The 72,089-nt window shown below is 54.5% G+C and overlaps 1 protein-coding gene and 1 pseudogene across 1 annotated transcript in view; one reads left to right on the top strand and one right to left on the bottom strand.

Annotated features, from left to right (window-relative positions):
• LOC137345853 (antigen-presenting glycoprotein CD1d2-like) overlaps positions 1-14,351 on the top strand; it is a 19,439-nt gene extending 5,088 nt beyond the window's left edge. The window contains exons 3-4 of the mRNA XM_068009100.1: positions 5,960-6,070; positions 13,623-14,351. Coding sequence (XP_067865201.1) covers positions 5,960-6,070; positions 13,623-13,669 — 158 coding nt within the window. The 3' untranslated portion in view covers positions 13,670-14,351. The remainder of the gene's footprint in view (positions 1-5,959; positions 6,071-13,622) is intronic.
• An 18,853-nt stretch (positions 14,352-33,204) lies between these two features.
• On the bottom strand, positions 33,205-65,783 carry LOC137345852 (major histocompatibility complex class I-related gene protein-like; annotated as a pseudogene).
• Positions 65,784-72,089: the final 6,306 nt, after the last annotated feature.

Here is a 72,089-nt window from a genome sequence, read left to right as displayed (position 1 = left end):
CCTTTCCATGCAATCACAGGAGATGTAATACCTGCCCTTTTACCTCTCTCCCATCGTCCAGGCCCTGAACACTCTTTCCAGGTGAAGCAGCGATTTACTTGTACTTCCTTCAATTTAGTATACTGTACTTGCTGCTCACAATGCAGTCGCCTCCACATTGGAGAGACCCAAACGCAGATCGGGTGACCGCTTTGCAGAACATCTCCACTCAGTCTGCAAGCATGATCCCGAGCTTCAGGGTGCTTGCCATTTTAATTCACCACCCTTCTCTCATACTTACATTTGGGTCCTTGGTCTACTGCAGTGTTCCAGTAAACGTCAAGCTCGAGGGACAGCACCTCATTTTCCGACTAGAAGAGGCTGCAGAGAGGGGAAAGTTAAGTGCGGGAGGAGGAGAAGGACTCTCCAGAGAAGACCTTACTCACCCACGGGCTTTAAGGGAGCACTTCTCTACCTTCACCTCAGCCAGGGACAGTGTGACTCACATTCAGGAAGGATGTGGTCACAGAATGTGCCACCACCTTCAGGACCTGAAGCCCCACACAGGGGGAGGATGTCACTGCCAGTGGCTATCATTGTCACTCTACACTTCTACGCAACTGGATCCTTCCAGGCAGGAACAGGCCATGTTGCAAACATATCCCAGGTCGTTGATCACAGCATCCAGGAGGTGATGGAGGCCCTGTATGCGGGGAATAGAGTGTTCAGCATTATCTCTCTCTAATCTGAGAGAAGCAGGATGAACAAGCACATGGCTTTGCTAGGATAGTGGGGTTCCCAATAGTGCAGGGAGCCATTGGCTCTGTGGGTCCCACGGATCAACGGGGAGAGCTACAGAAACGGCATTAACCTGGAGACACAGGATACTCCCTGTTCTGATGAAAGGTCATCGACCTGAAACGTTAACTCTGTTTCCTTCTCCACAAATGCTGCCAGACCTGCTGATTATTTCCAGCACTTTCTATTTTTATTTCAGATTTCCAGCATCTGCAGTATTTTGCTTTTATCCTCCTCCACCCCCGTACACATGGCTGATGGCTCCCCTCCTCCATTGTGGAACAGACCAGTGATGCTCGTAAGCAAGAGTCTCACTGCCTGGACCACTCGATGGGAAATCCTACAATACACCTCTGAAGCGAGTATCAGGTTTGCTGTGCTCTATTGCATCCTCCTCAACCTTGCTATTACAAGGTTACGAGGGCACAGCCATTGCCACTGAGCATAGGGAGGTCACTTGAGGAGGAGGATCCGGGACCCCTTCACTGCGGACATGCTGTCCGTGAGCACTGCTGCAGGATTTCCTCAGGGTAGTGTCCTGGGCCCAGCCATCTTCATTCAGCTGCTTCATAATTGGCCTTCCCTCCATCATAAGGTCAGAAGTGTGATGTTTGCTGATGATTGTACCTTGTTCAGTATGTCATGCAGCCCCTATCTGCCAAGAATGGGATACAGATATTTTGTCACATGGACATTAAATTTTAAAATTGTTGGTGGAAGAAAAGAAGGCCTATTACAAGGGGTTGCCGAGCCCCTGGCTGGAAATATATTTGCATTTTAACAGACAGTACTTGGAACAGACAAAGGGACCACTCCATGTTCCAATTTAATACACAGTGGACTTTTGATTACCAGACTGTTAAAGGTGGAGAGGCTAGCATTCCAGGTTTACTGCTAAGATGGCCGAATACACAAACAGACGTAGTCATACCAGTTTAGTCACATGACTGACTGACTGTTGGAGTTTTTTGAATTTGAACTTGCCACAGGGAATTTGAAGTGAGAAAGCTCCTGGTTCCTGGAAGAAGAACATCTCTCTCCTGTCTGCTCCCATCTCTTTCTCACCAGCTTTGGAGTACATTGAAGACACCCAAGAGAGAAAAGTCTCTTCAAGTGAACAAGGTTTAAGAAGAATACTCGGCCCCAATCAAAAGCAAGAATTACCTACCAGTAAGAACTACCTACAAAAGGACTCTACAGTGAGCTCGAAGCACAGTAACAAGAAATTCCAGATATTGCCTCAAACCTCTCCACTTTATTTTTTCTCCTCTTTTCTGCCCCTATCTGCATGTATGTATCACTTATGCATGCTGGAGTGGGCACATCTTGTATCCGTAAACGTTAACCGAATTAAACTTTAAGTTTGAATAAATTTCACTTCTTTAACCCTAAGAAAGCCTGTTTGGGCTGGGCTGAAGGGCCTGTTTCTGTGCTGGGTAACGCTGACTCTATGCTCATTTCTTTGCCTTATGATTGGAAAGCGGTGAATAAGGATTCACCAAGGGGAGTTCAAAACAGTGTGTTTTAAAAATTAAACCCTCTTGCAGTGAGACCAGGTGAAGGCTGAGAATGACCCCTCGACACCTTTCTCACCTGGTTGTAACAAGTACCATTTGCAACTCAAGATACTGAAGCAGTCCGTGTCCATATACAGCAACGTTCAGGCTTGGGATGATAAGTGGCACCACACAAGTGCCAGGCAATGACCATCTGCAACGAGAGAGAATCTAACCATCTCCCCTTGATGTTCAACAGGATTTACCATATATCCATAACAACATTATCCAATAACACATCCATTTTCCAGTCAAAAATGAAGTATTCATGGTTATAAATTCCCTTAGTGTCTTTGGCTGGCTTAGTAGTCTGATGCAGTGCTACCCCAGTTCCTGCAGCATGGATGGTGGAAGGCTGCTGACTTTCACTGGGGGAGACTGCAGATGGCCTTGCAAGATACCCTGCAGCAGCTCTGGGACTAGAAGGCCCAGCTTCGTACTGTTCCACCTCAGCATGGGCAGCAGCAATCTGAGCTGGGAGGCTACAGCAAGGGCACTGGCCGAGTAGCAGTGATTGGAGCAAGAAAGCTGTCATTCTGAGAGAGGACAGTAGCTTCATGCATCTTGGGAGTCACTGGCACTTCCACGGGCGGGGTGGCGCCTCAGCATTCTTAGTAATCTGTCGGAGGACAGATTGTTGGACTGCCATGAGAACCTGCATGTCCTTTGAGCACTGAGATCTGTAGCCATGCCTGAGCCTGCACAGCATCGGTCATCAAGTGCTGCATCATGGCTGGGTCTCCCAAGTGCTGTCGTGCAGTTGGCCACCACTTCCACATTGGAAAGGATGGACTGCAAACCTTGCATGATGCCCTGTGGCAATTAGTAGCCAGAATCCTCCATGCTCCTTGACAGTGACAAGAGGTTGTCTGGCACACCTGCTGGTTCACTAAGGATATCGGTGCATATGCTCATCGGCATTCTCCTGTAGTTCACCCCATTGCAATCAGTATTCGAGTCCCCTGCGGCAGAAGTTGTCTGCAGCCTCACCCTCTGCTAAGCTGGTGCGCACACACACACACACACTATCCTTTTTTCCCCCGGCATGGTTGCACTCCACTCATCCTTGGTGAGTCACCAAGGGCTGACCCTGACTACACAAGCATCTAAAGAACCCACCGTGCGAGGGAATTTGAGAAGGGGCAAAAGTCAGAAGCATGTAGTCATCCTTAATGTTCTCAGCAACACTGGATACAATGGGCTCTCTCGCTGCTGTTCCCATGATGCAGAGGACCATCTTCTCCAGAGGATTCAGGAAATGCAGCCATATCTGTCTCCCTCCGGTTCTGCTCTGCTCCCTGCGGTTATGGGTCACCTTGCCGTGCAGGACAGAGGGAAGGATGCTAGTGGTGGTGTTGCTCTGTGTTTCAGTGTTGTGCTTGCTGTGGCTAAATAGATGGAGGTTGCGAGAGGTGGGTGTGAGGCTGATACCTGTCAGTATTGAATTCTGTCTGCCCATTCTACTAGTCTATCTCTGCCCTGTTGCAGGTGACTTATATCATCCTCACTGTTTGCCACACCTCCAAGTTTGGTGTAAGTGGCACATTTTGAGATTCTGCTCTGTATTCCAAGATCCAAATCCTTTTATATATTGCAAAAAAAGCAGTGGTCCCAGCACTGACCCTTAGGGAATACCACTGTCTACCATCCTCCAGTCTGAAAAGCAACCATTTATTATAACCCGCTGTTTTCTGTCCTTGAGCCAATATTTTTATCCAATTGGACACTTACCCTCCTATTCCATGAGCCTCAATTCTGTTCACCAGCCTTTTATGTGGTACCTTATCAAATGTTTTCTGAAAATTCATAGAAACAAGGTGCACTGCATTCCCTTCAACCTTCCCTGTTACTTCATCAAAAAATTAAGTTAGATTAGTCAGGCGTGATCTGCCTTTTACAAGTCCGTGCTGGCTATCCTTAATCAACTCAAACTTCTCTGTGAATGTTTTTTTTTTCCCCCCTGATTATTGTTTCTAAAACCTTACCCACCACTAATGTTAAATTAGCTGGCCTGTAGTTGTTCAGGCTGTCTTTGCACCTATGCACCGTATCCAGGGAAGATTGGAAGATTATGGCAAACCATTCAGAGCAAGTGACTTATCTACCCTAAAATAGCCAGCCTTTCCAGTACTTCTTCCCTCTCAATTTTACCCTTTCCATTGCCTCTATACAAAGTACTGATTAAGTATATTCGCCCGAATAGGCCCCACTCTTTGTCCCGAATAGGCCCCACTCCATCTCTTACTACTCTCTTACTATTTACATGCCGGTAGCAGATCTTTGGGCTCCATTTAATGCTGACTGCCGTTCTATTCTCATGGTCTGTCTTTGCCAGTCTAATTTGCCTCTTCATCTCCCCTCTCAACTTATTATATATGGCCTGGTTCTCACTTGGGTGCTGTTATGTCCAGGCAGTTCCTGCATGGAAGTCAGCAGCAGCTTTCTTGCAGTCTGGACAGCTCCTCTTTAAGAAGGGCAGAATGCCTTTAAGAGCTGCAGGCTATTTGGAAGACCTGTAGGTCGCGATTAGGGGAACGCTACAATCATTCTAATCGGGACGTTTATGTACTGCCTGCCTCACCTAGACCAGGCGGGGGCAGATCACGAATTGCAACCCATGTCTGAAAATGGGAGCAAGCCAATTTTTAATAGACCGTCTCCATCACTGTGCTTCCACAAGCCTATTCTGAGACTAATGTGGGGATGAATGACCATGTAGGTGATGGAAATGATTTTAAATTATACATAATTCCAATATCTGCAGACAGGCAACAACCTGCATTTATTTAGCTCCCTTAATGTAGATAAACCTCTCAGTGCTTCATAGGAATGTAATCCAAGCCACACTGAACCTTTCTAATATAAAATAAAAATAAGAAATGCTGGAAATAGTCAGCAGGTCTGGCAGCATCTGTGGAGAGAGAAACAGAGTTAACGTTTCAGGTCAGTGACCCTTCTTCAGAACTGGCAAATATTAGAAATGTAAAAGGTTAAAAGTAAGTAAAGCAGGGATGGGGCAAGAGATGACAAAGGAGAAGGTATAAATCGGACAAGGTCACACAATAGCTGACCAGAAGGTCATGGAGCAAAGGCAAACAATATGTTAATGGTGTGTTGAAAGACAAAGCATTAGTACAGATAGGGTGTTAATGGACAGAAAATTGAACAGTCGCAAGTACAAACATGAAAAAAAAACAGTGGGTAAGCAAACTGAACAAATTAAGATGAAATAAAATAAACACACAAAAATTTTTAAAAAGGAAAAATAAAAAATAAATAAAAATGAAAGTAAAATGGGGGGCTGTCATGCTTTGAAATTACTGAACTCAATGTTCAGTCCGGCAGGCTGTAGTGTGCCTAATCGGTAAATGAGATGCTGTTCCCCGAGCTTGCATTGATGTTCACTGGAACACTGCAGCAAGCCCAGGATAGAGATGTGAGCAGGGGGGAGTGTTGAAATGGCAAGCAACCTTTCTAACCTACGACATGCTCTGTTGAGACTGCCCATTGCGTCACAGACTCGAATCTCATTCAATCTTGAGCACGGCTTTGGGACAAATGCTTCTGAATAAGCAGCAACTGTGGTTATATTTTGATGATCTCTTCATTGCCCCCCCCCCCCACAGACAAGATGGTCCGAACGACTCCAAGATCAAAACTCGGATTGATTGTTGGGCTTTTTGCTGCAATCGCTCTGGTTATTCATGTCGTTTGTTCTGTTGTGTGGAAGAGAGGAGGTAAGAAATGAGGGCAGGGTCTGTCACTCGCGAGTATGAGCAGTTTTGAATGTTCTGCATGTGTTGTAACATTAGAGACTTCCCCTGCACATGAGGGAATTTGCATACAGTCCAGTGATGCAAAGGGAGAGGTGGCAGAGGGCCTGTAAGGGGGGGTGAGGGGACCGGTGCCCGTCATTAGGGAGGGGAGAGGGGAGGTGCAAGAGGACCGGGTGCCCGTAAGGGGAGGTGGGGGCTGGCGGCAAGAGGACTGGGGGCCCGTCTGTAGGCGGGGGTGATTACAGGGAGTGAGGGGACATTGGGGGTGGGGGGTGGTTGAGTACAGGGAGTGAGGGGACTGGCGGGGTTGAGCGCAGGGAGTGAGGGGACTGGCGGGGTTCAGCGCAGGGAGTGAGGGGACATAGGGGGTGGGGGATGGTTGAGCGCAGGGAGTGAGGGGACTGGCGGGGTTGAGCGCAGGGAGTGAGGGGACTGGCGGGGTTGAGCGCAGGGATTGAGGGGACTGGCGGGGTTGAGCGCAGGGAGTGAGGGGACTGGCGGGGTTCAGCGCAGAGAGTGAGGGGACATTGGGGGTGGGGGATGGTTGAGCGCAGGGAGTGAGGGGACTGGCGGGGTAGAGCGCAGGGAGTGAGGGGACTGGCGGGGTAGAGCGCAGGGAGTGAGGGGACTGGCGGGGTAGAGCGCAGGGAGTGAGGGGACTGGCGGGGTAGAGCGCAGGGAGTGGGGGGACTGGCGGGGTAGAGCGCAGGGAGTGAGGGGACTGGCGGGGTAGAGCGCAGGGAGTGGGGGGACTGGCGGGGTAGAGCGCAGGGAGTGGGGGGACTGGCGGGGTAGAGCGCAGGGAGTGAGGGGACTGGCGGGGTAGAGCGCAGGGAGTGAGGGGACTGGCGGGGGAGAGCGCAGGGAGTGAGGGGACTGGCGGGGGAGAGCGCAGGGAGTGAGGGGACTGGCGGGGGAGAGCGCAGGGAGTGAGGGGACTGGCGGGGGAGAGCGCAGGGAGTGAGGGGACTGGCGGGGGAGAGCGCAGGGAGTGAGGGGACTGGCGGGGGAGAGCGCAGGGAGTGAGGGGACTGGCGGGGGAGAGCGCAGGGAGTGAGGGGACTGGCGGGGGAGAGCGCAGGGAGTGAGGGGACTGGCGGGGGAGAGCGCAGGGAGTGAGGGGACTGGCGGGGTAGAGCGCAGGGAGTGAGGGGACTGGCGGGGTAGAGCGCAGGGAGTGAGGGGACTGGCGGGGTAGAGCGCAGGGAGTGAGGGGACTGGCGGGGTAGAGCGCAGGGAGTGAGGGGACTGGCGGGGTAGAGCGCAGGGAGTGAGGGGACTGGCGGGGTAGAGCGCAGGGAGTGAGGGGACTGGCGGGGTAGAGCGCAGGGAGTGAGGGGACTGGCGGGGTAGAGCGCAGGGAGTGGGGGGACTGGCGGGGTAGAGCGCAGGGAGTGGGGGGACTGGCGGGGTAGAGCGCAGGGAGTGGGGGGACTGGCGGGGTAGAGCGCAGGGAGTGGGGGGACTGGCGGGGTAGAGCGCAGGGAGTGGGGGGACTGGCGGGGTAGAGCGCAGGGAGTGGGGGGACTGGCGGGGTAGAGCGCAGGGAGTGGGGGGACTGGCGGGGTAGAGCGCAGGGAGTGGGGGGACTGGCGGGGTAGAGCGCAGGGAGTGGGGGGACTGGCGGGGTAGAGCGCAGGGAGTGGGGGGACTGGCGGGGTAGAGCGCAGGGAGTGGGGGGACTGGCGGGGTAGAGCGCAGGGAGTGGGGGGACTGGCGGGGTAGAGCGCAGGGAGTGGGGGGACTGGCGGGGTAGAGCGCAGGGAGTGGGGGGACTGGCGGGGTAGAGCGCAGGGAGTGGGGGGACTGGCGGGGTAGAGCGCAGGGAGTGGGGGGACTGGCGGGGTAGAGCGCAGGGAGTGGGGGGACTGGCGGGGTAGAGCGCAGGGAGTGGGGGGACTGGCGGGGTAGAGCGCAGGGAGTGGGGGGACTGGCGGGGTAGAGCGCAGGGAGTGGGGGGACTGGCGGGGTAGAGCGCAGGGAGTGGGGGGACTGGCGGGGTAGAGCGCAGGGAGTGGGGGGACTGGCGGGGTAGAGCGCAGGGAGTGGGGGGACTGGCGGGGTAGAGCGCAGGGAGTGGGGGGACTGGCGGGGTAGAGCGCAGGGAGTGGGGGGACTGGCGGGGTAGAGCGCAGGGAGTGGGGGGACTGGCGGGGTAGAGCGCAGGGAGTGGGGGGACTGGCGGGGTAGAGCGCAGGGAGTGGGGGGACTGGCGGGGTAGAGCGCAGGGAGTGGGGGGACTGGCGGGGTAGAGCGCAGGGAGTGGGGGGACTGGCGGGGTAGAGCGCAGGGAGTGGGGGGACTGGCGGGGTAGAGCGCAGGGAGTGGGGGGACTGGCGGGGTAGAGCGCAGGGAGTGGGGGGACTGGCGGGGTAGAGCGCAGGGAGTGGGGGGACTGGCGGGGTAGAGCGCAGGGAGTGGGGGGACTGGCGGGGTAGAGCGCAGGGAGTGGGGGGACTGGCGGGGTAGAGCGCAGGGAGTGGGGGGACTGGCGGGGTAGAGCGCAGGGAGTGGGGGGACTGGAGGGGTAGAGCGCAGGGAGTGGGGGGACTGGCGGGGTAGAGCGCAGGGAGTGGGGGGACTGGCGGGGTTGAGCGCAGGGAGTGGGGGGACTGGCGGGGTTGAGCGCAGGGAGTGGGGGGACTGGCGGGGTTGAGCGCAGGGAGTGGGGGGACTGGCGGGGTTGAGCGCAGGGAGTGGGGGGACTGGCGGGGTTGAGCGCAGGGAGTGGGGGGACTGGCGGGGTTGAGCGCAGGGAGTGGGGGGACTGGCGGGGTTGAGCGCAGGGAGTGGGGGGACTGGCGGGGTAGAGCGCAGGTAGTGGGGGGACTGGCGGGGTTGAGCGCAGGTAGTGGGGGGACTGGCGGGGTTGAGCGCAGGGAGTGGGGGGACTGGCGGGGTTGAGCGCAGGGAGTGGGGGGACTGGGGGCGGCGATTACAGGGGGTGGGGGGACTGGGGGCGGCGATTACAGGGGGTGGGGGGACTGGCGGGGTTGAGCGCAGGGAGTGGGGGGACTGGCGGGGTTGAGCGCAGGGAGTGGGGGGACTGGCGGGGTTGAGCGCAGGGAGTGGGGGGACTGGCGGTGTTGAGCGCAGGGAGTGGGGGGACTGGCGGGGTTGAGCGCAGGGAGTGGGGGGGACTGGGGGCGGCGATTACAGGGGGTGGGGGGACTGGGGGCGGCGATTACAGGAGGTGGGGGGGCTGGGGGCGGCGATTACAGGGGGTGGGGGTACTGGCGGGGATGAGCGCAGGGAGTGGGGACTGGCGGGGTTGAGTGCAGGGAGTGGGGGGACTGGGGGTGTGGGGTGTGTCGATTACAGGGAGTGGGGTGACTGCGGGGGTGGGGTGTGTCGATTACAGGGAGTGGGGGGACTGGGGCGGGTGGCGATTACCGGGAGTGGGGGGACTGGGGGGGGTGGCGATTACCGGGAGTGGGGGGACTGTGGAGGGGGGGGGCGATTACCGGGAGTGGGGGGACTGGGGGGGTGCGATTGCAGGGAGTGAGGGGACTGGCCGTGGCGATTGCAGGGAGTGGGGGGACTGGGGGTGGCGATTGCAGGGAGTGGGGGGACTGGGGGTGGCGATTGCAGGGAGTGGGGGGACTGGGGGTGGCGATTGCAGGGAGTGGGGGGACTGGGGGTGGCGATTGCAGGGAGTGGGGGGACTGGGGGTGGCGATTGCAGGGAGTGGGGGGACTGGGGGTGGCGATTGCAGGGAGTGGGGGGACTGGGGGGGTGGCGATTGCAGGGAGTGGGGGGACTGGGGGGGTGGCGATTGCAGGGAGTGGGGGGACTGGGGGGGTGGCGATTGCAGGGAGTGGGGGGACTGGGGGGTGTGGGCGATTACCGGGAGTGGGAGGACTGGGGGGGTTGAGTGCAGGGAGTGGGGGGACTGGGGGTGGCGATTGCAGGGAGTGGGGGGACTGGGGGTGGCGATTGCAGGGAGTGGGGGGACTGGGGGTGGCGATTGCAGGGAGTGGGGGGACTGGGGGTGGCGATTGCAGGGAGTGGGGGGACTGGGGGTGGCGATTGCAGGGAGTGGGGGGACTGGGGGTGGCGATTGCAGGGACTGATTATGGGGAATGAGGGGAGCGATGATTACAGGGACTGATTATGGGGAATGAGGGGAGGCAACAAAACCTAAGTGTTGAAATAGTACAAGTGTGTGTCTCTGTCCCTCTCTCTCTCTCTCTCTCTCTCTCTCTGTCTGTCTCTATTTAGTTATAATGGTAATCATAATGGGGGACTTTAATTATCCTACCATAGTCTTGGATTGTCGTAATGTAAAGGGTGGTGAGGGGCAAGAGTTCCTAGAGTCTGTTTAGGAAATTCTTCTTCAGCAGTCCTACGAGAATGGAGGCATTGCTCGACCTGGTTCTTGGGAATGAGGTGTGCCAAGTGGATCGAGTATCTGCAGGACAGCATTTCGGGGATAGTGAACATTATATCATAAGGTTTAGGCTGTCTTTGGAAAAGGATAAAGCGCAATCCAGGGTAAGAATAATTAACTGGGGGAAGGCCAACTTCAATGGGGTAAGAATGGAGCAAGGTGAATAAGTTGGAGTCACAAGTTGGCAGGAAAAACAGTAGCTGAGCAATGAGCTACATTGAAAGAAGAGATTGCTCGGGCACAGTCAAGATATGTTCCCTCAAAGGGGAAAGTTAGGGTGAACAGAGCTAGAGTTCCCTGGATGACAAAAGAGGTAGAGATTAAGATAAAGAAGAAAAAGTGTGTTTATGACTGATGCCAGGTAGAAAGTACTATTGAGAACCAGGCTGAATATAGAAGGTCCAGAGGGGAAGTGAAGAAACTAAGAGAGAGCATGAAAAGAGACTGGCAGCTAGCATTAAAGGAAATACCAAAGTTTTCTATCAGCATATAAATATTAAAAGTGTGATAAAAGGAGGAGTGGAGCCGATTAGGGACCAGAAAGCAGATTTACACATGGAGGCAGAGGGCGTAGCTTAGGTATTAAATGAATACTTTGCATCTGTTTTTACCAAGAAAAAGATTCAACCCAGGTAATGTTGAAAGAGGAGGTAAGTCCGACACTAGATGGATTTAAAATTGATAAAGAGGAAGTATTCGATTGGCTGTCTGCACTTAATGTGGATAAAGCACCATGGCCGGATGAGATGCATCCAAGGAAAGTGAGAGTGGAAATTGTGGAGGCACTGGCTACAATTTTGCAGTCTTCCTCAGAGTCAGGGGTGGTGCCAGAGGACTGCAGATTTGCAAATGTTTGTACCCTTGTTCAGAAAAGGGTATAAAGATAAGCCGAGCAACTACAGGGCAGTCACTTTAACTTCAGTGGTGGGGAAACTTCTAGAAAGAATAATTCGGGACAAAATTAATACTCACGTGGACAAATTTGGGTTAATTAACGAAAGCCAGCATGGATTTCTTAATGAAAAATCATGTTTAACTAACTTGCAAGAGTTTTTTGACGAGGTATTACTTAAACAGAGAGCGACTGCAGAATTCCGAGGTGCAGAGGGATCTAGATGTTCTAGTGCATGAATCACAAAAAGTTAGTATATAGGTACAGCAAGTAATGAAGAAGGCTAATGGAATGCTATCCTTTATTATGAGAGGAATTGAAAATGTTATGCTTCATTTATACAGGGCATTGGTGAGACCACATCTCGAATACTGTGTGCAGTTTTGGTCTCCTTATTTAAGGACGGATGTAAATGTGTTGGAGACCATTCAGAGGAGGTTTACTAGATTGATACCCGGAATGAGTGGGTTGTCTTATGAGGGAAGATTGGACAGACTGGGCTTGTTTTCACTGGAGTTTAGAAGAGTGAGGGGAGACTTGATTGAAGTTTATAAGATCCTGAACGGCCTTGACAAGGTGGATGTGGAAAGGATGTTTCCTCTTGTGGGTGAGTCCAGAACTAGGGGGCACTGTTTTAAAATTAGGGGATGCCCTTTTAGGCTAGAGATGAAGAGAACTTTTTTCTCCTAGGGTTGTGAGACTTTGGAACTCTGCCTCAGAAGGTGGAGGCAGGGTCATTGAATATTTTTAAGGCGGAGGTAGATAGATTCTTGTTGGGCAAGGGAATCAAAGTTTATCGGTGCCAGATGGGAGTGTGAAACTCGACACACAAACAGTTCAGTCATGATCTTATTGAATGGAGGAGCAGGTTAGAGGGGCCAAATGGTCTACTTCTGCTCCTAATTCATATGGTCGTATGTAACAGAGAGGTTTAATGAGGGCAATGCAGTTGCTGTAGTATACATGGACTTCGAAAAGGCATTTGCTACAGTGCCACACAACAGACTTGGGAGCAAAGATTTATAGCTCATGGAATAAAAGGGATGGTAGCAACATGGATACAGAATTGGCTGAGTGTCAAGAAACAAAGAATAGTGGTTAATGGATGTTTTTCAGGCTGGAGGAAGATTTGTAGTGGAGTTCCCCAGGGGTCAGTGTTGGGACCCTTGCTCTTTCTGATATATACTAATGACCTAGACCTTGGTGTATAGGGCACAATTTCAAAGTTTGCAGATGATACAAAACTTAGAAGCATTGTGAACTGAGGAGGAGGATAGTGTAGAACTTCAAAAGGACATAGACAAGTTAGTGGAATAGATGGACAGGTGGCAGATGAAGTTTAATCCAGAGAAGTGTGAAGTGATTCATTTTGATGGAAAGAACATGAAGAGACAATATAAAATAAAGGGTACAATTCTAAAGGGGGTACAGGAGCAGGGGGACCTGTGTGTGTACATGTGCTCAGTCATTGAAGGTGGCAAGACAGGTTGAGAGAGCGGTTAATGAAGCATACAGTATCCTGGGCTTTATTAATAGGGACATAGAGTACAAGAGCAAGGAGGTTGTGTTGTACTTGTATAAGACTCCAGTTCGGACTCAGCTGGAGTATTGTATCCAGTTCTGGGTGCTGCACTTTAGGAAGTATGTGAAGGCATTGGAGAGAGTACAGAAAAGATTCACAAGAATGGTTCCAGGGATGAGGAACATCAGTTATGATGATAGAGTGGAGAAGTTAGGACTGTTTTCCTTGTAGAAGAGAAGGCTGAGAGGTGATTTGATAGAGGTATTCAAAATCATGGATCTGGACAGAGTAGATAGAGAGAAACTGTTCCCGCTCGTGACAGGATCGAGAACGAGAGGGCACAGATTTAAAGTAATTGGCTAAAGAAGCAAAAGTGACATGAGGAAAACTTTTTCACACAGCGAGTGGTTAAGGTCTGGAATGCGCTGCCTGAGAATGCGGTGGAGGCAGGTTCAACTGAAGCATTCAAAGGGAATTAGACTGTTCTATGAAAAGGAAGAATGTGCAGGGTTATGGGGAGAAGGCGGGGGAATGGCACTAAGTGAATTGCTCATTCGGAAAGCCAATGCAGACACGATGAGCTGAACGGCCTCCTGCGCTGTAATAATTCTGTCTGTCCGTCTCGCATGTGCTCTGCCTCTGTGTCTGTACAGAAAACATTCACCCTGTCGTAAAATGGCTGTTTGACCGAAATCTTTTCTTTTCACAGCTGCTGAAAGAGGAGAATCATCTTTGAACTTGGCATTCTTGGCTTGAAGTTGAAGTAGCTCACGAGTTTAAAAGCAGCTGAACTAGCACCAAACCAGTTTATAAACAGCAGTAACTGGGCTCAGGGTATCGGGAAGGACTGTACTGAGTTTTATCATTGGCTCGCTCCTTTTTCACTTGACGTTTGTATAGATTTCTCATTCAGTGAATGCTGAATTTCATGACAGTCTGTCAAAGACACGAGCTGCAGCGGTGAAGTGAATAACCCTGCTCTGATGAAAGGTCTCAGAACTGAAACAGGAACTGTTATTTCTCTTCCCACAGATGCTGCCAGAGCTGCTGAGTATTTCCAGCATTTTCTGTTTTCTTTTTCAGATTTCTAGCATCTGCAGTATTTTCTTTTGAATAATTGACAGTCGCTGATGTTATGGAGGTAATAATAGGCTGCAGAGATTGATCAAATAAAACTACTGATGGTGAATGCTGCATGGGACAGCTGTCTGAAAGGCTCAATGGGAAATGACCAGTCTAGACGTAACTGCCACAGTATATGGAGGGGCTGTAACCGCGGTAAAAGCTGGTGGCCGGAGAGGTTTTGAAAAGATGCATGGAGGCACCTCAGAGTGTCATGTACTGTACTGAAAGAAATTGAACAGTTCTGCATTTTATGCAATGTTATATTTGAACTGTTACAATTTGTATAAATAAAGTATATTGTTTAGCTATAAAATGGAGAGTCTACATTCAGTGCAGTGGGTGTGGTCACACCCGATACTTTCTCCCTCTACTGCAAAATGTCTGCAATAAAACATCAGGATTAACTGTCACAGGGTGATGAAAATCTCTTTCACAAAACTGTTCAACCTCCTGAATCTCGAGGAAAAGCAGAACAAGGGCTTGCTTGCCCCATGACTCCTTTGAATCAATATTAAATATAATGCAATACTTTGGATATAAAGAAAAGGAACATGTTGAGAGAGAGCGTAAGGCAAGAATTTAAACACCTAACATCCTTCTAGGAACTGTAACAATTAAAGACACTAACATAGTCATTTAGAGCTGACACTGCAGTGTCAGAGCAGAATGGGAAAGGGGAAATTGAGATCAATGGTTCCAGTAAATCAGGGTCAAGAAGCAAACACAGGATCCAGGTATAGATTCCAAACTGTATCCCTGACAGACAGACCCTATTGACCTGACTCTAGTGAGTTTGAGTGCATGTTGAAAGAACCAGGGCTTACAGACCCTTAAACATGTCCAAGTATCTGTCCCACCAGGACCATTTCCTAGTGCAGAAGGAGGCCATTCGGCCCATCGTGTCCGCACTGGCTCCCTGGAAGAGAAATTCCCTCAGTTCCATTCCCCTGCCTTCTCTCCATAACCCTGAACATTCTTCCTTTTTATATAACTGTCTAGTTCCCTTTTGAATGCTTCAATTGAACCTGCCTCCACCACATTCTCAGGCAGCGAATTCCAGACCTTAACCACTCGCTACGTGAAAAATTTTTTCCTCATGTCACTTTTGCTTCTCTTACCAAATACTTTAAATCTGTGCCCTCTCGTTCTTCTTCCTTTTACGAGTGAGAACAGTGTGTCTGTATCTACTTTGGCCAGACCCCTCATGATTTTGAATACCTCTATCAAATCACCTCTCAGCCTTCTCTTCGAGGAAAACAGTCCTAACTTCTCCAATCTATCTTCATAGCTGAAATTCCTCATCTCTGGAACCATTCTTGTGTATCTCTTCTGTGCTCTCTCCAATGCCCTCACGTCTTTCCTCAAGTATAATGCCCAGAATTGGATGCAATATTCCAGCTGAGGCTGAACTTGTGTCTTATACAAATTCAACATAACTTCCTTGCTCTTGTACTCTCTGTCCCTATAAATAAAGCCCAGGATACTGTATGCTTTATGAACTGCTCTCTCAACTTGTCCTGCCACCTTTAGAGAGAGGAGAACAGCCCGAGGAGCAGAGGGTTCAAAAAGCGCACCAAACCACAATCGGAGGGACAGAGGGAGGAGCGGAGGGTTCAAAAAGCACACCAAACTACAGTCAGAGAGACAGAGAGCACAGCCCGAGGAGTGGGAGCGGAGCTGAGAAAAAATGGAAAAGTGGCATCAGAGTGACGTCGCATTCAACAGTGAGGGCAGGGAAACAGAGAGCAGCTAGGGGTGAGTATTCAGGTAAGCTTTTAATTTAAATTGAAATCTAATATCAATTTATTAGTATAAAAACTAAAGTGGATTAAAGAACTAAAGCCCAGTGGGAAATTTAAAAAAAACATTAAAATCTAATTATATAAAATAGAGATGCAGGGCCAGGCGATGTGTTGTTCCTGCATGATGTGGGAGCTGGTGGACCCCATTGTGGTTCCTGGTGACCACATCTGTAGCAAGTGTTGGCTGCTCGAGGAACTCCGGCTCAGAGTTGATGAGCTGGAGTCTGAGGGGGAGAGGGAGAGATACCTGGATGCTGTGTTTCAGGAGACAGTCACACCCCTTAGATTAAGTACCTTGAATTTGGCCAGTGGTCAGGGACAGGAGGGTGTGACTATGCGTGAGACAGGTAGAGGGATCCAGGAGGTAGTGTTGCAGGAGCCTCAACCCTTGTCCTTGTCCAACGGGTTCGAGACTCTTGCTCCCTGTGTGGACGAGAGCAGGGACTGCAGGGAGGGTGAGCAAACTGACCGCAGCACCATGGTACAGGGAGCCATTCAAGTGGGGGGAGAAAAGAGAAATGTAGTCGTAATCGGGGATAGTATAGTTAGGGGCATAGACACTGTTCTCTGCGGCTAGGATCGAGAGTCCCGAAGGCTGTGTTGCCTACCTGGTGCCAGGGTTCAGGATATCTCATCTGAGCTGCAGAGGAACTTGGAGTGGGAGGGGAAAGATCCAGTTGTCATGGTCCACGTAGGTACCAAGGATATAGGTAGAACAAGGATAGAGGTTCTGCTGAGGGAATATGAGTAGCTAGGGGCTAAATTAAAAAGCAGAACCAAAAAGGTAATAATCTCCGGATTACTACCTGAGCCACGAGCAAATTGACACAGGGTCAGTAAGATTAAAGAGGTAAATGTGTGGCTCAAAGATTGGTGTGGGAGAAATGGGTTTGAATTCGTGGGACATTGGCACCAGTACTGGGGAAGGAGGGAGCTGTTCCGATGGGACGGGCTCCACCTGAATCATGCTGGGACCAGAGTCCTGACGAATTGCATAACTAGGGCTGTAGATAGGGCTTTAAACTAAATAGTTGGGGGGAGGGTTCAGTTGCATGGAAAAACAGGAAGTCAAAGTTAAAGGAGAAGGTAGGAGTGCAGGTTAATGATGAGGCTCATTGTTACCAGAAAATAAAAGGAAGGGATAGAACGTGTGAACGTCATATTGCACCAAGGAATCGTACAAAAGTAGGGAAATTTGAGAATAGAACAAACTTTGTATCAGAATGCACGAAGCATTCGGAATAAAATAAATGAGTTAACAGTGCAAATAGAAACGAATGGGTATGATTCGGTGGCGATTACTGAGATGTGGATGCAGGGAAACCAGGTTTGGTAATTGAATATTCAAGGGTACTCAGTATTTCAAAAGGATAGGCAGGAAGGAAAAGGAGGTGGTGTAGCTTTGTTAGTGAAGGAAGAGATCAGTGCTGTAGTGAGAAACGATATAGGTACTGGAGATCAAGGCGTAGAATCAGTCTGAGTAGAAATAAGAAATAGCAAGGGAAAGAAGTCCCTGGTGGGAGTAATCTATAGATCCCCAAACAGTAGTTCCACAGTGGGGCACAGTATAAACCAGGAAATACTGGAGGCTTGTAAGAAAGGTACAGCAATAATCATGGGTGATTTTAATATGCATATAGACTGGATTAATCAAATTGACAAGGGTAGCCTCGAGGGAGAGTTCATTGAATATATTTGTTTTTTGGAGCAATATATTGTGGAACCAACCAAGGAGCAGGCTATTCTAGATTTGGTATTGTGTAATGAGGTGGGATTAATTAATCTCATAGTTAAGGATCCTCCAGGTAAGAGTCATAGAGTGATACAGCACAGAAACAGGCCCTTCGACTCATCATATCTGTGCTGGCCATCAAGCACCTAACTATTCTAAACCCATTTTCCAGCACTTGGCCCGTAGCCTTGTATGCTATGGCGTTTCAAGTGTTCATCTAAATTCTTCTTAAATGTTGTGAAGGTTCCTGTCTCTACCACCTCTGCAGGCAGTGCATTCCAGATTCCAACTATCCTCTGGGTGAAAATTATTTCCTCAACTCCCCTCTAAACCTCCTGCCCCTTACCTTAAATCTATGCCCCCTGGTTATTGACCCCTTTGTTAAGGGAAAATGTTTCTTCCTATCTAACCTATCAATGCCCCTCATAATTTTGTATACCTCAATCATATCTCCCCTTAGCCTTCTCTGCTCTAAGGAAAACAATGCTAGCCTTTTTAGTCTCTCTTCATAGCTGAAATGCTCCAGCCCAGGCAATATCCTGGTGAATCTCCTCTGCACCCTCTCCAGTGCAATCACATCCTTCCTATAGTGTGGTGCCCAGAACTGTACACAGTACTCCAGCTGTGGCCGAACTAGCGTTTTATACAGCTCCATCATAACTTCCCCGCTCTTATATTCTATGCCTCGGCTAATAAAGGCAAGTATCCCATATGCCTTCCTAACCACCTTATCTACCTGTGCTGCTACCTTCAATGATCTATGGACAAGTACACCAAGGTCCCTCTGACCCTCTGTACTTCCTATAGTTCTACCATCCATTGTATATTCCCTTGCCTTGTTAGTCCTCCCAAAATGCATCACCTCACACTTCTCAGGATTAAATTCCATTTGCCACAGCTCTGCGCATCTTAACAGCCCCATCTATATCATCCTGTAATCGAAGGCTTTCCTCCTCACTATTTACGACACCACCAATTTTCTGTCATCTGCGAACTTACTGATCATACCTTCTATATTAACGTCTGAATCATTCATGTACACTACAAACAGTAAGTGTTCCAGCACTGGTCCCTGAGGTACGCCACTGGTCACAGGCTTCCACTCACAAAAACAACCCTCGACCATTACCCTCTGCCTCCTGCCACTAAGCCAATTTTGGATCCAATTTGCCAAATTGCCCTGGATCCCAAGGGCTCTTACCTTTTTAACCAATGTCCCATGCGGGACCTTATCAAAAGCCTTACTGAAGTCAATGTAGACTACATTAACTGCTTTACCCTCATCTACACCTCTAGTCACTGCCTCAAAAAATTCAATCAAGTTAGTTAGACACAATCTCCCCTGACAAAGCCATGCTGACTATCCCTGATTAATCCCTGCCTTTCCAAGTGGAGATTAATCCTGTCCCTCAGAATTTTTCCAATAGTTTCCCAACCACTGATGTTAGACTCACCGGCCTGTAATTACCTGGTTTACAAACAGAGAAGATAGGAGCAGGAGTAGGCCATTCGGCCCTTCGGGCCTGCTCCGCCATTCATTATGATCATGGCTGATCATCCAACTCAGTAACCTGTTCCCGCTTTCGCCCCATACCCTTTTATCCCTTTAGACCCAAGAGTTATATCTAACTCCTTCTTGAAAACAAATAATGTTTTGGCCTCACCTGCTTTCTATGGTAGCGAATTCCACAGGCTCACCACTCTGGATGAAGAAATTTCTCCTCATCTCAGTCCTGAAAGGTTTACTTCGTATCCTTAGATTATGACCCCTGGTTCTGGACTCCCCCACCATCAGGAACATCCTTCCTGCATCTACCCTGTCAAGTCCTGTTAGAATTTTATAGGTTTCTATGAGATCCCCCCTCACTCTTCTGAACTCCAGCGAATATAATCCTAACCGACTCAATCTCTCCTCATACGTCAGTCCCACCATCCCAGCAATCAGTCTGATAAACCTTCGCTGCACTCCCTCTATAGCAAAAACATCCTTCCTCAGATAAGGAGACCAAAACTGCACACACTATTCCAGCTGTGGCCTCACCAAGGCCCTGTATAATTGCAGCAAGACATCCCTGCTCCTGTACTCGAATCGTCTCGCTATGAAGGTCAACATACCATTTTTCTTTTTACCGCCTGTTGCACCTGCATGCTTACCTTCAGCGGTTGGTGTACGAGAACACCCAGGTCTCGCTGCATATTCCCCTCTCTCAGTTTATCACCGTTCAGATAATCTGCCTTCCTGTTTTTGCTACCAAAGTGGATAACCTCACATTTATCCACATTATACTGCATCTGCTATGCATTAGCCCACTCACTCAACTTGTCCAAGTCACCCTGAAGCCTCTCTGCATCCTCCTCACAACTCACCCTCCCACCTAGTTTTGTGTCATCTGCAAATTTGGAAATATTACATTTAGTTCCCTCATCTAAATCATTAATATATATTGTGAATAGCTGGGGTCCTAGCACCGATCCCTGCGGTACCCCACTAGTCACTGCCTGCCATTCGGAAAAAGGCCCATTTAACCCTACTCTTCATTTCCTGTCTGCCAACCAATTTTCTATCCATCACAATACACTACCCCCAATCCCATGCGCTTTAATTTTACACGCTAATCTCTTATGTGGGATTTTGTCGAAAGCCTTCTGAAAGTCCAAATAAACCACATCCACTGGCTCCCCCTCATCAACTCAACGAGTTACATCCTTGAAGAATTCTAGTATATTTGACAAGCATGATTTCCCTTTCGTAAATCCATGCTGACTCTGTCCGATTCTACCACTGTTCTCCAAGTGCTGTGCTATAAAATCTTTGATAAAGAACTCTAGAATTTTCCCCACTACAGACGTCGGGCTGACTGGTCTATAATTCCTTGCTTTCTCTCAACCTCCCTGCTACCCTTCTTAAATAATGGTACCACATTCGCTGTCTTCCAATCCTCTGGTACCTCTCCTGTGGCCAGAGAGGATTTGACAATTTGTGTCAGAGCCCCTGCAATCTCCTCCCTTGCCTCACATAACAGCCTGGGATACATCTCATCTGGGCCACTAAAACATCTAATGCTTCCTCCCTTTCAATGCTAATATGTTCAAGTATTTCACAATCCCCCTCTCTGCTCTCGACATCAACATCGTCCTTCTCCATAGTGAACACAGATGAAAAGTAATCATTTAAAAGCTCACCTATGTCCTCCAGCTCCACACACACATTGCTACTTTGGTCCCTAATGGACCCTACTCTTTCCCTGGTTATTCTCTTGCCCTTAATATACTTATAAAATGCCTTAGGATTTTCCTTTATCTCGCCCGCCAGTGTTTCTTCGTGTCTCCTCTTCGCTCTCCTAATTACCTTTTTAAGTACCCCACATCCCCTCCCCCCAATGCTTTCTATCCTCCTCTCGTGCCTCCACTGTTTTCAGCATACTGAATCTGTCATAAGCCTTTTTTTTTTTATCCAATCCTCTATATCCCTTGACATCCAGGGTCCTACCCTTCACCTTAACGGGTACAGGTTGGCTCTGAACTCTCACTATTTCCTGTTTGAATGACTCCCACTGGTCTAATGTAGACTTTCCTACAAGTAACTGCTCCCAGTTCACTTTGGCCAGATCCTGTTTTATTATCTTAAAATCGGCCTTCCCCCAATTCAGTATCTTAATTTCCGATCCATCTTTATCCTTTTCCATAACTACCTTAAATCTTAGAGTTATGGTCACTATCCCCGAAATGTTCCCCCACTGACACTTCTACCACTTGTCCGGCTTCATTCCCTTCTCTTGTAGGACTATCTCCGTACTGGCTCAAAAAGCTCTCCTGTATGCATTTTAGGAATTCTGCCCCCTTTAAGCCTTTTGCACTAAGACTATCCCAGTTAATATTGGGGAAGTTGAAATCTCCTACTATTATTACACTATTATTTTTACACCTCTCTGAGATTTGCCTACATATCTGCTCCTCTATCTCTCCCTGACTGTTTGGAGGCCTGTAGTACACTCCCAGCAAAGTAATTGCCCCCTTTTTTTAAGTTCTACCCATATGGCCTCATTTGAGGAACCTTCTAAGATATCATCCTTCCTTACTGCAGTAACTGATTCCTTGATCAACAATGCAATGCCACCTCCTCTTTTACTCCCTCCCCTGTCATGACTGAAGATTCTATACCCTGGAATATTGAGCTGCCAGTCCAGCCCTTCCCTCAACCATGTCTCTGTGATAGCAATAATATCATAATGCCATGTGCTAATCAATGCCCTCAATTCATCTGCCTTACTAGTAAGACTCCTTGCATTAAAATAGATGCAATCCAGCCTTGCATTTTTCACTTGTGCCTTAACAGGTCTATACTTGCTCTGCCTTCCTGACTGACTCAGTTTCTCTTCTATATTTGACTGTGCATCACCCCCTACTGTACCTCCACTCCGGATCCCATCCCCCCACCCCCCCACCAACAGCACTAACAAACCTCCCAGCAAGGATGTTTATCCTGTTCTGGTTCAGGTGCAACCCGTCCAACTTGTACAGGTCCCATCATGGCCAGAAACAGACCCAGTGATCCAGGAAACTAAAGCCCTCCCTCTTGCGCCACCTCCTCAGCCACGCATTCATCTGCTCTATCCTCCTATTCCTATACTCACTAGCACATGGCACTGGGAGTAATCCAGAGATTACAACCTTTGAGGTGCTGCTTTTCAAACTGCTACCTAGCTCCCTAAATTCTTGTTGCAGGACCCCATCCCTCTTTCTACCTATGTCGTTGGTACTAATGTGTACCACGACCTCTGATTGTTCATCCTGTCCCTTCAGAATGTCCTGCAGCCGCTCTGAGACATCCTTGACCCTAGCACCAGGGAGGCAACATACCATCCTGGAGTCATGTTTGTGGCCACAGAAACGCCTGTCTGTTCCCTTTACGATTGAATCCCCTATCAGTATGGCTCTCCCACTATTTTTCACTCCCTCCTGTGCAGCAGAGCCCTCCGTGGTGCCACCAACTTGGCTGTTGCTGCTTTCCCCTGGGAGGCCATCCCCCCCAACAGTATCCAAAGCGGTATATCTGTTTGAGAGAGGGATGGCCACAGGGAAACCTTGCATTACCTGCTTGCGTCTACTACTCATCCTGGTGGTCACCCATCTCTTTTATGCCTCTGCAGCCATTACCTGCGGTGTGACCACCTCGCTAAACATGCTATCCACGACATCCTCAGCATCACGGATGCTCCACAGTGAATCCACCCGCAGCTCCAATGTGGTCAGCTAGTAGCTGCAGCTGGACACACTTCCTGCACACATGGTCACCAGGGACACTTCCAGTGTCCCTGATTTCCCACAGAGCGCAGGAGGAGCTTGCCACAGGGCTGAGCTCTCCTGCCATGACTTAGCTTTAGATTAAGCTCCTTAGTTACTCCCTTTAATTTAGAATACTAATTACGATAGGAACCTTATTCTACTCCAAACACTACCTACTACAATCTAAATTCCCTACCTTTAATTTTACTTCAGCTTTTGAAAGTAGTAAAAAAGGGTAGAAATACCCACCCGTTCCTATTTGCCAATCAGCTGCCTCCCCTTACAATGCATCACTTTCTGAACTGTGACGTCAGTCGTGGAACTCTCTCACTGTCCCTGTGAGAGTGTGTGTGAGGATGTCGCTTTTAAACTGCTGGAACTCCTGCTCACTGGTGCCTGTTTCCTCAGAGGTCCGCCTTGGTCTCGCTCTTTCTGAATGATCATAGCATAGAATTTCAAATTCAGTTTGAGGGCGAGAAGCTGGAGTCCCACACTAGTGTTCTGGAGTTAAACAAAGGTAATTACATAAGCATGAGGACAGATTTGGCCCGAGTGGACTGGGCAGCAAGACTAAAAGGTAGGACAGTTGATGAGCAGTGGCAGATGTTTAAGGAGATATTCAAATCCTCCCAACTAAAATATATTCCAGAGAGGAAGAAAGATTCTAAGAGGGGGAAAAAAACATCCATGGCTAAGCAAGGAAGTTAAGGATATCATAAAGACAAAAACTAAGGCATACCATATTACAAAGGCCAGTGGCAGGCTGGAAGATTGGGACATTTTTAAAAATTACAAAGGGTTACAAAAAAAGTAATAAAAAGAGAAAGGTAAATTATGAAAGAAAACTAGCACAAAATATAAAAACAGACAACAAATGCTTCTATAAGTATATTAAAGGGAAGAGAGTAGCTAAAGTGAATGTTGGTCCTTTGGAGGACATGACTGGGGAGTTAATAGAGGGGAGCACAGAAATGGCGGAGTCACTAAATCAGTATTTTGCCTCAGTTTTCACGGTGGAGGATACTAGTACCATCCCAATAGTAACAGGTAATGCAGAGATTACAGAAAGAGAGGAACTTAGAACAATCATCATCACGAGAGATAAAATACTGAGCAAACTATTGAGATTGAAGGCAGACAAGTCCCCAGGGCCTGATGGCCTACATCCTAGGATCTTAAAGGAAGCAGCAGCGGAGATAGTGGATCCATTGATTATAATACTCCAAAATTCCCTGGATGCGGGAAAGGTTCCAGTGGATTAGAAAAAAGCTAATATAATGCCCTTATTCAAAAAGGGAGGAGGCAGAAAGTAGGAAACTACAGACCAGTTAGTTTAACATCTATCGTTGGGAAATTGTTAGAATCCATTATTAAGGAAGTAATAATAGGACATTTAGAAAGTCAAAACGCGATCCATCAGAATCAGCATGGTTTTATGAAGGGTAAATCATATTTGATTAATTTGCTCGAGTTCTTCGAAGCTGTAACGAGCAAAGTGGAGAATGGGGATCCTGTCGATGTAGTATATCTGGACTTCCAGACTACATTTGATAAGGTGCCGCACAAAAGGTTAATACACAAGGTAAGATCACATGGGGTTAGGGGCAATTTATTAGTTTGGATAGAGGATTGACTAACCAACAGAAAACAGAGTCAGGATAAATGGATCTTTTTCTGGTTGGCAAGATGGAACTAGTGGGGTGCCACAGGGTTCGGTCCTCGGGCCCCAACTATTTACAATCTATCTTAATGAGTTGGATGCAGGGATAGAAGGTACTATAGCCAAATTTGCAGATGACACTAAAATCGGTGGGAGTTGCAAAAAAAAAAAATGAAATTTACAAATGGATATGGATAGGTTAGGTGAATGGGACAAAAGTTGGCAGATGGAGTTTAACGTGGATAAGTGTGAGGTTATCCATTTTGGTTAGAAGAATAGAAAGGCAAATTATTATCTAAATGGAGAGAAACTTCAGAGTGCTTCGGTGCAGAGGGATCTGGGTGTCCTTGTGCATGATTCACTGAAAATTAGTATGCAGGTACAGCAGGTAATAAACAAAGAACAAAGAAAATTACAGCACAGGAAACAGGCCCTTCGGCCCTCCAAGCCTGCGCCGAAATAATAAGGAAGGCAAATAGAATTTTGGCATTTATTGCTAAAGGAATAGAGTATGAAAGTAAGGAAGTGTTTCTGCAACTGTACAAGGCATTAGTGAGACTGCACCTGGAGTATTGCGTACAGTTGCAGTCCCCTTACTTGAGGAGGGATGTAGTTGCATTGGAGGCAGTTCAGAGGAGGTTCAATAGATTGATTCCAGTGATGAGGGGTTTGTCTTGTGAAGAGAGATTGAGCAGTTTAGGCCTTTACTCTCTAGAGTTTAGAAGAATGAGATGAGATCTAATTGAGGTATTATAAGATGATTAAGGGGATTGACAAAGTAGACGTAGAGAGGATGTTTCCTCTTGTGGGGCAATCTAGAACAAAAGGTCATAGTTTTAGGATAAGGGGTAGCAAATTTAAAACAGATGAGGAGAAATTACTTCTCTCAAAGGGTCGTGAGTCTGTGGAATTCACGACCTCAGAGTGCGGTGGATGCCGGGACATTGAGTAAATTTAAGGAGGAGATACACAGATTTTTAATTAGTAATGGGTGGAAGGGTTATGAAGAATGGGCAGAAAACTGGAGTTGAGGCCGAGATGAGATCAGCCATAATTGTATTGAATGGCGGAGCAGGCTCAAGGGGCTGAATTGCCTACTCCTGCTCCTAGTTCTTATGTTCTTATTATGTTCTTTAATAACTTATGCACATACACACCTTGGTCCCTCTGTTCCTGCACCCCCTTTAGAATTGTATCCTTTATTCTATATTGTCTCTCCATGTTCTTCTTACCAAAATGAATCACCTCACATTTCCCTGCATTGAACTTCATCTCCCACCTGTCTGCCCATACCACCAACTTGTCTATGTCTTTTTGAAGTTCTACACCATCCTCCTCACAGTTCACAATTCTTCCAAGTTTTGGATTATCTGCAAACTTTGAAATTGTGCCCTGTACACCAAGGTCTAGGTCATTAATATATATCAGGAAAAGCAAGGGTCCCAACACTGATCCCTGGGGAACTCCATCACAAACCTTCCTCCAGCCAGAAAACATCCATTAATCACCATTCTTTATTTATTTTATTTAGAGATACAGCACTGAAACAGGCCCTGCGGCCCACCGAGTCTGTGCTGACCAACAACCACCCATTTATACTAATCCTACATTAATCCCATATTCCCTATCACATCCCCACCATTCTCCTACCACCTACCTACACTAGGGGCAATTTACAATGGCCAATTTACCTATCAACCTGCAAGTCTTTGGCTGTGGGAGGAAACCAGAGCACCCAGCGGAAACCCACGCAGTCACAGGGAGAACTTGCAAACTCCACACAGGCAGTACCCAGAACTGAACCCGGGTCGCTGGAGCTGTAAGGCTGCAGTGCTAACCACTGCACCACTGTGCCGCCTGTCACTCAGCCAATTCCATATCCATGTTGCTACTGTCCCCTTTATTCCATCAGCTACAAGTTTGCTCTCAGGTCTGTTGTGTGGCATTGTATCAAATGCCTTTTGAAAGTCCAAATACACCACATCAACAGCATTGCCCTCATCAACCCTCTCTGTTACCTGCTCAAAAAACTTCAGCAAGTTAGGTAAACATGATTATCCCTTATGGAATCCATGCTGGCTTTCCTTAATTAACTTGCATTTGTCCATGTGACTATTGATTTTGTCCCAGATTATTTTTTCTAGAAGTTTTCCCACCACCCAAGTTAAACTGACTGGCCTGTAGTTGCTGGGCTTATCTTTACAGCCTTTTTTGAACAAGCGTGTAACGTTTGCAATTCTCCAGTCCTCTGGCACCACCCCTGAATCTAAGGAAGACTGAAAAATTATGGCCAGCACCTCTCCGATTTCCACTCTCACTTCCCTCACTATCCTTGGATGCATCTCATCCGGCCCTGGTGCTTTATCCACTTTAGGTTCAGGCGGCCTATCTAATACTTCCTCTTTACCAAATTTTAACCCCCTCTAGGTGTCTGACTTATCTCCTCTTTCATAATTGTCTGGGGTGCGTCTTCTTTCCTTGGTAAAGACAAATGCAAAGTATTCATTTAATATCTCAGCAATGCCCTCTGCTTCCCTGTGTAAATCTTGTTTCTGGTCTCTAATCAGCCCCACTCCTCCTTTTACCACCCTTTTACTGTTTATATGCATATAGAAAACTTTGGGATTTCCTTTAATGCTAGCTGCCAGTCTTTTCTCATGCTCTCTCTTTGCTTCTCTTATTTGCTTTTTCACTTCCCCTCTGGACCTTCTATATTCAGCCTGGTTCTCAATAGTATTTCCTACCTGGCATCTGTCATAAGCACACTTTTTCTTCTTTATCTTAATCTGTACCTCTTTTATCATCCAGGGAGCTCTGGATTTGTTTGTCTTACCTTCGAGGGAACATACCTCGACTGTGCCTGAACTATCTGTTCTTTGAAAGTAACCCATTGTTCATATACCGGTTTTCCTGCCAGCTTTTGACACCAATTTATTCGCCCCAGCTCCATTCTTACCCCATTGAAGTTGTCCTTCCCCAGTTAATTATTCTGGATTGCTCTTTGTCCTTTTCCATAGTCAGCCGAGATACAATGATCACTAACCCCTAAATGCTCTCCTACTGATACTTGATCCACTTGGCCCACCTCATTCCCAAGAACCAGGTCTAGCAGTGCCTCCTTTCTTGTTGGACTAGCAACATACTGTTATAGAAAATTTTCCTGAACACACTCTAGGAACTCTTTCCCCTCACTGCCCTTTACACTACTACTATCCCAGTCTATGTTTGGATAATTAAAGTTCCCCATTAAAACTACCCTATTATTTTTGCTCCTCTCTGTAACTTCCTTGCAAATTTGTTCCTCCACATCCTTCCCACTAGCTGGTAGCCTATAGACAACACCGAGCAATGTAACTGCACCTTTTTGGCTCTAGCCTAATTGATTCTATCTTCAACCCCTCTGGGACATCCTTTTTCTCCAGCACTGCAATGCTCTCCTTAATCAATACCGCCACCCCTCCCCCTTTTTTCTTGTTCCTGTCTTTCCTGAACACCTTGTATCCAGGAATATTTAACACCTAGTCATGCCCTTCAGTGAGCCAGGTCTCTGTTATAGTCACAACATTATATTTCCACATGGCAATCTGCGCCTGTACCTCACCAGTCTTATTAACCACACTCTGTGCATTCACATATATGCACAATAACCCTGATTCAGACTTTATTACTTTATCCCTTACTCTGACCCCACCTAATAACATAATATTCCCTACTCTCGTGCTATCTATCTTCTCCAGTATTCTGCGCACCTTAGTATTTCTCTCTGATACTTGCTCCTGGTTCCCACACCCCTGACTAGTTACCAGTTTTGCTTCCCTCCAATCTGAGCTCCCTCTTACGTTTCTCATCCCCCTGACAATTCAGTTTAAACCCTCCCCAACAGCACTAGCAAATCTCCCTATGAGGATATTTGTACCAGTCCTGCTAAGGTGCAACCAGCCCCACCTGCCCCAGAACCGGTCCCAATGTCTTCAAAATCTGCTGCACTCCCTCCTACACCAGTTCTCCAGCCACGTGTTCAATTGCTCTTTTGGCGCACATTTTTAAACTTCCGCTGTGCTCCTTTCTCACTCTGTCTGTCTCCGGTCTCCGACTCAGGGTTTTTGCCGTGCTTTTTAAACCTCATCTCCCGCTGTGCTCCTCTCTCACTCTGTCTCTGAGATGGTTCAGTCTCCAGGTAATGTCTCGAGCAGCTGGCCTCCCAAGTTTGAGTTTCCCCTTTCGCTATAAGATGAGGAAAGTGCCTTCAGTGAGGTGGGTGAGGTTACATGGGGCCGAGGGCAGGATGTCAGCCCTCTTGATGTTCTCAATGTTTAAATCCAGTGCCCATTGACCAGGCTGACTCACCTCCAACTGCAACATGGGAAATGCATGGCCCGATGTCAGGGGCTTTAACAGCGATATCCTTACCCTGGGATTGATTCTCCCTCCCGGTTACCCGATCGCAGTTTGTTTTCACCCAGAGTCTTCCCTCCTTCAAATGAGTTCCCTTTTTGTTTGAAATCGCCCTTATAAATTGTTTATGGATCAGAGGGAATCATTTTACTGCAGATCTAGGAGTTCAGATCTCCATATCATCAGACAATTGTTTCTTCGCACCAGTAACAAGTTTCACATTAAATAAATAAAACAGCAATATATTTAATTGTAGAATTTATTTTATACAGGCAAATTACTTGTGTTAAAGGGATGTGTGTGGAATTTTATAGATGGGATTGGCCGTGGGGGGGGGTAGTTTATCAGAAGCCTGTTGACTTTAACCAAATGGACACTACTGGAAAATCTCTGCTTTACTTACCTTAGCTCTTTATCTGATCTGAGTCTATATTTATTCATCAGACATTACTTTTTTGTCTGTTTTAAGTTTTTTAAATTATACATACTAACTTGCATTGAGCATTAAAAGACTGAACAAAATTTTAAATACTGCCTCACATTTATACATCCCACTACAAGTGTTAAAGACAAAAGCACCTCTTTCCCCCTCTACACCGAATTGCCACTCTCACTAAATTCTAACCTTCCCACTCATTGCAATCTGTGGTTACACCCGGCAGAAATCTTTTACTATCATATCCCTCTGAGTCACACACAAGTTACAACTGCTCTGACAGCTGATCGACTGTTCACTGTTAACCTGACTTACACTGTTAACCGAACACTGTTCTCTGTTACAAAAACAAGAAATGCTGGAATCACTCAGCAGGTCTGGCAGCATCTGTGGAAAGAGAAGCAGAGTTAACGTTTCGGGTCAGTGACCCTTCTTCGGAACTCCTGCTGAGTGATTCCAGCATTTCTTGTTTTTGTTTCAGATTTCCAGCATCTGCAGTATTTTGCTTTTATTTTACTGTTCTCTGTTATCCTGGCTTGCACTGTTAACTTAAATTACACTGTTAACTTAAATTACACTGTTAACTTAAATTACACTGTTAACATAACTAGCACTGTTCCACATTAACCTGACTAACACTGTTAACCCAATATGCAGATTTCAAAGTTTGAAGCTAATTTCTAAATGTTCAGACTAAATTTTGGTCTGACCTACTCACCTACTACTCATCAAACTCGACTTTCCACTCAGTTAATGATGTAATCTATGATCACGCTCAGTGCTATAGCTGGGAGCTGACCTCATTCTCTAAATTTACTGGGATTTGTTCCCATTCCTTTAATTCACTGGGATCTGATCACATTCTGTTTATTCACTGAGATCTGATCCCGTTCCTTTAATTCACTGGGATATGGTTCCATTCTCTTAATTCTATGGGACCTGATCCCATTCCTTTAGACCGTGCTGAGCTCTGGTTTGGAATTTAGGTATTGATCCAGCTGTGATTGGATGAAACATCTGGTCTAAAACATTGATGGGCGGCAATGTGAATTGGATCATTGGGATGTTTCGGATCGCTTTATCTCGGGAAAATCTCTTAAGCCACAGCCTCCTCTGAAAGGATATTTAAACATTCTAACTTAGGGAGGGCCACCCATGTGTTTTTCACTCCCCTGCTCCCATGCTGTGTTAACCTTGAGCACATGCCAGAACTCCATTTGTTCACATGCAAAGGCTACCCAGAACGAGGAAAGGAAGCATCCAAACACACAGATGGCCAAAAAGCTTAGTCAAAGAGGTAGGTTACAAGGAACAAGAGACATAGAGCAGTTTAGGGAGGGAATTCCAGAGCTTAGGGCCTCGGCAGCTGAAGGCACCGCCACAAATTAAAATCAGGGATGATTAAATGGCCAGAATTAGATAAGCGCAGATATCTCGGAGGGTTGTGGGGCTGGAGATTACAGAAATGGGGAGGGGCCAGGCCATGGAGGCATTTGAAAACAAACATGAAAATTTTAAAACTGAGTTTGTGCTTGACTAGAAGGCAATGTAAGTCAGCGAGCACTGGGGTGATCGGTGAATGGGACACAGGTAGCAGAGTTTGGATGGCCTCAGGTTTATCGAGGATTGAATGTGAGGGGCCAGCCAGGAGTGCACTGGAATAATTGAGTCTCGAGGTAGCAAAGGCAGAGTCGTGGGATGTTATGGAGGTGAAAATAGGTAGGCTTAATAATGGCGTGGATTTTTTTGTATTATTCATTCATGGGATATGAGCATTGCTGGCAAGACCAGCATTTGTTGCCCATCGCTAATTGCCCTTGGCAACTAAATGGCTTGCCAGGCCATTTCAGAGAGCAGTTAAGAGTTAACCACATTGCTGTGGGTCTGGAGTCACATGCAGGCCAGATCAGAAAGGCAGATTTCCTTCCCTAAACCAGATGGGGTTTTATCACAAATGATGATAATTTCATGACACCATGACTGAGACTAGCTTTCAATTCCAGATTTTTATTAATGACTTGAACTTTATGAATTAATTGAATTTAAATCCACCAACTGCCATGAGGGGATTTGAACCTGTGACCCCTTGCCATTAGCCCAGGCCCCTGGATTACTACAATAAAAGCAAAATACTGTGGATGATGGAAATCAGAAATAAAAACAAGAAATGCTGGAAATACTCAGCAGGTCTGGCAGCATCTGTGGAGAGAGAAGCAGAGGTAACGTTTCAGAACCCTTCTTCAGAACTGGCAAATATTAGAAATGTCAAAGGTTATAAGCAAGTAATGCGGGGGTGGGGCAAGGGATAACAAAGGAGAAGGTGTAGATAGGACAAGGTCACAGAATAGCTGACCAGAAGGTCGTGGAGCAAAGGCAAACAATATGTTCATGGTGTGTTGAAAGACAAAGCATTAGTACAGATAGGGTGTTAATGGACTGAAAATTGAACAGCCGCAAGTATAAACATGAAAAAAAAACAGTGGGTAAGCAAACTGAACAAATTAAGATGAAATAAAATAAAATAAACGCAAAAAAAATGTAAAAAAGAAAAAAGAAAAAATGACTAAAAATAAAAGTAAAATGGGGGGCCTGTCATGCTCTGAAATTATTGAACTCAGTGTTCTGTCCGGCAGGCTGTAGAGTGCCGAATCAGTAAATGAGATGCTGTTCCTCGAGCTTGCATTGATGTTCACTGGAACACTGCAGCAATCCCAGGACAGTAATCCTCTGCATTACTAGTTCAGTGACATTACCTGTATGCCACTGTCTCTCCCTTTTCCTTCAGGAGCTGGTGGTGAGCTGCTTTCTTGAATCACAGCAATCCTTCTGGTGTAACTACACCTGCAATGCTGTTAGGGAGTTCCAGATCTTTGACCCAGTGAAGGAACGGTGATATAGTTCCAAGTCAGGATGGTGTGTGGCTTGGAGGGGAACTTGCATGCGGTAGTGTTCCCATGCGTCTACTGTCTTTGTTTTTCTAGGTGGTAGAGGTCGCGGGTTTGGAAGGTGCTGTCGAAGGAGTCTTGGTGAGTTGCTGCAGTGCATCTTGTAGATGGTACAAACTGCTGCCACGGTGCACCGGTGGTAGTAGAAGGAGTGAATGTTGCAGGTGATGGATAGGGTGCTGATCAAATGAGCTACTCCCATTAAGCTAACTCTTCATTTGCTACAAGCCTCTCCAATCTCTGAATTAATAAACTCTGTATCACTTCATAGCTGTTATAAGGACACCTGTAGACAAATCCCATTAGAGTTTTAAGTCTTTTCTTATTTCCTAATTCTAACCGGAGTCTCCGTTGATTGCTTTCCATTACTATATCCTCTCATTAATGTTGAAATAATCCAGAACAAAATTAATTATCACTTTAAAAAACATGAGTTAATAAATCCACAGCCAACAGGCAACTGCTAAAGGCAAATCGTGTCTGACAGTTTTGATTTGAGTTCTTTGATCAAGTAATGGAAAGGATTGATGAGAATAGTGTTGTTGATGTTGTGTATTTGAACTTTCAAAAGGTACTTGACAAAGGGCCAAATTATAGACTTGTGAGTAAAATTGAAGTCTATGGAATTAGTGGGGCAGTGGGTACGTGGAGACGGCATTTACAATGAGTCTGAGAGACTCATGAATTTATGTATTTCAGAGTGGAGGGACGTATACAGTGGAGTTCCCCAGGGGGTTGCATTAGGATCACTGTTCTTTTTGATATATGTTAATGTCCTGGATTTGAGTATAGAGGGTGTAAATTCAAAGCTAAACCCAAAACTCAGAAATGCATTAAACAAGGAGGAGGACTTGATCAGACTTCAGCAGCACATAGACAGACTACGGAATAAAAACAAGTAATGCTGGAATCACTCAGCAGATCTGGCAGCATCTGTGGAAAGAGAAGCAGAGTTAACGTTTTGGGTCAGTGACCCTTCTTCAGAACTGACAAATATTAGAAAAGTCACAGATTATAAGCAAGTGAGGTAGGGGTGGGGCAAGAGATAACAAAGGAGAAGGTGTAGATTGGACCAGGCCACATAGCTGACCAAAAGGTCACGGAGCAAAGGCAAACAATATGTTAATGGTGTGTTGAAAGACAAAGCATTAGTACAGATTAGGTGTAAATACACTGAATATTGAACAGCAGCAAGTGCAAACCTGAAAAAAAACAGTGGGTAAGCAAACTGAACAAACTAAGATAAAATGAAATAAATGCAAAAAAAAGATTGTAAAAAAGAATGTAAAAACAAGGAAGAAAAAATAACTAAAAATGAAAGTAAAATGGGGGGCTGTCATGCTCTGAAATTATTGAACTCAATGTTCAGTCCAGCAGGCTGTAGTGTGCCTAATCGGTAGATGAGATGCTGTTCCTCGAGCTTGCGTTGATGTTCACTGGAACACTGCAGCAATCCCAGGACAGAGATGTGAGCATGAGAGCAGGGGGGAGTGTTGAAATGGCAAGCAACCAGAAGCTCAGGGTCCTGCTTGCGGACTGAGCGGAGATGTTCCGCAAAGCGGTCACCCAGTCTGTGCTTGGTTTCCCCAATGTAGAGGAGACCACACTGTGAGCAGCGAATACAGTATACTACATTGAAAGAAGTACAAGTAAATCGCTGCTTCACCTGAAAGGAGTGTTTGGGGCCTGGGATAGTGAGGAGTGAGGAGGTAAATGGGCAGGTATTACACCTCCTGCGATTGCAGGGGAAGGTGCCCTGGGACGGGGACGAGGTGGTGGGGGTAATGGAGGAGTGGACCAGGGTGTCGCGGAGGGAACGATCCCTTCGGAATGCTGACAGGGGAAGGGAGGGGAAGATGCGACTGGTAGTGGCATCACGCTGGAGGTGGCGAAAATGGCGGAGGATGATCCTTTGGATATGGAGGCTGGTGGGATGAAAAGTGAGGACAAGGGGAACCCTGTCACGGTTCTGGGAGGGAGGGGAAGGGGTGAGGGTAGAGGTGTGGGGAATGGGTCGGACACGGTTGAGGGCCCTGTCAACCACAGTGGGGGGAAATCCTCGGTTGAGGAAAAAGGAGGTCATATCAGAAGCACCGTCATGGAAGGTAGCATCATCAGAGCAGATGCGTCGGAGACAGAGAAACTGGGAGAATGGAATGGAGTCCTTACAGGAGGTAGGGTGTGAAGAAGTGTAGTCGAGGTAGCTGTGGGAGTCAGTGGGCTTATAATGGATGTTGGTAGACAACCTATCCCCAGAGATGGAGACAGAGAAGTCGAGGAAGGGAAGGGAAGTGTCAGAGATGGACCATGTAAAGGTGAGAGAAGGGTGGAAATTGGAAGCAAAGTTGATAAAGTTTTCTAGTTCGGGGCGGGAGCAGGAAACGGCACCGATACAGTCATCAATGTACCGGAAAAAGAGTTGGGGGAGGGGGCCTGAGTAGGACTGGAACAAAGAATGCTCGACATATCCCACAAAAAGACAGGCATAACTAGGACCCATGCGGGTATCCATAGCAACACCTTTTACTTGAAGTGCGTGGAGTTGAAGGAGAAGTTGTGGACCGACACACAGCAGATGCAATTTCATGCAGAGAAGTGTGAAGTGATTGATTTTGGAAGGCAGAATGAGTAGAGGTAATTATAACCATCTTTAAACATCACTGACAGACAGTACCCTTGCAGTCACTGTTCCTCTTATCCCAGTCTCGGCTCTCCACTCCTCCGTTTCTGCTCTGCTCATACTGACAGGAAGAGAGTAGCGAAAGTAGATGTTGGCCCCTTAGAGGCAGAGACAGGAGAAATCATCATGGGAAATGAGGTAATTGCAGAGGCATTCAACAAATATTTTGTGTCTGTCTTCACAGTAGAAGACACAGTTCCATACCAGAAATAGGCAGTAACCTGGGGGCTAAAAGCATGCGGAAATTAAGGATATTGATAACAGCCAAGCAGAAGTATTGGAGAAACTTGAGGGACTAAAATCTGACAAGTCCCCAGGACCAGATGGCCTGCATCTTAGGGTTCTAAAAGAGATAGCTGCAGAGATAGTGGATGGCTATGATTTTCCAGAATGCCTTAGATTCAGGAATGGTCCCATCAGATTGTAAGTTGGCAAATGTTACACTGCTTTGCAAGATGGAGGTAGAGAGAAAACAGGCAACTGCAGGCCAATTAGCCGAACATCAATCATTGGGAAGATGCTGGAAACTATTGTTAAAGAAGTCTTAACATTACACTTGGAAAAGCATAGCATGATTAGAACAAGTCAGCAAGGTTTTACTAAAGGGAGATCCTGTTTGACAATTTTATTAGAGTTTTTTGAGGATGAAACTAGTAGGGTAGATAAAGGGTGACCAGTAGAGGTTGTATACTTGGATTTTCAAAAGGCATTCGATAAGGTGCCACATAAAAGATTAATAAGCAAGATAATGGCTCATGGTGTTTGGGGTAATATATTAGCGTGGATAGAGGGTTGGTTAACAGATAGGAAACAGAGAGTGAGCATGAATGGGGCATTTTCAAGTTGTCTGGCAGAGAATATTGGGGTGCCACAAGGATCAGTGCTGGGGCCTCAGCTATTTACACTCAATATTAATGACTGGGATGAAGAGACAGAGAGTAATATATCTAAGTTTGCTGATGATACAAAGCTCGATGGAAAGGTAAGCTGCAGAGAGGATGTAGAGAGGCTGCAAAGAGATATAGAACAGGTTAAGCAAGTGGGCAACAAGATGGCAGATGGAGTATAATGTAGGGAAGTGTGAAGTTGTTCACTTTGGTCATAAAAATAGAAAAGCAGAATATTTTTTAAAAGGTATGAAACTGGTAAGTGTTGATGTTCAGCGAGGCTTGGGGGTACTTGTACAAGGAACGCACCGAGAGCAGGTGTCGCAGGCTGTTAGGAAGGCAAATTGCATGTTATCCTTTATTGCAAGTTGATTGGAATACAGGAATAAGGAAGTCTTATTGAAACTGTACAGGGCTTTGGTGAGACTGCACCTGGAATACTGTGTGCAGTTTTGGTCTCCACATTTAAGAAAGGATATACTTGCACTGGAGGCAGTGCAGCGAAGATTTGCCGAGTTGGTCCCTGGGATGAGGGTGTTGTCCGATGACGAGAGGCTGTGTAAATTGGGCCTATATTCTCTGGAGTTTAGAAGAGTGAGAGGTGATCTAATTGAGACATACAAGATTCTGAAAGAGCTTGATATGATAGAAGCTGAGAGATTGTTCCCACTGTTCGGGGAATCTAGAACATGGGGACACAGTGTCAGGATAAGGAGCCAATCATTCAGGACTGAGATGAGGAGAAATTACTTCACTCAAAGGGTTGTGAATCTTTGGAATTCTCCACCCCAGAGGATTGCAAATGCTCCAATATTGGATACATTTAAGGCTGGGATAGATAGATTTTTGGACTCGCAGGGAATCAAGGGATATAGGGAGCGGGCAGGAAATTGGAATTGAAGCCCAAGATCAGCCATAATGGTATTGAATGGCAGAGCAGGCTCGATGGGCCATATGGTCTACTCCTGTTCCCATTTCTTGTCTTGTTGTGTTCTTATGTTCTTGTGAATAGGTGACTCCATCCTCAGACTCGATCTGAACCCATCTCCAAAACTGGTAGGTGCCATTTTGGTTGGGCAGGATGCCAGTGGTATATTTTTTTCTCAATTGACTTGCCATTTCTCAGGAGGATAACTTTGATATTACGAGGGTAAAATCCTGTGATGAGGCAGGAGAGTTTGGCCGGTTTAGCAGCTGACATTTGTCCACGGAAAGAAACACTTGAGGAGCAACTGAGAGTAAAACAGATCACAGGCAAGGCAGTGAGAGAGACAGGGAATGGTAAATATCCCTTTAAACTGGACATTAGAAACCCTGACCCCAGGGAATGGTAAATATTCCTTTAAACTGTGGATTAGACTACTGGACATCAATCGCCCACCATTTACTCTCAGTGGATTCCCTTCACTCACTGACTCTCAGTCCTCCCTCACTCACTGACTCTCAGTCCTCCCTCACTCACTGACTCTCAGTCCTCCCTCACTCACTGACTCTCAGTCCTCCCTCACTCACCAACTATCAGAACCCCCTCACTCACCGACTCTCAGTCCCCCTCTCACTCACTGACTCTCAGTCCCCCCTCACTCACCAACTCTCAGAACCCCCTCACTCACTGACTCTCAATCCTCCCTCGCTCACTGACTCTCAGTCCTCCCTCACTCACCAACTATCAGAACCCCCTCACTCACTGATTCTCAGTCCGCCTCTCACTCACTGACTCTCAGTCCTCCCTCACTCACCAACTATCAGAACCCCCTCACTCACTGACTCTCAGTCCCGCTCTCACTCACCGACTCTCAGTCCCCCCCTCACTCACCAACTATCAGAACCCCCTCACTCACTGACTCTCAGTCCCGCTCTCACTCACCGACTCTCAGTCCCCCCCTCACTCACCAACTATCAGAACCCCCTCACTCACTGACTCTCAGTCCCGCTCTCACTCACTGACTCTCAGTCCGCCTCTCACTCACTGACTCTCAGTCCCCCTCTCACTCACTGATTCTCAGTCCCCCTCTCACTCACTGACTCTCAGTCCCCCTCTCACTCACTGACTCTCAGTCCCCCTCTCACTCACTGACTCTCAGTCCCCCTCTCACTCACTGATTCTCAGTCCCCCTCTCACTCACTGACTCTCAGTCCCCCTCTCACTCACTGATTCTCAGTCCCCCTCTCACTCACTGACTCTCAGTCCCCCTCTCACTCACTGACTCTCAGTCCCCCTCTCACTCACTGACTCTCAGTCCGCCTCTCACTCACTGACTCTCAGTCCGCCTCTCACTCACTGACTCTCAGTCCGCCTCTCACTCACTGACTCTCAGTCCGCCTCTCACTCACTGACTCTCAGTCCGCCTCTCACTCACTGACTCTCAGTCCGCCTCTCACTCACTGACTCTCAGTCCGCCTCTCACTCACTGACTCTCAGTCCTCCCTCACTCACCAACTATCAGAACCCCCTCACTCACTGATTCTCAGTCCCGCTCTCACTCACTGACTCTCAGTCCTCCCTCACTCACCAACTCTCAGTCCCGCTCTCACTCACCGACTCTCAGTCCCCCCTCACCGTCTCTCAGTCCCCCCTCACTCACCGTCTCTCAGTCCCCCCTCACTCACCGTCTCTCAGCCCCCTCTCATTCACCGTCTCTCAGTCCCCTCTCACTCACCGTTTCTCAGTCCCCCCTCACTCACCGACTCTCAGTCCCCCCTCACCGTCTCTCAGCCCCCTCTCATTCACTGACTCTCAGTCCCCCTCTCACTCACCGACTCTCAGTCCCCCCTCACCGTCTCTCAGCCCCCTCTCATTCACTGACTCTCAGTCCCCCTCTCACTCACCGACTCTCAGTCCCCCCTCACCGTCTCTCAGCCCCCTCTCATTCACTGATTCTCAGTCCCCCTCTCACTCACTGACTCTCAGCCCCCTCTCACTCACTGACTCTCAGCCCCCTCTCATTCACTGACTCTCAGTCCCCCTCTCACTCACCGACTCTCAGTCCCCCCTCACCGTCTCTCAGCCCCCTCTCATTCACTGACTCGCAGTCCCGCTCTCACTCACTGACTCTCAGCCCCCTGTCATTCACTGACTCTCAGTCGCCCTCTCATTCACTGACTCTCAGCCCCCTCTCACTCACTGACTCTCAGTCCCCCTCTCACTAACTGACTCGCAGTCCCGCTCTCACTCACTGACTCTCAGCCCCCTCTCATTCACTGACTCTCAGTCCCGCTCTCACTCACTGACTCTCAGTCCCCCTCTCACTAACTGACTCGCAGTCCCCCTCTCACTCACTGACTCTCAGTCCCTCCTAACTGACTCTCAGTCGCCCCTCACCGTCTCTCAGTCCCCCCCTCACTGACTCTCAGTCCCCCTCTCACTCACTGACTCTCAGTCCCCCCTCACTCACCATCTCTCAGTCCCCCTCTCATTCACTGACTCTCAGTCCCGCTCTCACTCACTGACTCAGTCCCCCCTCACTGACTCTCAGTCCCCCCTCACTGACTCTCAGTCCCCCCTCACTGACTCTCAGTCCCCCCTCACTGACTCTCAGTCCCCCCTCACCGACTCTCAGTCCCCCCTCACCGTCTATCAGTCCCCCCTCACCGTCTATCAGTCCCCCCTCACCGACTCTCAGTCCCCCCTCACCGACTCTCAGTCCCCCCTCACCGACTCTCAGTCCCCCCTCACCGACTCTCAGTCCCCCCTCACCGACTCTCAGTCCCCCTTCACCGACTCTCAGTCCCCCTTCACCGTCTCTCAGTCCCCCTCACTGACTCTCAGTCCCCACTCACTCACCGTCTCTCAGTCCCCCCTCACCGTCTCTCAGTCCCCCCTCACCGTCTCTCAGTCCCCCCTCACCATCTCTGTCCCCCCTCACCATCTCTGTCCCCCCTCACCGTCTCTCAGTCCCCCCTCACCGTCTCTCAGTCCCCCCTCACCGTCTCTCAGTCCCCCCTCACCGTCTCTCAGTCCCCCCTCACTGACTCTCAGTCCCCCCTCACCGTCTCTCAGTCCCCCCTCACTGACCCTCTGTACCCCCTCACTCACCATCTCTCAGTCCCCCCCTCACCGTCTCTCAGTCCCCCCCTCACTGACTCTCAGTCCCCCTCTCATTCACTGACTCTCAGTCCCGCTCTCACTCACTGACTCGCAGTCCCCCCTAACTGACTCTCAGTCCCCCCTCACTCACCATCTCTCAGTCCCCCCTCACCGTCTCTCAGTCCCCCCCTCACTCACCGTCTCTCAGTCCCCCCTCACCATCTCTCAGTCCCCCCCACACTGACTCTCAGTCCCCCTCACACTGACTCTCAGTCCCCCTCTCCCTCACTGACTCTCAGTTCCCTCTCACTGACACTCAGTCCCCCCTCACTGACACTCAGTCCCCCCTCACCGTCTCTTAGCCCCCTTCACTGACTCTCAGTCCCCACTCACTCACCAGGTCTCAGCCTTCAGGTATTTTTTCAGCAGCTCGATGCAGGTTCCATCCCAGTCTTCTTTCCATAGGTACAGGTTCATTTCCTTATTCGTCAAGATTACTCCCCAGGGTTCGGGGGTGATCCACACCAGGTTCTCCTTGTCGAAGGTCATGAAATCCTTCCTATCCCAGCCATATTGGAAGTATCCACTAGTTTCCCCCATCATCCCACAGATCACAGCCGTATGTCACCTCTCAGTGAAATACACACAGTTAATCAGATCCAGATCCTCAGAGATTACACGAAACCCCACTGTCAAATACATGGGCAGGGGGTGGGACGAGGTGAAATAGGGAGAAACCAGAGCCGGCCGCAGGGTGGGGAGAATAGGAAGAAGTCAAGGGGAGGGAATGGGGGGAGGGGGAGAATGGGGAGGGGGAGAATAGGGAGGGGGGAATAAGGAGGAGAGGGTTGGGGGGAGGGTCAGTGTCCTGGGGAGAGGGGTTGGGGAGAGGGTCAGTGTCCCGGGGAGAGGGGTTGGGGAGAGGGTCAGTGTCCCGGGATACTGACCCTCTCCCCAACCCCTCTCCCCGGGACACTGACCATCTCCCCAGCCCCTCTCCCCGGCACACTGCCCCTCTCCCCAACCCCTCTCCCCTACCCCTCTCCCCTGGACACTGACCCTCCCCCCAACCCCTCTCCCCGGGATGCTGCCCCTCTCCCCCCAACCCCTCTTCCCGGGACACTGACCCTCTTCCTGGGACACTGACCTTCTCCCCAGGACACTGACCCTCTCTGCTGGATACTGACCCTCTCCCCGGGACACTGACCCTCTCCCCGGGACACTGACCCTCCCCCCTACACCTCTCCCCGCGACACTGAACCTCTCCCCAACCAATCTCCCCGGGACACTGACCCTCTCCCAACCCCTCTCCCCGGGATACTGACCCTCTTCCTGGGACACTGAACCTCTCCCCAACCCCTCTCCCCAGGACACTGACCCTCCCCCCAACCCCACTCCCCGGGGCACTGACCCTCTCCCCAAACCCTCTCCCCAAACCCTCTCCCTAACCCCTCTCCCCAACCCCTCTCCCGGGACACTGACCCTCTCCCCAACCCCTCTCCCCGGGACACCGACTCTCCCCAACCCCTCTCCCCGGGACACTGACCCTCTCCCCAACCCCTCTCCCCGGGACACTGACCTGCCCCCCAACCCCTCTCCCCGGGACACTGACCGTCCCCCCAACCCTCTCTCCCCGGGACACTGACCCTCCCCCCAACCCCTCTCCCTGGGAACACTGACCCTCTCCCCAACCCCTCTCCCGAGACACTGACCCTTCCCCCCAACCCTTCTCCCCGGGATACTGACCCTCTCCCCAACCCATCTCCCCGGGACACTGATCCTCCCCCAAACCCCTCTCCCTGGGACACTGCCCCTCTCCCCAACCCCTCTCCCCAACCCCTCTCCCCTGGACACTGACCTTCCCCCCAACCCCTCTCCCCAGGACACTGACCCTCCCCCCAACCCCTCTCCCCGGGACACTGCCCCTCTCCCCAACCCCTCTCCCCATCCCTCTCCCCTGGACACTGACCCTCCCCCCAACCCCTCTCCCCGGGATGCTGCCCCTCTCCCCCCAACCCCTCCTCCTGGGACACTGACCCTGTTCCCGGGACACTGACCCTCCCCCCAACCCCTCTCCTGGGGCCACTGACCCCACTCCCTGGGACACTCACACTCCTCTCTCCGGGACACATACTCTCCCCAACCCCTCTCCCCGGGACACTGACCCTCCCCGCAACCCATCTCCCCAGGACACTGACCCTCTTCCCGGGACACTGACCCTCTCCCCGGGACACTGACCCTCTCCCCACCCCTCTCCCCAGGACACTGACCCCCTCCCCGGGTCACTGACTCTCTCCCCAGGACAGTGACCCCCTCCCCAACTCCTCTCCCCGGGACACTGACCCTCTCCCCAACCCCTCTCCCCGGGACACTGACCCTCTCCCCAAACCCTCTCCCCGGGACACTGACCCTCTCCCCAACCCCTCTCCCCGAGACACTGACCCTTCCCCCAACCCCTCTCCCTGGGACACTGACCCTCTCCCCGGGACACTGACCCTCTCTCCAACCCCTCTCCCCATCCCCTCTCCCCGGGACACAGACCCTCTCCCCAGGACAGTGACCCCCTCCCCAACTCCTCTCCACGAGACACTGACCCTTCCCCCAACCCCTCTCCCTGGGACACTGACCCTCTCCCCGGGACACTGACCCTCTCTCCAACCCCTCTCCCCAGCCCCTCTCCCCGGGACACAGACTTTCCCCCCAGCCCCTCTCTCAGGGACACAGACTCTCCCCAACCGCTCTCCCCGGGACACTGACCCTCCCCCCAACCCCTCTCCTGGGGCCACTGACCCCACTCCCCGGGACACTGACCCTCTCTGCGGGACACTGACCCTCTCCCCTACCCCTCTCCCCGGGACACTGACCTGCCCCCAACCCCTCTCCCCGGGACACTGACCATCTCCCCAGCCCCTCTCCCCGGCACACTGACCCTCTCCCCAACCCCTCTCCCCGGCACACTGACCCTCTCCCCAACCCCTCTCCCCAGGACACTGACCCTCCCCCGAACCCCACTCCCCGGGGCACTGACCCTCTCCCCAAACCCTCTCACAAAACCCTCTCCCCAAACCCTCTCCCTAACCCCTCTCCCCAACCCCTCTCCCCAGGACACTGACCCTCACCCCAACCCCTCTCCCCGGGACACTGACCCTCTCCCCAACCCCTCTCCCCGGGATACTGACCTGCCCCCCAACCCCTCTCCCCGGGACACTGATCCTTCCCCCCAACCCCTCACCCCAGGACACTGACCCTCTCCCCAACCCCTCTCCCCGAGACACTGACCCTTCCCCCCAACCCTTCTCCCCGGGATACTGACCCTCTCCCCAACCCATCTCCCCGGGACACTGATCCTCCCCCAAACCCCTCTCCCTGGGACACTGCCCCTCTCCCCAACCCCTCTCCCCAACCCCTCTCCCCTGGACACTGACCTTCCCCCCAACCCCTCTCCCCAGGACACTGACCCTCCCCCCAACCCCTCTCCCCGGGACACTGCCCCTCTCCCCAACCCCTCTCCCCATCCCTCTCCCCTGGACACTGACCCTCCCCCCAACCCCTCTCCCCGGGATGCTGCCCCTCTCCCCCCAACCCCTCTTCCTGGGACACTGACCCTGTTCCCGGGACACTGACCCTCCCCCCAACCCCTCTCCTGGGGCCACTGACCCCACTCCCTGGGACACTCACACTCCTCTCTCCGGGACACATACTCTCCCCAACCCCTCTCCCCGGGACACTGACCCTCCCCGCAACCCATCTCCCCAGGACACTGACCCTCTTCCCGGGACACTGACCCTCTCCCCGGGACACTGACCCTCTCCCCACCCCTCTCCCCAGGACACTGACCCCCTCCCCGGGTCACTGACTCTCTCCCCAGGACAGTGACCCCCTCCCCAACTCCTCTCCCCGGGACACTGACCCTCTCCCCAACCCCTCTCCCCGGGACACTGACCCTCTCCCCAAACCCTCTCCCCGGGACACTGACCCTCTCCCCAACCCCTCTCCCCGAGACACTGACCCTTCCCCCAACCCCTCTCCCTGGGACACTGACCCTCTCCCCGGGACACTGACCCTCTCTCCAACCCCTCTCCCCATCCCCTCTCCCCGGGACACAGACTTTCCCCCCAGCCCCTCTCCCTGGGTCACTGACCCTCTCCCCAGGACAGTGACCCCCTCCCCAACTCCTCTCCACGAGACACTGACCCTTCCCCCAACCCCTCTCCCTGGGACACTGACCCTCTCCCCGGGACACTGACCCTCTCTCCAACCCCTCTCCCCAGCCCCTCTCCCCGGGACACAGACTTTCCCCCCAGCCCCTCTCTCAGGGACACAGACTCTCCCCAACCGCTCTCCCCGGGACACTGACCCTCCCCCCAACCCCTCTCCTGGGGCCACTGACCCCACTCCCCGGGACACTGACCCTCTCTGCGGGACACTGACCCTCTCCCCTACCCCTCTCCCCGGGACACTGACCTGCCCCCAACCCCTCTCCCCGGGACACTGACCATCTCCCCAGCCCCTCTCCCCGGCACACTGACCCTCTCCCCAACCCCTCTCCCCGGCACACTGACCCTCTCCCCAACCCCTCTCCCCAGGACACTGACCCTCCCCCGAACCCCACTCCCCGGGGCACTGACCCTCTCCCCAAACCCTCTCACAAAACCCTCTCCCCAAACCCTCTCCCTAACCCCTCTCCCCAACCCCTCTCCCCAGGACACTGACCCTCTCCCCAACCCCTCTCCCCGGGACACTGACCCTCTCCCCAACCCCTCTCCCCGGGATACTGACCTGCCCCCCAACCCCTCTCCCCGGGACACTGATCCTTCCCCCCAACCCCTCACCCCAGGACACTGACCCTCCCCCCAACCCCTCCCCCCGGGACACTGACACTCTCCCCAACCCTTCTCCCCAGGACACTGACCCTCCCCCAAACCCCTCTCTCCGGGACCCAGACTCTCCCCAACCCCTGTCCCCGGGACGCTGACCCTCTCCCCAACCCCTCTCCCCGGGACACTGACCCACCCCCCCAACCCCTCTCCCCGGGACACTGACCCTCTCCCCAATCCCTCTCGCCAACCCATCTCCCCGGGACACTGACCCTCTCCCCGGGACACTGAACCTTCCCCCGACCCCTCTCCCAGGGACACTGACCCTCCCCCCAACCCCTCTCCCGGGATACTGACCCTCTCCCCAACCCCTATCCCGGGACACTGACCATCTCCCCAAACCCTCTCCCCGGCACACTGACCCTTCCCCCAACCTCTCTCACCGGGACACTGACCCTCTCCCCAGGACACTGACCCTCCCCCCAACCCCACTCCCCGGGGCACTGACCCTCTCCCCAAACCCTCTCCCTAACCCCTCTCCCCAACCCCTCTCCCGGGACACTGACCCTCTCCCCAACCCCTTTCTCCGGGACACCGACTCTCCCCAACCCCTCTCCCAGGGACACTGACCCTCTCCCCAACCCCTCTCCCCGGGACACTGACCTGCCCCCCAACCCCTTTCCCCGGGACACTGACCTGCCCCCCAACCCCTCTCCCCGGGACACTGACCCTCTCCCCAACCCCTCTCCCCGGGACACTGACCTGCCCCCCAACCCCTCTCCCCGGGACACTGACCTGCCCCCCAACCCCTCTCCCCGGGACACTGACCCTCTCCCCAACCCCTCTCCCCGGGACACTGACCTGCCCCCCAACCCCTCTCCTTGGGAACACTGACCCTCTCCCCAACCCCTCTCCCCGAGACACTGATCCTTCCCCCCAACCCCTCACCCCAGGACACTGACCCTCCCCCCAACCCCTCTCCCCGGGATACTGACACTCTCCCCAACCCTTCTCCCCAGGACACTGACCCTCCCCCAAACCCCTCTCCCCGGGACACTGACCTGCCCCCCAACCCCTCTCCCCGGGACACTGACCCTCCCCCCAACCCGTCTCCCTGGGAACACTGACCCTCTCCCCAACCCCTCTCCCCGAGACACTGATCCTTCCCCCCAACCCCTCACCCCAGGACACTGCTCCTCTCCCCAACCCCTCTCCCCAACCCCTCTACGCTGGACACTGACCTTCCCCCCAACCCCTCTCCCCAGGACACTGACCCTCCCCCCAACCCCTCTCCCCGGGACACTGAACCTCTCCCCAACCCCGCTCACCGGGACACTGACCCTCCCCCCAACAGCTCTCCCCGGGATACTGACCCTCTCCCCATCCCTTCTCCCCGGGACACTGACCCTCCCCACAACCCCTCTCCCCGGGATACTGACACTCTCCCCAACCCTTCTCCCCAGGACACTGACCCTCTTCCCGGGACACTGAACCTCTCCCCAACCCCTCTCCCCAGGACACTGACCCTCCCCCCAACCCCACTCCTCGGGGCACTGACCCTCTCCCCAAACCCTCTCCCCAAACCCTCTCCCTAACCCCTCTCCCCAACCCCTCTCCCGGGACACTGACCCTCTCCCCAACCCCTTTCTCCGGGACACCGACTCTCCCCAACCCCTCTCCCCGGGACACTGACCCTCTCCCCAACCCCTCTCCCCGGGACACTGACCTGCCCCCCAACGCCTCTCCCCGGGACACTGACCCTCCCCCCAACCCCTCGCCCTGGGAACACTGACCCTCTCCCCAACCCCTCTCCCCGAGACACTGATCCTTCCCCCCAAACTTTCTCCCCGGGATACTGACCCTCTCCCCAACCATTCTCCCCGGGACACTGATCCTCCCCCAAACCCCTCTCCCTGGGACACTGCCCCTCTCCCCAACCCCTCTCCCCAACCCCTCTCCCCAACCCCTCTCCCCAACCCCTCTCCCCAACCCCTCTCCCCTGGACACTGACCTTCCCCCAAACCCCTCTCCCCAGGACACTGACCCTCCCCCCAACCCCTCTCCCCGGGACACTGCCCCTCTCCCCAACCCCTCTCCCCATCCCTCTCCCCTGGACACTGACCCTCCCCCCAACCCCTCTCCCCGGGATGCTGCCCCTCTCCCCCCAACCCCTCTTCCCGGGACACTGACCCTCTTCCCGGGACACTGACCCTCCCCCCAACCCCTCTCCTGGGGCCACTGACCCCACTCCCTGGGACACTCACACTCCTCTCTCCGGGACACATACTCTCCCCAACCCCTCTCCCCGAGACACTGACCCTTCCCCCAACCCCTCTCCCTGGGACACTGACCCTCTCCCCGGGACACTGACCCTCTCTCCAACCCCTCTCCCCATCCCCTCTCCCCGGGACACAGACTTTCCCCCCAGCCCCTCTCCCTGGGTCACTGACCCTCTCCCCAGGACAGTGACCCCCTCCCCAACTCCTCTCCACGAGACACTGACCCTTCCCCCAACCCCTCTCCCTGGGACACTGACCCTCTCCCCGGGACACTGACCCTCTCTCCAACCCCTCTCCCCAGCCCCTCTCCCCGGGACACAGACTTTCCCCCCAGCCCCTCTCTCAGGGACACAGACTCTCCCCAACCGCTCTCCCCGGGACACTGACCCTCCCCCCAACCCCTCTCCTGGGGCCACTGACCCCACTCCCCGGGACACTGACCCTCTCTGCGGGACACTGACCCTCTCCCCTACCCCTCTCCCCGGGACACTGACCTGCCCCCAACCCCTCTCCCCGGGACACTGACCATCTCCCCAGCCCCTCTCCCCGGCACACTGACCCTCTCCCCAACCCCTCTCCCCGGCACACTGACCCTCTCCCCAACCCCTCTCCCCAGGACACTGACCCTCCCCCGAACCCCACTCCCCGGGGCACTGACCCTCTCCCCAAACCCTCTCACAAAACCCTCTCCCTAACCCCTCTCCCCAACCCCTCTCCCCAGGACACTGACCCTCTCCCCAACCCCTCTCCCCGGGACACTGACTCTCTCCCCAACCCCTCTCCCCGGGATACTGACCTGCCCCCCAACCCCTCTCCCCGGGACACTGATCCTTCCCCCCAACCCCTCACCCCAGGACACTGACCCTCCCCCCAACCCCTCCCCCCGGGACACTGACACTCTCCCCAACCCTTCTCCCCAGGACACTGACCCTCCCCCAAACCCCTCTCTCCGGGACCCAGACTCTCCCCAACCCCTGTCCCCGGGACGCTGACCCTCTCCCCAACCCCTCTCCCCGGGACACTGACCCACCCCCCCAACCCCTCTCCCCGGGACACTGACCCTCTCCCCAATCCCTCTCGCCAACCCATCTCCCCGGGACACTGACCCTCTCCCCGGGACACTGAACCTTCCCCCGACCCCTCTCCCAGGGACACTGACCCTCCCCCCAACCCCTCTCCCGGGATACTGACCCTCTCCCCAACCCCTATCCCGGGACACTGACCATCTCCCCAAACCCTCTCCCCGGCACACTGACCCTTCCCCCAACCTCTCTCACCGGGACACTGACCCTCTCCCCAGGACACTGACCCTCCCCCCAACCCCACTCCCCGGGGCACTGACCCTCTCCCCAAACCCTCTCCCTAACCCCTCTCCCCAACCCCTCTCCCGGGACACTGACCCTCTCCCCAACCCCTTTCTCCGGGACACCGACTCTCCCCAACCCCTCTCCCAGGGACACTGACCCTCTCCCCAACCCCTCTCCCCGGGACACTGACCTGCCCCCCAACCCCTCTCCCCGGGACACTGACCTGCCCCCCAACCCCTCTCCCCGGGACACTGACCCTCTCCCCAACCCCTCTCCCCGGGACACTGACCTGCCCCCCAACCCCTCTCCCCGGGACACTGACCTGCCCCCCAACCCCTCTCCCCGGGACACTGACCCTCTCCCCAACCCCTCTCCCCGGGACACTGACCTGCCCCCCAACCCCTCTCCTTGGGAACACTGACCCTCTCCCCAACCCCTCTCCCCGAGACACTGATCCTTCCCCCCAACCCCTCACCCCAGGACACTGACCCTCCCCCCAACCCCTCTCCCCGGGATACTGACACTCTCCCCAACCCTTCTCCCCAGGACACTGACCCTCCCCCAAACCCCTCTCCCCGGGACACTGACCTGCCCCCCAACCCCTCTCCCCGGGCCACTGACCCTCCCCCCAACCCGTCTCCCTGGGAACACTGACCCTCTCCCCAACCCCTCTCCCCGAGACACTGATCCTTCCCCCCAACCCCTCACCCCAGGACACTGCTCCTCTCCCCAACCCCTCTCCCCAACCCCTCTACGCTGGACACTGACCTTCCCCCCAACCCCTCTCCCCAGGACACTGACCCTCCCCCCCAACCCCTCTCCCCGGGACACTGAACCTCTCCCCATCCCTTCTCCCCGGGACACTGACCCTCCCCCCAACCCCTCTCCCCGGGATACTGACACTCTCCCCAACCCTTCTCCCCAGGACACTGACCCTCTTCCGGGACACTGAACCTCTCCCCAACCACTCTCCCCAGGACACTGACCCTCCCCCCAACCCCACTCCTCGGGGCACTGACCCTCTCCCCAAACCCTCTCCCCAAACCCTCTCCCTAACCCCTCTCCCCAACCCCTCTCCCGGGACACTGACCCTCTCCCCAACCCCTTTCTCCGGGACACCGACTCTCCCCAACCCCTCTCCCCGGGACACTGACCCTCTCCCCAACCCCTCTCCCCGGGACACTGACCTGCCCCCCAACGCCTCTCCCCGGGACACTGACCCTCCCCCCAACCCCTCGCCCTGGGAACACTGACCCTCTCCCCAACCCCTCTCCCCGAGACACTGATCCTTCCCCCCAACCCCTCACCCCAGGACACTGCTCCTCTCCCCAACCCCTCTCCCCAACCCCTCTACGCTGGACACTGACCTTCCCCCCAACCCCTCTCCCCAGGACACTGACCCTCCCCCCAACCCCTCTCCCCGGGACACTGAACCTCTCCCCATCCCTTCTCCCCGGGACACTGACCCTCCCCCCAACCCCTCTCCCCGGGATACTGACACTCTCCCCAACCCTTCTCCCCAGGACACTGACCCTCTTCCCGGGACACTGAACCTCTCCCCAACCACTCTCCCCAGGACACTGACCCTCCCCCCAACCCCACTCCTCGGGGCACTGACCCTCTCCCCAAACCCTCTCCCCAAACCCTCTCCCTAACCCCTCTCCCCAACCCCTCTCCCGGGACACTGACCCTCTCCCCAACCCCTTTCTCCGGGACACCGACTCTCCCCAACCCCTCTCCCCGGGACACTGACCCTCTCCCCAACCCCTCTCCCCGGGACACTGACCTGCCCCCCAACGCCTCTCCCCGGGACACTGACCCTCCCCCCAACCCCTCGCCCTGGGAACACTGACCCTCTCCCCAACCCCTCTCCCCGGGACACTGATCCTTCCCCCCAAACTTTCTCCCCGGGATACTGACCCTCTCCCCAACCATTCTCCCCGGGACACTGATCCTCCCCCAAACCCCTCTCCCTGGGACACTGCCCCTCTCCCCAACCCCTCTCCCCAACCCCTCTCCCCAACCCCTCTCCCCAACCCCTCTCCCCTGGACACTGACCTTCCCCCAAACCCCTCTCCCCAGGACACTGACCCTCCCCCCAACCCCTCTCCCCGGGACACTGCCCCTCTCCCCAACCCCTCTCCCCATCCCTCTCCCCTGGACACTGACCCTCCCCCCAACCCCTCTCCCCGGGATGCTGCCCCTCTCCCCCCAACCCCTCTTCCCGGGACACTGACCCTCTTCCCGGGACACTGACCCTCCCCCCAACCCCTCTCCTGGGGCCACTGACCCCACTCCCTGGGACACTCACACTCCTCTCTCCGGGACACATACTCTCCCCAACCCCTCTCCCCGGGACACTGACCCTCCCCCCAACCCATCTCCCCAGGACACTGACCCTCTCCCCGGGACACTGACCCTCTCCCCGGGACACTGACCCTCTCCGCAGGACACTGACCCTCTCCACACCCCTCTCCCCAGGACACTGACCCCCTCCCCGGGTCACTGACTCTCTCCCCAGGACAGTGACCCCCTCCCCAACTCCTCTCACCGGGACACTGACCCTCTCCCCAAACCCTCTCCCCGGGACACTGACCCTCTCCCCAACCCCTCTCCCCGGGACACTGACCCTCTCCCCAACCCCTCTCCCCGAGACACTGACCCTTCCCCCAACCCCTCTTCCCGGGACACTGACCCTCTTCCCGGGACACTGACCCTCTTCCCGGGACACTGACCCTCTCCCCGGGACACTGACCCTCTCTCCAACCCCTCTCCCCAGCCCCTCTCCCCGGGACACAGACTTTCCCCCCAGCCCCTCTCTCAGGGACACAGACTCTCCCCAACCGCTCTCCCCGGGACACTGACCCTCCCCCCAACCCATCTCCCCAGGACACTGTCCCTCCCCCGGGACACTGACCCTCCCCCCAACCCCTCTCCTGGGGCCACTGACCCCACTCCCCGGGACACTGAACCTCTCCCCGGGACACTGACCCTCTCTGCGGGACACTGACCCTCTCCCCAACCCCTCTCCCCGGGACACTGACCTGCCCCCCAACCCCTCTCCCCGGGACACTGACCCTCCCCCCAACCCCTCTCCCTGGGAACACTGACCCTCTCCCCAACCCCTCACCCCGAGACACTGATCCTTCCCCCCAACCCCTCACCCCAGGACACTGCCCCTCTCCCCAACCCATCACCCCAACCCCTCTCCCCTGGACACTGACCTTCCCCCCAACCCCTCTCCCCAGGACACTGACCCTCCCCCCAACCCCTCTCCCCGGGACACTGAACCTCTCCCCAACCCCTCTCACCAGGACACTGACCTTCCCCCCAACAGCTCTCCCCGGGATACTGACCCTCTCCCCAACCCTTCTCCCCGGGACACCGACCCTCCCCCCAACCCCTCTCCCCGGGACACTGCCCCTCTCCCCAACCCCTCTCCCCTGGACACTGACCTTCCCCCCAGCCCCTCTCCCCGGGATGCTGCCCCTCTCCCCCCAACCCCTCTTCCCGGGACACTGACCCTCTTCCCGGGACACTGACCTTCTCCCCAGTTCACTGACCCTCTCTGCTGGATACTGACCCTCTCCCGGGGACACTGACCCTCTCCCCGGGACACTGACCCTCCCCCCTACTCCTCTCCCCGCGACACTGAACCTCTCCCCAACCCCTCTTCCCGGGACACTGAACCTCTCCCCAACCCCTCTCCCCAGGACACTGACCCTCCCCCCAACCCCACTCCCCGGGGCACTCACCCTCTCCCCAAACCCTCTCCCTAACCCCTCTCCCCAACCCCTCTCCCGGGACACTGACCCTCTCCCCAACCCCTTTCTCCGGGACACCGACTCTCCCCAACCCCTCTCCCCGGGACACTGACCCTCCCCCCAACCCCTCTCCCAGGGACACTGACCCTCCCCCCAACCCCTCTCCCTGGGAACACTGACCCTCTCCACAACCCCTCTCCCCGAGACACTGATCCTTCCCCCCAACCCTTCTCCACGGGATACTGACCCTCTCCCCAACCCTTCTCCCCGGGACACTGCCCCTCTCCCCAACCCCTCTCCCCAACCCCTCTCCCCTGGACACTGACCTTCCCCCCAACCCCTCTCCCCAGGACACTGACCCTACCCCCAACCCCTCTCCCCGAGACACTGCCCCTCTCCCCAACCCCTCACCCCATCCCTCTCCCCTGGACACTGACCCTCCCCCCAACCCCTCTCCCCGGGATGCTGCCCCTCTCCCCCCAACCCCTCTTCCCGGGACACTGACCCTCTTCCCGGGACACTGACCCCACCCCCCCCCCACCCCTCTCCTGGGGCCACTGACCCCACTCCCTGGGACACTCACACTCCTCTCTCCGGGACACATACTCTCCCCAACCCCTCTCCCCGGGACACTGACCTGCCCCCCAACCCCTCTCCCCGGGACACTGACCTGCCCCCCAACCCCTCTCCCCGGGACACTGACCTGCCCCCCAACCCCTCTCCCCGGGACACTGACCCTCTCCCCAACCCCTCTCCCCGGGACACTGACCTGCCCCCCAACCCCTCTCCTTGGGAACACTGACCCTCTCCCCAACCCCTCTCCCCGAGACACTGATCCTTCCCCCCAACCCCTCACCCCAGGACACTGACCCTCCCCCCAACCCCTCTCCCCGGGATACTGACACTCTCCCCAACCCATCTCCCCAGGACACTGACCCTCCCCCCAACCCCTCTCCCTGGGACCACTGAGCCTCTCCCCAACCCCTCTCCCCGAGACACTGTTCCTTCCCCCCAACCCCTCACCCCAGGACACTGCCCCTCTCCCCAACCCCTCTCCCCAACCCCTCTCCGCTGGACACTGACCTTCCCCCCAACCCCTCTCCCCAGGACACTGACCCTCCCCCCAACCCCTCTCCCCGGGACACTGAACCTCTCCCCAACCCCGCTCACCGGGACACTGACCCTCCCCCCAACAGCTCTCCCCAGGATACTGACCCTCTCCCCATCCCTTCTCCCCGGGACACTGACCCTCCCCCCAACCCCTCTCCCCGGGACACTGCCCCTCTCCCCAACCCCTCTCCCCTACCCCTCTCCCCTGGACACTGACCCTCCCCCCAACCCCTCTCCCCGGGATGCTGCCCCTCTCCCCCCAAGCCCTCTTCCCGGGACACTGACCCTCTTCCCGGGACACTGACCCTCTTCCCGGGACACTGACCTTCTCCCCAGGACACTGACCCTCTCTGCTGGATACTGACCCTCTCCCCGGGACACTGACCCTCTCCCCGGGACACTGACCCTCCCCCCTACTCCTCTCCCCGCGACACTGAACCTCTCCCCAACCCCTCTCCCCGGGACACTGACCCTCTCCCAACCCCTCTCCCCGGGATACTGACCCTCTTCCCGGGACACTGAACCTCTCCCCAACCCCTCTCCCCAGGACACTGACCCTCCCCCCAACCCCACTCCTCGGGGCACTGACCCTCTCCCCAAACCCTCTCCCCAAACCCTCTCCCTAACCCCTCTCCCCAACCCCTCTCCCGGGACACTGACCCTCTCCCCAACCCCTTTCTCCGGGACACTGACCCTCTCCCCAACCCCTTTCTCCGGGACACCGACTCTCCCCAACCCCTCTCCCCGGGACACTGACCCTCTCCCCAACCCCTCTCCCCGGGACACTGACCTGCCCCCCAACGCCTCTCCCCGGGACACTGACCCTCCCCCCAACCACTCTCCCCGGGACACTGACCCTCCCCCCAACCCCTCTCCCCGGGACACTGACCCTCCCCCCAACCCCTCTCCCTGGGAACACTGACCCTCTCCCCAACCCCTCTCCCCGAGACACTGATCCTTCCCCCCAAACCTTCTCCCCGGGATACTGACCCTCTCCCCAACCATTCTCCCCGGGACACTGATCCTCCTCCAAACCCCTCTCCCTGGGACACTGCCCCTCTCCCCAACCCCTCTCCCCAACCCCTCTCCCCTGGACACTGACCTTCCCCCCAACCCCTCTCCCCAGGACACTGACCCTCCCCCCAACCCCTCTCCCCGGGACACTGCCCCTCTCCCCAACCCCTCTCCCCATCCCTCTCCCCTGGACACTGACCCTCCCCCCAATCCCTCTCCCCGGGATGCTGCCCCTCTCCCCCCAACCCCTCTTCCCGGGACACTGACCCTCTTCCCGGGACACTGACCCTCCCCCCAACCCCTCTCCTGGGGCCACTGACCCCACTCCCTGGGACACTCACACTCCTCTCTCCGGGACACATACTCTCCCCAACCCCTCTCCCCGGGACACTGACCCTCCCCCCAACCCATCTCCCCAGGACACTGACCCTCTCCCCGGGACACTGACCCTCTCCCCGGGACACTGACCCTCTCCGCAGGACACTGACCCTCTCCCCACCCCTCTCCCCAGGACACTGACCCCCTCCCCGGGTCACTGACTCTCTCCCCAGGACAGTGACCCCCTCCCCAACTCCTCTCACCGGGACACTGACCTGCCCCCCAACGCCTCTCCCCGGGACACTGACCCTCCCCCCAACCCCTCTCCCCGGGACACTGACCCTCCCCCCAACCCCTCTCCCCGGGACACTGACCCTCCCCCCAACCCCTCTCCCTGGGAACACTGACCCTCTCCCCAACCCCTCTCCCCGAGACACTGATCCTTCCCCCCAAACCTTCTCCCCGGGATACTGACCCTCTCCCCAACCATTCTCCCCGGGACACTGATCCTCCTCCAAACCCCTCTCCCTGGGACACTGCCCCTCTCCCCAACCCCTCTCCCCAACCCCTCTCCCCTGGACACTGACCTTCCCCCCAACCCCTCTCCCCAGGACACTGACCCTCCCCCCAACCCCTCTCCCCGGGACACTGCCCCTCTCCCCAACCCCTCTCCCCATCCCTCTCCCCTGGACACTGACCCTCCCCCCAATCCCTCTCCCCGGGATGCTGCCCCTCTCCCCCCAACCCCTCTTCCCGGGACACTGACCCTCTTCCCGGGACACTCACACTCCTCTCTCCGGGACACATACTCTCCCCAACCCCTCTCCCCGGGACACTGACCCTCCCCCCAACCCATCTCCCCAGGACACTGACCCTCTCCCCGGGACACTGACCCTCTCCCCGGGACACTGACCCTCTCCGCAGGACACTGACCCTCTCCCCACCCCTCTCCCCAGGACACTGACCCCCTCCCCGGGTCACTGACTCTCTCCCCAGGACAGTGACCCCCTCCCCAACTCCTCTCACCGGGACACTGACCCTCTCCCCAGCCCCTCTCCCCGGGACACTGACCCTCTCCCCAAACCCTCTCCCCGGGACACTGACCCTCTCCCCAACCCCTCTCCCCGAGACACTGACCCTTCCCCCAACCCCTCTTCCCGGGACACTGACCCTCTTCCCGGGACACTGACCCTCTTCCCGGGACACTGACCCTCTCCCCGGGACACTGACCCTCTCTCCAACCCCTCTCCCCAGCCCCTCTCCCCGGGACACAGACTTTCCCCCCAGCCCCTCTCTCAGGGACACAGACTCTCCCCAACCGCTCTCCCCGGGACACTGACCCTCCCCCCAACCCATCTCCCCAGGACACTGTCCCTCTCCCGGGACACTGACCCTCCCCCCAACCCCTCTCCTGGGGCCACTGACCCCTCTCCTGGGGCCACTGACCCCACTTCCCGGGACACTGACCCTCTCCCCGGGACACTGACCCTCTCTGCGGGACACTGACCCTCTCCCCAACCCCTCTCCCCGGGACACTGACCTGCCCCCCAACCCCTCTCCCCGGGACACTGACCCTCCCCCCAACCCCTCTCCCTGGGAACACTGACCCTCTCCCCAACCCCTCTCCCCGAGACACTGATCCTTCCCCCCAACCCCTCACCCCAGGACACTGCCCCTCTCCCTAACCCATCTCCCCAGCTCCTCTCCCCTGGACACTGACCTTCCCCCCAACCCCTCTCCCCAGGACACTGACCCTCCCCCCAACCCCTCTCCCCGGGACACTGAACCTCTCCCCCCGGGACACTGAACCTCTCCCCAACCCCTCTCACCAGGACACTGACCTTCCCCCCAACAGCTCTCCCCGGGATACTGACCCTCTCCCCAACCCCTCTCCCCGGGACACTGACCTGCCCCCCAACCCCTCTCCCCGGGACACTGACCCTCCCCCCAACCCCTCTCCCTGGGAACACTGACCCTCTCCCCAACCCCTCTCCCCGAGACACTGATCCTTCCCCCCAACCCCTCACCCCAGGACACTGCCCCTCTCCCCAACCCATCTCCCCAACCCCTCTCCCCTGGACACTGACCTTCCCCCCCAACCCCTCTCCCCAGGACACTGACCCTCCCCCCAACCCCTCTCCCCGGGACACTGAACCTCTCCCCAACCCCTCTCACCAGGACACTGACCTTCCCCCCAACAGCTCTCCCCGGGATACTGACCCTCTCCCCAACCCTTCTCCCCGGGACGCTGACCCTCCCCCCAACCCCTCTCCCTGGGACACTGCCCCTCTCCCCAACCCCTCTCCCCTGGACACTGACCTTCCCCCCAGCCCCTCTCCCCGGGATGCTGCCCCTCTCCCCCCAACCCCTCTTCCCGGGACACTGACCCTCTTCCCGGGACACTGACCTTCTCCCCAGTTCACTGACCCTCTCTGCTGGATAATGACCCTCTCCCCGGGACACTGACCCTCTCCCCGGGACACTGACCCTCCCCCCTACTCCTCTCCCCGCGACACTGAACCTCTCCCCAACCCCTCTCCCCGGGACACTGACCCTCTCCCAACCCCTCTCCCCGGGATACTGACCCTCTTCCCGGGACACTGAACCTCTCCCCAACCCCTCTCCCCAGGACACTGACCCTCCCCCCAACCCCACTCCCCGGGGCACTGACCCTCTCCCCAAACCCTCTCCCTAACCCCTCTCCCCAACCCCTCTCCCGGGACACTGACCCTCTCCCCAACCCCTTTCTCCGGGACACTGACCCTCTCCCCAACCCCTCTCCCCGGGACACTGACCCTCTCCCCAACCCCTCTCCCCGGGACACTGACCCTCCCCCCAACCCCTCTCCCCGGGACACTGACCCTCCCCCCAACCCCTCTCCCTGGGAACACTGACCCTCTCCCCAACCCCTCTCCCCGAGACACTGATCCTTCCCCCCAACCCTTCTCCACGGGATACTGACCCTCTCCCCAACCCTTCTCCCCGGGACACTGCCCCTCTCCCCAACCCCTCTCCCCAACCCCTCTCCCCTGGACACTGACCTTCCCCCCCAACCCCTCTCCCCAGGACACTGACCCTCCCCACAACCCCTCTCCCCGGGACACTGAACCTCTCCCCAACCCCTCTCACCAGGACACTGACCTTCCCCCCAACAGCTCTCCCCGGGATACTGACCCTCTCCCCAACCCTTCTCCCCGGGACGCTGACCCTCCCCCCAACCCCTCTCCCCGGGACACTGCCCCTCTCCCCAACCCCTCTCCCCTGGACACTGACCTTCCCCCCAGCCCCTCTCCCCGGGATGCTGCCCCTCACCCCCCAACCCCTCTTCCCGGGACACTGACCCTCTTCCCGGGACACTGACCTTCTCCCCAGTTCACTGACCCTCTCTGCTGGATACTGACCCTCTCCCCGGGACACTGACCCTCCCCCCTACTCCTCTCCCCGGGACACTGACCCTCCCCCCTACTCCTCTCCCCGCGACACTGAACCTCTCCCCAACCCCTCTCCCCGGGACACTGACCCTCTCCCAACCCCTCTCCCCGGGATACTGACCCTCTTCCCGGGACACTGAACCTCTCCCCAACCCCTCTCCCCAGGACACTGACCCTCCCCCCAACCCCACTCCCCGGGGCACTGACCCTCTCCCCAAACCCTCTCCCTAACCCCTCTCCCCAACCCCTCTCCCGGGACACTGACCCTCTCCCCAACCCCTTTCTCCGGGACACTGACCCTCTCCCCAACCCCTCTCCCCGGGACACTGACCCTCTCCCCAACCCCTCTCCCCGGGACACTGACCCTCCCCCCAACCCCTCTCCCCGGGACACTGACCCTCCCCCCAACCCCTCTCCCTGGGAACACGGACCCTCTCCCCAACCCCTCTCCCCGAGACACTGATCCTTCCCCCCAACCCTTCTCCACGGGATACTGACCCTCTCCCCAACCCTTCTCCCCGGGACACTGCCCCTCTCCCCAACCCCTCTCCCCAACCCCTCTCCCCTGGACACTGACCTTCCCCCCAACCCCTCTCCCCAGGACACTGACCCTCCCCCCAACCCCTCTCCCCGGGACACTGCCCCTCTCCCCAACCCCTCTCCCCATCCCTCTCCCCTGGACACTGACCCTCCCCCCAACCCCTCTCCCCGGGATGCTGCCCCTCTCCCCCCAACCCCTCTTCCCGGGACACTGACCCTCTTCCCGGGACACTGACCCTCTTCCCGGGACACTGACCCCCCCCCCCCCCCAACCCCTCTCCTGGGGCCACTGACCCCACTCCCTGGGACACTCACACTCCTCTCTCCGGGACACATACTCTTCCCAACCCCTCTCCCCGGGACACTGACCCTCCCCCCAACCCATCTCCCCAGGACACTGACCCTCTCCCCGGGACACTGACCCTCTCCGCGGGACACTGACCCTCTCCCCACCCCTCTCCCCAGGACACTGACCCCCTCCCCGGGTCACTGACCCTCTCCCCAGGACAGTGACCCCCTCCCCAAACCCTCTCCCCGGGACACTGACCCTCTCCCCAACCCCTCTCCCCGAGACACTGACCCTCTCCCCAACCCCTCTCCCTGGGACACTGACCCTCTCCCCAACCCCTCTCCCCGGGACACTGACCCTCTCCCCAAACCCTCTCCCCGGGACACTGACCCTCTCCCCAACCCCTCTCCCCGAGACACTGACCCTTCCCCCAACCGCTCTCCCTGGGACACTGACCCTCTTCCCGGGACACTGACCCTTTCCCCGGGACACTGACCCTCTCTCCAACCCCTCTCCCCAACCCCTCTCCCCGGGACACAGACTTTCCCCCCAGCCCATCTCCCTGCGTCACTGACCCTCTCCCCAGGACAGTGACCCCCTCCCCAACTCCTCTCCACGAGACACTGACCCTTCAGCCAACCCCTCTCCCTGGGACACTGACCCTCTCCCCGGGACACTGACCCTCTCTCCAACCCATCTCCCCAGGACACAGACTTTCCCCCCAGCCCCTCTCTCAGGGACACAGACTCTCCCCAACCGCTCTCCCCGGGACACTGACCCTCCCCCCAACCCATCTCCCCAGGACACTGACCCTCTCCCGGGACACTGACCCTCCCCCCAAACCCTCTCCTGGGGCCATGACCCCACTCCCTGGGAGACTCACACTCCTCTCTCCGGGACACAGACTCTCCCCAACCCCTCTCCCCGGGACACTGACCCCCCCCCCCCCCCAACCCATCTCCCCAGGACACTGACCCTCTCCCCGGGACACTGACCCTCTCCCCGGGACACTGACCCTCTCTGCGGAACACTGACCCTCTCCCCAACCCCTCTCACCGGGACACTGACCTGCCCCCCAACCCCCCTCCCCAGGACACTGACACCCTCCCCGGGTCACTGACTCTCTCCCCAGGACAGTGACCCCCTCCCCAACTCCTCTCACCGGGACACTGACCCTCTCCCCAACCCCTCTCCCCGGGACACTGACCCTCTCCCCAAACCCTCTCCCCGGGACACTGACCCTCTCCCCAACCCCTCTCCCCGAGACACTGACCCTTCCCCCAACCCCTCTTCCCGGGACACTGACCCTCTTCCCGGGACACTGACCCTCTCCCCGGGACACTGACCCTCTCTCCAACCCCTCTCCCCAGCCCCTCTCCCCGGGACACAGACTTTCCCCCCAGCCCCTCTCTCAGGGACACAGACTCTCCACAACCGCTCTCCCCGGGACACTGACCCTCCCCCCAACCCATCTCCCCAGGACACTGTCCCTCTCCCGGGACACTGACCCTCCCCCCAACCCCTCTCCCTGGGAACACTGACCCTCTCCCCAACCCCTCTCCCCGAGGCACTGATCCTTCCCCCCAACCCTTCTCCACGGGATACTGACCCTCTCCCCAACCCTTCTCCCCGGGACACTGCCCCTCTCCCCAACCCCTCTCCCCAACCCCTCTCCCCAACCCCTCTCCCCAACCCCTCTCCCCAAACCCTCTCCCCTGGACACTGACCTTCCCCCCCAACCCCTCTCCCCAGGACACTGACCCTCCCCCCAACCCCTCTCCCCGGGACACTGCCCCTCTCCCCAACCCCTATCCCCATCCCTCTCCCCTGGACACTGACCCTCCCCCCAACCCCTCTCCCCGGGATGCTGCCCCTCTCCCCCCAACCCCTCTTCCCGGGACACTGACCCTCTCCCCGGGACACTGACCCCACCCCCCCCAACCCCTCTCCTGGGGCCACTGACCCCACTCCCTGGGACACTCACACTCCTCTCTCCGGGACACATACTCTTCCCAACCCCTCTCCCCGGGACACTGACCCTCTCCCCACCCATCTCCCCAGGACACTGACCCTCTTCCCGGCACACTGACCCTCTCCCCGGCACACTGACCCTCTCCGCGGGACACTGACCCTCTCCCCACCCCTCTCCCCAGGACACTGACCCCCTCCCCGGGTCACTGACCCTCTCCCCAGGACACTGACCCCCTCCCCGGGTCACTGACCCTCTCCCCAGGACAGTGACCCCCTCCCCAACCCCTCTCCCCGGGACACTGACCCTCTCCCCAACCCCTCTCCCCGAGACACTGACCCTTCCCCCAACCCCTCTCCCTGGGACACTGACCCTCTCCCCAACCCCTCTCCCCGGGACACTGACCCTCTCCCCAAACCCTCTCCCCGGGAAACTGACCCTCTCCCCAACCCCTCTCCCCGAGACACTGACCCTTCCCCCAACCCCTCTTCCCGGGACACTGACCCTCTTCCCGGGACACTGACCCTCTTCCCGGGACACTGACCCTTTCCCCGGGACACTGACGCTCTCTCCAACCCCTCTCCCTGGGTCACTGACCCTCTCCCCAGGACAGTGACCCCCTCCCCAACTCCTCTCCACGAGACACTGACCCTTCCCCCAACCCCTCTCCCTGGGACTGACCCTCTCCCCGGGACACTGACCCTCTCTCCAACCCCTCTCCCCAGCCCCTCTCCCCGGGACACAGACGTTCCCCCCAGCCCCTCTCTCAGGGACACAGACTCTCCCCAACCGCTCTCCCCGGGACACTGACCCTCCCCCCAACCCATCTCCCCAGGACACTGACCCTCTCCCGGGACACTGACCCTCCCCCCAACCCCTCTCCTGGGGCCATGACCCCACTCCCTGGGACACTCACACTCCTCTCTCCGGGACACAGACTCTCCCCAACCCCTCTCCCCGGGACACTGACCCCCCCCCCCCCAACCCATCTCCCCGGGACACTGACCCTCTCCCCGGGACACTGACCCTCTCCCCGGGACACTGACCCTCTCTGCGGAACACTGACCCTCTCCCCAACCCCTCTCCCCGGGACACTGACCTGCCCCCCAACCCCTCTCCCCGGGACACTGCCCCTCTCCCCAACCCCTCTCCCCAACCCCTCTCCCCAACCCCTCTCCCCTGGACACTGACCTTCCCCCCAACCCCTCTCCCCAGGACACTGACCCTCCCCCCAACCCCTCTCCCCGGGACACTGAACCTCTCCCCAACCCCTCTCACCGGGACACTGACCTTCCCCCCAACAGCTCTCCCCGGGATACTGACCCTCTCCCCAACCCTTCTCCCCGGGACACTGACCCTCCCCCCAACCCCTCTCCCCGGGACACTGCCCCTCTCCCCAACCCCTATTCCCGGGACACTGTCCCTCTCCCCAACCCCTCTCCCCTACCCCTCTCCCCTGGACACTGACCCTCCCCCCAACCCCTCTCCCCGGGATGCTGCCCCTCTCCCCCCAACCCCTCTTCCCGGGACACTGACCCTCTTCCCGGGACACTGACCTTCTCCCCAGGACACTGACCCTCTCTGCTGGATACTGACCCTCTCCCTGGGACACGGACCCTCTTCCCGGGACACTGACCCTCCCCCCTACTCCTCTCCCCGCGACACTGAACCTCTCCCCAACCCCTCTCCCCGGGACACTGACCCTCTCCCAAACCCTCTCCCCGGGATACTGACCCTCTTCCCGGGACACTGAACCTCTCCCCAACCCCTCTCCCCAGGACACTGACCCTCCCCCCAACCCCACTCCCCGGGGCACTGACCCTCTCCCCAAACCCTCTCCCCAAACCCTCTCCCCAACCCCTCTCCCCAACCCCTCTCCCGGGACACTGACCCTCTCCCCAACCCCTTTCTCCGGGACACCGACTCTCCCCAACCCCTCTCCCCGGGACACTGACCCTCTCCCCAACCCCTCTCCCCGGGACACTGACCTGCCCCCCAACCCCTCTCCCCGGGACACTGACCCTCTCCCCAACCCCTCTCCCCACGACACTGATCCTTCCCCCCAACCCCTCACCCCGGGACACTGACCCTCCCCCCAACCCTTCTCCCCGGGATACTGACCCTCTCCCCAACCCTTCTCCCCGGGACACTGACCCTCCCCCAAACCCCTCTCCCCGGGACACTGCCCCTCTCCCCAACCCCTCTCCCCAACCCCTCTCCCCGGGACTCTGCCCCTCTCCCCAACCCCTCTCCCCATCCTTCTCCCCTGGACACTGACCCTCCCCCCAACCCCTCTCCCCGGGATGCTGCCCCTCTCCCCCCAACCCCTCTTCCCGGGACACTGTCCCTCTTCCCGGGACACTGACCCTCCCCCCAACCCCTCTCCTGGGGCCACTGACCCCACTCCCTGGGACACTCACACTCCTCTCTCCGGGACACATACTCTCCCCAACCCCTCTCCCTGGGACACTGACCCTCCCCCCAACCCATCTCCCCAGGACACTGATCCTCTTCCCGGGACACTGATCCTCTCCCCGGGACACTGACCCTCTCCCCGGGACACTGACCCTCTCCCCGGGACACTGACCCTCTCCGCGGGACACTGACCCTCTCCCCACCCCTCTCCCCAGGACACTGACCCCCTCCCCGGTTCACTGACCCTCTCCCCAGGACAGTGACCCCCTCCGCAACTCCTCTCCCCGGGACACTGACCCTCTCCCCAACCCCTCTCCCCGGGACACTGACCCTCTCCCCAAACCCTCTCCCCGGGAAATTGACCCTCTCCCTAACCCCTCTCCCCGAGACACTGACCCTTCCCCCAACCCCTCTCCCTGGGACACTGACCCTCTTCCCGCGACACTGACCCTCTCCCCGGGACACTGACCCTCTCTCCAACCCCTCTCCCCAACCCCTCTCCCCGGGACACAGACTTTCCCCCCAGCCCCTCTCCCTGGGTCACTGACCCTCTCCCCAGGACAGTGACCCCCTCCCCAACTCCTCTCCACGAGACACTGACCCTTCCCCCAACCCCTCTCCCTGGGACACTGACCCTCTCCCCAGGACACTGACCCTCTCTCCAACCCCTCTCCCCAGCCCCTCTCCCCGGGACACAGACTTTCCCCCCAGCCCCTCTCTCAGGGACACAGACTCTCCCCAACCGCTCTCCCCGGGACTCTGACCCTCCCCCCAACCCATCTCCCCAGGACACTGACCCTCTCCCGGGACTCTGACCCTCCCCCCAACCCCTCTCCTGGGGCCACTGACCCCACTCCCTGGGACACTCACACTCCTCTCTCCGGGACACAGACTCTCCCCAACCCCTCTCCCCGGGATACTGACCCCCACCCCCCCCCAACCCATCTCCCCAGGACACTGACCCTCTTCCCGGGACACTGACCCTCCCCCCGGGACACTGACCCTCTCTGCGGGACACTGACCCTCTCCCCACCCCTCTCCCCAGGACACTGACCCCCTCCCCGGGTCACTGACCCTCTCCCGGGACACTGACCCTCCCCCCAACTCCTCTCCTGGGGCCACTGATCCCACTCCCTGGGACACTCACACTCCTCTCTCCAGGACACACACCACCCTCTCCCTGTTCCCTCGTTCCCGGTCCTTTGCCGCATTCGCAGCCCTGACTCGCAGAAAGAGCTGTTCGCGGTGCTGTCTCACTGCCTGTCTGGTTGGACCAGTCCATTATGGTCTGACTATTGTATTTCATCTCTCTCTCTACACCCAGCTGCATCTGTGTCTACTGCTCCCAGTACTCAGGGCCCTCGCTCTCCGCCATCCAAGCCTGCCGAGGGTTCAGCTGCTTCCGATTGCTGACATACAGGACACTCAGCATCTCATCCATATAACCAACCAACACAAAGTACTGCAGACCGAGAATCAGGGTCAGTGCTGCGAGTAAATGCAGGAGAGAGTGACAGCCTGATACAGAGAGAGACAGACATCAGGACATGAACCCCAAAACACCAAACCAAAAAAGAAGAGAAATAATGTGTAAAAGGGAGAGCGAGAGATATCAAGGGAGAGATATGAAGGGAGAGAGCGAAATAGAGGGGGAGAGAGGCAAAGAGAGGGAGACAGACAGACAGAGGGAGCGAGACAGAAACAGGGAGAGTGAGAGACAGACAGAGAGAGACAGACAGAGAGAGACAGAGAGAGAGTCAGACACAGAGACCGACAGAGAGAGAGAGAGAGAGAGACACACAGACAGAGAGAGAGAGACACACAGACACAGACAGAGAGAGAGACAGACAAACAAATCAGAGAATGAACCCCAAAACACCAACCCCACAGAGAGATAAATCAGGGTATGAAAAAAAAGTCTTGCATTTATGCAGCACCTTTCACGGCCATTGGTTGTAAACCGCTTTGAGAAGTCCAATGAAATATTTTTGAAGTGTAGTCACTGTTTATAATGTCGGAAATGCAGCAGTCAATTTGTACACAGCAAGATCCCACAAACAGCAATGTGATAATGACCAGATAATCTGTTTTTGTGATGTTGATTGAGGGATTAAATATTGGCCAGGACCCCGGGGATAATGTAATGAGAAGCTTTTACATGTTGTCTGATGCAACATCTTTTCTCAGTGTGAGCAGATGATGCTTTGTCAGAAAAATTTGGAATGTGTGGTGCCAAATAGCTGAAAAATCCAATACATCTCTGGAAGTCTTCCTTATCTTGTGGGGCAGGCATATGTCTTACATCTTCGATTTTGCCTGGGTCAGGACGGATTCCGCAACTGGAATAGATGGAGCTAAAAAAAACCGATCTGACTTACATTCACCTGGAACTTCTTGCTGTTAAAAATGAGCCCTTCGTGACGAGCTACTGGGCAGTCTCTGAAACAATATCTTCCAAATGGTGTTCTGAAGGTGGTGACTTCCTGAGATTCCTTAGTTAGGTGTATCAACCAATATCCATGTTTGGCATCCAACTTGGAGAAGAATTTGTCTCCTGTGAACTTGGATTCAATTCCTCTAATGTCGGGATCTTGTGGGAGTATCTCTTTAGGGAGAGGATTAGACGCCTCAGATCTAGACATAACCCAATTGCTCCATCTTTCTTCAGTACGCATGTAATTGAGCTGCACCAGTCAGTCTGTGTGATGATACACACAATGGATAATGCCATTGCGTTCCATGCCATCCAACTCATGCTTAAGCTTTTCTTGTATGTGCACGCTGCACTTTCTGGGAAGGTCGATGAACAGAATTGCATCCTCTCTGAGGTGCAGTCTGGCATTGCCTTTGAAATCTCCGATGGCATCGAATCTGTCCGGGTACATTTGTTGTAGATCGTGAACTGACTCAATGTGCATCCCCTTGGTCTCTTTTATTGTAATGGGTATCTTGGTGACCTTCTGGATGGTTATGATGTTGAGGTTCTTACACACTGGTAGTCCTGCCACTGCTGGTCTGCTTGTATTTACCAGGTAGAACGTTTGTGGTTTCCATGTTGACTTGCCGTATCTGTCTTCTTTCTTCTTCTTCTTTCTCTTCTTTGGCCTCCTTATCTCGAGAGACAATGGGTAAGCGCCTGGAGGTGGTCAGTGGTTTGTGAAGCAGTGCCTGGAGTGGCTATAGAGGCCAATTCTAGAGTGACAGACTCTTCCACAGGTGCTGAAGAGAAATTTGTTTGTCGGGGGTGTTACACAGTTGGCTCTCCCCTTGCGCCTCTGTCTTTTTTCCTGCCAACTACTAAGTCTCTTCGACTTGCCACACTTTAGCCTCGTCTTTATGGCTGCCCGCCAGCTCTGACGATCGCTGGCAACTGACTCCCACGACTTGTGATCAATGTCACAGGACTTCATGTCGTGTTTGCAGACGTCTTTATAGTGGAGACATGGACGGCCGGTGGGTCTGATACCAGTGGCGAGCTCGCTGTACAATGTGTCTTTGGGGATCCTGCCATCTTCCATACGGCTCACATGGCCAAGCCATCTCAAGCGCCGCTGACTCTGTAGTGTGTATAAGCTGGGGATGTTGGCCGCCTCGAGGACTTCTGTGTTGGAGATACGGTCCTGCCACCTGATGCCAAGTATTCTCCGGAGGCAGCGAAGATGGAATGAATTGAGACGTTGCTCTTGGCTGACATACGTTGTCCAGGCCTCACTGCCATAGAGCAAGGTACTGAGGACACAGGCCTGATACACTCGGACTTTTGTGTTCCGTGTCAGTGCGCCATTTTCCCACACTCTCTTGGCCAGTCTGGACATAGCAGTGGAAGCCTTTCCCATGCACTTGTTGATTTCTGCATCTAGAGACAAGTTACTGGTGATAGTTGAGCCTAGGTAGGTGAACTCTTGAACCACTTCCAGAGCGTGGTCACCAATATTGATGGATGGAGCATTTCTGACATCCTGCCCCATGATGTTCATTTTCTTGAGGCTGACGGTTAGGCCAAATTCGTTGCAGGCAGCCGCAAACCTGTCGATGAGACTCTGCAGGCACTCTTCAGTGTGAGATGTTAAAGCAGCATCGTCAGCAAAGAGGAGTTCACTGATGAGGACTTTCCGTACTTTGGACTTCGCTCTTAGACGGGCAAGGTTGAACAACCTGCCCCCTGATCTTGTGTGGAGGAAAATTCCTTCTTCAGAGGACTTGAACGCATGTGAAAGCAGCAGGGAGAAGAAAATCCCAAAAAGTGTGGGTGCGAGAACACAGCCCTGTTTCACACCACTCAGGATAGGAAAGGGGTCTGATGAGGAGCCACCATGTTGAGTTGTGCCTTTCATATTGTCATGGAATGAGGTGATGATACTTAGTAGCTTTGGTGGGCATCCAATCTTTTCTAGTAGTCTGAAGAGACCACGTCTGCTGATGAGGTCAAAGGCTTTGGTGAGATCAATGAAAGCAATGTAGAGGGGCATCTGTTGTTCACGGCATTTCTCCTGTATCTGACGAAGGGAGAACAGCATGTCAACGGTCGATCTCTCTGCACGAAAGCCACACTGTGCCTCAGGGTAGACGCGCTCGGCCAGCTTCAGGAGCCTGTTTAGAGCGACTCGAGCGAAAACTTTCCCCACTGTGCTGAGCAGGGAGATTCCACGATAGTTGTTGCAGTCACCGCGGTCACCTTTGTTTTTATAGAGGGTGATGATATTGGCATCGCGCCGTATCTGTATTGCATTGTTAATGTCCCACTGCAAGGGATGGAAGACCCATCTGACAGACTGCAGGGTTGGGGAATCATGTATTGACAGAGAAGGAGGGACTGTGGTATCTAGTCTTGTCCAACACATACGATGGATCTGTTACCTGTGGGGATAAAAAGCAAGGTTGTGGGAAGGATGGTCATAATAGCGAACAAAGCATCATGGACCAGGAGCAGCAGTACTGAGGGGTTGGAGTTTGAAGGAGTCAGTCTAATGTTGGATTTGGCGAAGCTACGAGAACCTGTCACTATTAACAGAGTGACGGAGCACATGAATAAATATGAGCTGATCAGAGAGGGCCATGGATTTGTTAAAGAAACCACAGATCTGATTAATCTGGTTGAATTCTGTGTGGAGGTCACCAACATGGAGGATAAGGGAGTGTCTATGGACGGATTTGCAGAAGGCAGTTGATAAGCTTCTACATGAGAGACTGTTCAGCAAAAATGAGAGTGCATGGAATTGGAGGCAGTCTTTTGACTTGAGTTTGAATATTGGTTGGGAAGGAGGAGACAGAGAGTGGGGGTAAAGGGTATGAACTCTGAATAGTGGAATGTGACTTATGGTGCCCCCAGGGATCTGGTCTGGGAACTCAACTTTTCACAACATTTAGAAATGACTTGGATGAAGGAATCAATGACACAATGTTAGGAGGAACAGTAGGATGTGAAGATGGGAGTTGGAAAGGGACATTGACAGATTAAGTGAGTGGGAAAAACTGTGGCAGGTGGAGGTCAATGTGGGGAGGTGAGGTCATCCACGATGGAACTAAAAAAGATAGATCAGAGTATTTTCTAAATAGTGAGATGGCAGGAAGTGTAGAAGCAGCGAGATTTAGGGCCCCTTTACAGAAATTAGTAAAAGCTAGAGGACGGGTATAAACAATCATTAAACAGGCTGATGGAATGTTAACCTTTATCTGAAGGGCTGCAATACAAAGAGGTGGATGTTATATTCCAGCTGTATAGACCACACCTGGAGAACTGCAGTCAGTTCTGGGCACTGCATCTCACAAAGGATATATTGGACTTGGAGGGAGTGCAGATGTACCAGAATGATACTGGGGCGCAAAGGGTTAAATTACGAGCACAGGTTGTGTAAAGTTGCCTTGTATTCCCTTGAGTTTAGAAGTATAAGGGGTGAATTGATCGAGGTGTTTAAAATGTTAAAAACAACCCAATAGATTAGTTATGGAGAAACTATTCCCTCTGGTGGAGGAATCAAGAACAGGGGGCATAATCTTAAAATTAAACTTCAGCCGTTTGGGAGAGAAATCGGAAACACTTTCTCAGAGAAAGGGTAGTGAAATCTGGAATGATCTCCCCAAAAAAGGCTGTGACCACTGGGGGTCAATCGAATCTTTCAAAACTGGGAGAGATATGGAAGTGGAAAACAGGAACTGGGTCTGGTTTTTGGGCAGAAACCTGCCTCCTGTGGGATACTGATTCAGATTGCAAGTTTTGAGTAGGAAAGCCCTAACTTAGTTTGGAGACGGGTTTCCAGCCCTCTTAGAGCCAGTGGGATTGAAAATGGCAGTGGGTCAGATCATGTGTGGGGCTCATGTAGACTCCCCAGGGCAGCCATCACTGAGGCTGCTTGTTGTCCTGGGGGAGCGATCTGCCTTCCACAGCACCACAGGGAAGTGAGATGTCACAGAAGAGCTGGAGACCTGACACTAGGAGCAGGGCAGAACCTCGCTCCATCGATGCCCACATTGGTTGTTTCGTCTCTGTGCCTCTGTCCGGAGTTCCTGTCGAGGGGTCAGTAGCCATCTCTTCAAGGGATTTCCCTGGTCCCCATGCGCTTTGGGGGATAGAGTGAAGGACCGAGGCCGAAGGAGTCATGGCAGCTGCCAGGAAAGTGAGTGCACACATGGAGGAATGTCTTGTGGTCGCAGACCAGTTGAAGGAGTGGAAGCCCTTCCAGGCCCATTAGTGTCAAAGTGAATGTCGTGCCCCACCCTCCTGAATATGGTATCCATAACCTGCCTGATGGCCCAAGGAGTTGCAGACTGTGTGATGCTACCTGGGTCCACAGCTGATCCCTGGAATAACCTGGTTGATTAAAAGTTCAGGTTGACAGAGACCTGGACTGCTGCGGGTAAGGGACTGCCATGAGGCCTCTCAGGTCATTGTGGATCAGAGCACACAGGACCGAGACCATCTGCCTGGATAGGCGTAGCATCCTACGGCACTGGCTCTCTGTCATTTGCAGATAGCTGACTCTTGGGCTGTCCACCCAATGTTGTGGGTAGCATCTTCCTCCCCTTGCAGCCCTCCCGCTCTGCTCCTCTGACCTCCGACTGCCCAGGAGGTTGTATCTGCCACAGCTCATCCTGGCTGCTCTGTACAACAACAGAGTAGCCCGTTCCCATCTGAACTCCCCCAGCTGGGCTTTATGCATTCACCAGACTGACCTTGCCAATTCCAGTTGTCCCTGTGATGCCAACGGCCGCACGACCCTCTCCGCTTTCCTGCCAATTGCCACTGAGCAAAGCAAGTCTTCCAGCTGCAGCAATGGCCACTCTGCAGGCACATCTGAAGCTTTATTTTCTGCCTCTGCTTTATTTTACTCTGCCCTTCCTCATGGCCCTCCGCATTATTCACATCTTTCTAACTCTGTCGTGTTCCCAGCCTTTAAAAATTCCGACCTGCTGCAGACAAGCCTGTTACAATGAGCTCAACAGGCACTTTCACACTCAACAGGCTCGTTCCTTCCAAAATGGTGTCACGTTTCGGAGCCGGCGGGATCCAGCCCCGACCTCCGAGAACGCAATATTCAAATCGCGCTCACCTGCACTTAGTGGGGGGTTTGCAAATCCAGTCCATCGTCTTTTACAAAAGCAAAATACTGCAGCTACTGGAAATCTGAAATATAAACAGAAAATGCCGGAAATACACAGCAGGTCTGGCAGCATCGGTGGAGAAAGAAACGGAGTTAACGTTTCAGGTATGTGACCTTTCGTCAGAATGTTAACTCTGTTTCTCGCTCCATAAATAGATTTGTTAAGAAAGGAGGTCGCGTGATATTGTGTAAAGGCGGTAAATGAGGTACAGATTAGCCATGATCTCATTGGCTGAGGAAGAGACTCGAGGGGCTGAAACCCTCCTCTTACTGCTTCCTCTCTCTGGCCCCACTATCAGCCTCCCAGCCTCATGAACCTAACACTCAGTCCCCAGCATGGTCTCTCTCCCTCTCCAGCCCCACTACCAAGCCTGGCACTGAGACCCTCTCAGTCTCCATTACCCACTGACTGAGGGTTAATGCCCCAGTACAGGAGGGCATGCCAGGAACAGCAGGCATACCTCAAAATGAGGTGTCAACCTGGTGAAGCTACAACCCAGGACTACTTGCGTGCCAAACAGCGCAAGCATCATGGGATAGACAGAGCAAAGTGATCTCATGACCAAGGGATTAGATCTAAGCTCTGCAGTCCTGCCACATCCAGCCGTGAATGGTGGTGGACAATTAAACAAATAACTGGAGGAGGTGGCTCCACAAATATCCCCATCCTCAATGATGCGGGAGCCCGGCACATCACTGTAAAAGATAAGGCTGAAGCATTTGCAACAATCTTCAGCCAGAAGTGCCGAGTGGAGGATCCATCTCGGCCTCCTTCTCAGGTCCCCAGCATCGCAGATGCCAGTCCTCAGCCAATCCGATTCACTCCATGTGATATCAAGAAATGGCTGAAAGCACTGGAAACTACAAAGTCTATGGGCACTGACAACATTCCAGCAATAGTACTGAAGACCTGTACTCCAGAACTGGCCATGCCCCTATCTAAGCTGTTCTAGTTGAGCTACAACACTGGCATCTACCCGACCATGTGGAAAATTGCCCAGGTATGTCCTGTACACAAAAAGCAGGATAAATCTCACCCGGCCAATTACCGCCCCATCAGTCTACTCCTAATCATCAGCCAAGTGATGGAAGATGTCATCAACTGTGCCATCAAGCGGCACTTGCTTAGCAATAACCTGCTCAGTGACGCTCAGTTTGGGTTCTGCCAGGGCCACTCAGCTCCTGACCTCATTACAGCCTTTGTTTAAATATGGACAAAAGAGCTTAACTCAAGAATTGAGGTGAGAGTGACTGCGCTAGACATCAAGGCAGCATTTGACCAGGTATGGCATCAAGGAGCCCTAGCAAAACTGAGGTCAATGGGAATCAGGGGAAAACTCCGCTGGTTGT

This window comes from Heterodontus francisci, chromosome 29, assembly GCF_036365525.1.
Source record: "Heterodontus francisci isolate sHetFra1 chromosome 29, sHetFra1.hap1, whole genome shotgun sequence".
Lineage (NCBI taxonomy): Eukaryota > Metazoa > Chordata > Chondrichthyes > Heterodontiformes > Heterodontidae > Heterodontus > Heterodontus francisci.
This window is presented reverse-complemented; position numbering and strand designations above follow the sequence as displayed.